The following is a 52865-nucleotide window of genomic DNA, read 5'->3' as shown; positions in this document are numbered from 1 at the left end:
ACGATGAGACCGAATAAATGCCCTAAACATAATTATAATTTGTAAGTAATATAAACTTATAAGTGCACAATGTCACTCACCGAAAAGCCACTCGTTAATTCATACTGTACCATAATATATAATGTCTCTTGCCTTACCGAGACCCGGTCCACGCCCTACGTAGACAGAATCCAAATTTAACAAATGCTGCCCATCGTTTCGTCCATGGCAAACACAGATCAAATGCCGTCACAGCACCACCAATGAGCTCAAGTCTTACTCACGTGACCCTAGAAATAGTCTAACGTTAGGTTAGACAACCAATGATGGCAAGCGCAGCCTTCAATGTGCCCGTGTCGCGTTTCACCTGTCCGTTAGTGATATTCGGCCTATTACCGATCAGTTATAGCAAATCGGCTATATCAAATGTTCCAAATATAACCAGGGATACAAAACTCACAAAATTCACAGCTCGCGAATTATACGAAATGTATACTTAAGTATTACCCTAAATATTATGCCAATAAGCATTATTACTTACTTATTTATCAACACTTTTTTATAGTTGTCACCATCACATCACTATTGCATGTTGTTTTATTTTAACCGTTCATTTTAAAATACTGCTTAAGATTTTTTCCAACAACTCCACTCAATTCTGTGCCTCAATTTATTACAAAAATAACAAGACATACTGTCAAACAAAGTACATTTAATGTCAACAATGTAAATTTATATGTTCGTTCTATTGAATTGACTCCTTGTACAATTAACTTATAATTTACTAATTTAACCACGAGTTAGCGTCACCTCTGTTAATGAAACAGTTTACTCATTTACAAATACCAAGTGTGATTTTTTTTTTTTAAAGTTTAGATCAAATTGGAAATATGATTAACGTTCGCGATCGCTCAGGAAATTAGATAAAACCAAGATAGCTCAAATATATTATCAAAATATACAATATATTTATAGCAATGCTCTAAAAATCGAGACATAACCCCAAAGTAACACTGATTGTACATTTTGTCTAAAGTCTTAACCAAACCAAACCAAATTATTAACGTTTCGTAAGTGTTACCTACCCGCTTCCAAGTACATATATAAAATAACATACGGTACTGTATCGCCAGTTCTCTCCCCCTTTTTTCCTGGCACGCCCCAACACGTCTATATGACTCTCTACGGCCCGCGACTTCTCTAACAATCGTAAATACGAGTATGTCCCGCAACAATCCCCATGATTACGGAACACTCTGAGCCTGAATTGTAACAAAATGGAAATATATCACCTGAATCCAAGTTCTTACATAGCTGTCATCTCACAGATGCCCATCTGCTATTCGGTAAACAACCTAGTTTATTCTGCGCCAGATGTTTCATTACGTAGATGCGAGGAACTTTCGCAAGCAACAACTTCCCGGCAGAAGCCCACGAGGCCATAGGACCGGGTGCCTACCAATAGTGTACTACGGCAACTCGCCCTGAAACTCCACGCATCTAGTCCTGCCATGATTGTGCAAAGTGATTAAGTACACAGGGCCACAGAGCGGGCATTGACAAGATTTCGATATTAAAAATTCCATTCCGCTTCACACTAATAGTATCTTAAACTGACTGGCGTTTGACATGACATGACATATTATGTTTCAGTACAATTCATTACCAATTACCAATTGGTAATAAGTCATAGATCACACCCCTCGTATCAACGTCCGGTCTACTACTACTATAAACTTACATATCTTTATGATTAAACCATCCTACAATTATCGCGGTTCCGCACAATTTGCCTTACGTAACTCAGTAGTAATCAGTATTACTAACTATGATTACATATAGTAATCAGTAATTATAACTACAGATTACAAAAAGTAATCGTAAAAAAGTAGTTAAACATTTTGATTACTAACTACTAATTGTAGTTGCAATCACAATTATATGATTACTTTTCATAACTACATATTTAAAATGATGTTGGGCCTTTAAAAATCGTATATACGAGCGCGAGCTCACGCGTTCAAGTTTATGTACCTACTTGTGGTTTGCTAGGTAGTTAGTCAAGAGCCTGTTAGAGCGAAAGTGCAGCGTTAAGTCCCACCACCAAACAGACCATAGGCGGCATAGGAATCAAACCCACACCTTCGGGTTTTAACTCGGGTGGCTGTACAGGCTGTACTCTTATTCCACGTTTTACTCGTATTTCATTGCAAAATATAAATCCATAGAATTCAAATAATCAGTAGATATGACCACTAGATTTTAGCAATCAAATTAAAAGCTACATCATGTAGTCTGATCACTGTAGTTGAGTTATGTTACGATCAAAAGTAGTCAACTACAATGCAATCATAACTACATGCAGTTAAGCACCCCAGTCGCAGTTAGTAACCAGATTACAAATTGCAGGTAACAACTACTCTGGTATCTAATTCTAATAACCTCTTGAAATTTATTCCGATAACCTTATATAACCTTTTTAGATGTCTTTGTAAGCAATCGATCAACTGTTCCAAATTTATTGGAATGTACCTACTTAGTATATAGTATACCTATGACAGATTTATGACTTTATTTATTAAATTCACTTCTAGATTTCATTTGCATGTTAAAATATTATTTTTTTGTAACAGTCACTCCTAGATTTAATGACCACACGCGACCTGTATATTATATTTTATATTACCACATATTTATTACACATTACTTAAGTGTCTTTTACTACTATTTGTCATAAAAACAGACAAAAACAATAACATTAATTATATTCCAATGTACATAGTCTCTTTAAGATTTCCATTTAGGAGGTAACTTTTGAACAATTTTTTCAAATCAATGGGGAACAACTCAAAAGTAATAATTATTTAAACTTAACCTGTTCATACAACGTGACAAAGCAGCTAACACGGCGAATGTCATATGTCTGACACAAAAGGGTAACTACGCGGTAAATATACTGATACACATTACACACCTACCCCACGCACTGGGCTGTGCTGGGCTGTGGGCCGGGCTGTGTGGGTGTGTACGACTACCACTATGGTTTACTCATGGTTTACTGTAAAAGTTTTACCTCTTTCAAATTACATTATTCAAGTAACGTATATAATTTACTAAACTATCAATTAAGTTTTATCTAATGACGTATGAAGTATTATGTTCTCAATGTATTACTTCCTCCCCCATTGATTAAAAAATAAACATTCTACTTACAGTCAAGTGATTCAGTTTTATCCTCGTCGCCATTATGTAGTGTTCCCGACTCAACGTCGGGATAGTAGTATCACTTAAACCCCATTTGGCTCGCTCACGCACCAACACGCCCGTACTCACCGACGGTCTAGCATGACTGCCCCCACACAGTCCGCTCTCATTCCGTGTCGTATGCGCTCGAGACAAACTACCCACAATATGATACACTACAGTACGGATCTAATTTAGGTATACGGGACGGCCTAAAACCTATTAGAATAATTAACACCGAAAATAGATTGAAGTTTGAACAAAAACGATTTATTGCACGTAAGTTACAAAAGTGAAGTTGTCCAAAAATATGTGCAGAGACAATCATAAAAGCAGCAGCGCCGCCAGTGAGCACAAGAGGAATAAAATTATAATAATAGGGATGTGTTTATTAACTTACAATACATTCTATTTATATTTGTAAAATTAAATGTCGTTACTATTTACGTTTTTAAAACTCATAATAATAATTTTTAGTTCCAATACCGTCCACTGGAGCGCTGTATGAGCGAATTCGTAAACGTTGAACGTTTTCGAGCAAACGTAAAAACTCATACTAAGGTCGTTTGTCCACCGCACCGTCACCGAGCCGATACCGAGAATGAGATTATTTTGGGCCGATTTTAATATGTCGTGACGGCGATAGGATGTCCACCGCGACTGATATCGGCGATTTATTACAACAATTTTAATTTTATCATTACTACAAGAGTTTTTAAGCAAGGACGACACCTTAGACATCTTCCACGATAAACTTGCAGTGTTTAAAAATAAAATCTATAGAGTTTTGAAGCCAAATTCTTATAAAATCTAAGCACGTATGTAAAATAATCATAATATTTATAATATGTACAAACACTAACATATTTTTTTTCAAATCACAATTGTATGTATGTAATGTATATCATAAGTGCCTCGCCATCATAATTATCTCATTGTCATATTACATATTTCCATTTAATAATGCATAGCATTTATATATATTTATTATCTATAGACATTAATTTCCTATTTTTAGTAAGATTCTTGTTAATGCACCTACCTTTAATTGCTACGCATGTTGTGTTCATACGTAACTAAAATTACAAAAAACTAACTTTAAGATTTAGATCCGTAAGAACTGCTGCATTTTGTAATTTTGTGTATGATCCTTAAATAAATAAATAAATAAAATGACCCAAGAACATATACTTAAGCCAAGCAAAACAGATTTTATACTTCGGCCCGTTTAACGGTTAAAATAAGTTTAATACAATCTAATTAAGTAATATATGGCTTAAATTGTAACGAAATTTGTCATTAAAATTAGCATTTTGCGAATATTTCAGCCTCAAAATATAGACAATATAGGAAACTTTGAAGTGCGACCTACGCCTGTGTGCGTCAGTGTTGAATTGTGCATGGCGCGAATGTCAACTTTAGGTGATGATTACATCATACTGCTGAGTGCTGTGCCCTTAGTATGAGATTTTACGTTATTACAAAAATTACTGTTTTTGTTTTTGTTTACGTATTTCCCATACTACTCCAATTAGTTCTGACACATTCGCCAAGGGCGCTGATTGGAAGTGTACGGGCCATAGACCCTACGTCAGTAGGATAATATATCTATGGTACGGGCAAATACGTAAACAAATACCAAAACAGTCATTTTTGTAAAAACGTAAAAGCTCATACTAAGGGTACTTACGCTTACGGCTTACGGTTCGTAGACGCGGCCACAGTTGTCTATTCCAGTTTAAATGAAAACACAATGGAAAAATAAACGTTTAATACATATTCATTTACAATCCCTTTTTATTTTTATTTTAAAAACATCTTAGAAAAATCCAATTATCGAAAACACAAAACAAATTAATTTATATAACAAATATAAATATAAAGTCATAAAAATATAATGTGCAATCCTAAACAGTAATTGCTTCTTTCTGCCATACTCAGTGTTCTTCAGATCATCTTTCACAATATATCGCCGAAGGCCTAGGATCCACATAACAATCAACTCTTTGTTGTCTACGAGGCTCATGTCACAGTTGAATAAGACTTTGTCGGTGGTTGAGAGGCTGTTGTATAAACCCAGGGTGTTACCATCCTTAAATAACCATTCGTTCAACCCAAAGTAAGACAACACTGATCCCAGATTATTAATTTTTTTGTAAATTTTCAACAATCTGAAAACGAAAAAAAAAGTTAAGTTTTCGCCGAACAAAATAATATTGTTAGTCTTGTGGAGATGAATACTAGTTGTGTTGAAATCCCATCAAAAGCGTTCGTGTGAAAATGGAAGCCAAGTTCAATATTATGATAAACGTAGTCGTCGTTCACTGAAAGTAGAATTGAGTCCTAAATGGATATCAAAATTTTGAAATTGTAGATAAACAACATACTAAAATTGATTTAAAACATAATTTCACATAATGCTATTTATATGTATGTCTCTTATACACAAACGGTCTTATTCATAAAAAGTTATAGCACACTTATAACGTTGCTATAGTACGATTGTCAAAAAGTGTTATTCATAAACGCATTTTAGGCACTAAACCGTTCTATAAGCCTTCTATAACTTATAGAGGCCAGAACCCTACTATAACAGTGCTATAAGACAAAGATGGCCGACTCTCAACAGCTGATTCGTGATTGCTAACCTAATTTGACAATACGTTTTGAATAAATTTTAAATGTCAATGTCCGTTTTGTATACAAACTTGAAATAATTTATTTTAATATCCGATAAATAATATTATTATATCACTATATCAAATATTTTTTTAGTACGAAATAATGTAATTTAATTATGTTTATCTATGGATATTTGTCAATTTGTTCGCCAAACTTCACTAAAATGGCAACATTTTCATTTATAGTTGACTTTAGCGACACATTAGTTATAGAAGGTTTATGGAACGTTTATGAATAAGCAATTTTATGGAACGTTTTATAAGCTTATTGAACACTTTAACTAATGAGTGCTTAAAACCTTCTATAAGCATTTTTTACGAATAAGACCGTAGTATTTATTTGTGTACAGTATATTCATTCATTTGAAAAGATTAAAATTTCAAACGAGCTTGAGGTTCATCTGATGGTGGGTATTCACTGCCGTTAGGACATCTGTGGCCGACTCCATGTAGTATAGGTTTTAGTGAAGGTGATCAGATAGATCTAGCTACTCCTGAGCACTAAGACGGTTGTTGGTATCGTAAGAAGATCATATGTAAGTCAGTCGGCATCTTCACCTTTCCACCGAAACGCAACACTGCTTCGTGCTAGAAATAAGTCTGGTGTTACCTCCCCAATTGTATTAGCTTTACCATCTACAACAACCTTGTATGTATACAAACACTAACTTTGATTGTAAATATCTACAAGTGGCCTGGTCCTTGCTACTTTGGCATAGGGAGAACTCTTGCTAAGCCAGGCGATCACCTGGCCTGCGGCAGTGCTCCAATAGAATCAGATCGTACTTTGTACATATAATTATATGGAAGTTTATTAGAAAACTGCAAAAGCGTGATTCAGGAGACAGGGGAAGAAACAGTACTTTAGTTTCTTCCCCGTGATATAGAGAGCGCTGTCAACGATGCTCGCAGGAATATAATGCAGCAGCCAGTTCAATATTATGTAGACAAACTTGTGTTTCGCCAAGTTCGTAAAGCCATACCATATTGTTTTGGGAGATATAAATTCCCTAGCTTGAGTGTCTAATGTTAGGACGAGTTGGCCTGCAAATAAAAATAGTTATATTCCTCTCATCTCTCATCGTGGAGTTCACAGATCTCTGTCCTCTCTGACCTAACAGAATAAGGATGTAGCTATAGTCTACCACTGACTTTTTTAGGGTTCCGTACCCAAAGGGTAAAAACGGAAACCTATTACTAAGACTTCGCTGTCTGTCCGACTTCCGTCTGTCCGTCTGTCACAGGGCTATATCTTCGGAACCGTAATACATAGATACATGATTTTTACAGAGTCTGAATAACAGTGGCCGCTATAACAATAAATACTAAAAATAAAATAAAGTTGAATATTAAAGGGGGTCTCCATAAAACAAACCGGATTTTTTCGGCATTTTTCGATCTAACTGTTAAACCGTACTAGGAAGATGGTTGAAATTTTTACAATCCATTTACTACTAATTAAGTAATAAGTGGTATTATAATAAATACAAATAAGAACCATAAAATATATTTTAATATAGTTATTTTAATTTTATTATACGTTGTTTACGTATCATTCATCATCACCCTGACGCCATCTATTGTTGTGTCATATAACTAAGTATTGCTGAAAATAATAAAATTAATAAAAATAAGTAAAAATAATGAACATTTGGTGGAACGGAAGCCTCCTGTGCGAGTTCGACTCGTACTTGCCGAATTATTTAAGTAATGAATGCGACGCCTCTTGTTTATATAGAATCTAATCGTTTACTACTATAGTAGAATCTAATCGATGACTACGTGAGTATTGAGTATGAGTACGTGACCCTAAGTTCAACGCATAGCCCTAAGTTCAAAGCGACTGAACCTACGTAATCAAAGTATGTAAGTGGGCATTAAGAAACGAATTTTTGAAATTTCACCCCTAAGGGGAAACCATAGGTGTTCAAAAATTATATGAAATTTCATCGCTTTGGAAGTTGAACACGAGCGTTTTAGATTTCTGCTCTTAGTTAATAGAATAAGTTGTTTTTTTGGTTTTTGGAAATTGTGCTCCTTAGGGGATATATTATAATAGTTTTATCGGAAGTTAGATACGTAAAATAATTTTTATATGTTTTCGTACATCCTTTAACAATTTAATGAAAAAATCAAATATTATAATTGTTATGCCCTATACGATTATTTACCTATATTATAATTCTAATAAGTAAATATTATATAGATAAAATATGAAATATTGTATTCATAGACATAGAATAATAATAATAATAATATATCATAATTAAATCAAATGAAATTAATTAGGTATTAAATGAATTAAATTAAATGAATTAAAATTATATTAAATCGCTGTTTGTAAATATTTTATTAAATCTAAATAGACTGAGATGACATGTTTTGTAAGAATTAAGGAATCAATAAAAGCTTTATTTATTTATTTATACGATTATTTAACTAACAAGGCAAGAGGTCTTTAAAAAACTTAACGGTATTTGATTTTTTTTTTATTTTATTTTTATTTAGGAAACATACAATACAACATAATACTTAAAGATAGGTTATATAGCTAGTTCACATATCAGTAAAGTTTCCACTAATATCTTATTCATAAAATTACTGGTAAGTGATGACTCTATTGGAGCAAAACGGAGATATTTAATGATAGAGTTACTTTTAAAGAATTAAGTAATTATCTTAAAGTAAAGTAGAATTACTCGTTGCAATGACCTGTCTTATGTTGCTTTTATATTTACCAATGGGGCAATTCATGATATCTATAGGTTGAAACTTTTCGTTGTAAGAGTTACAAGAACGGTACAAAAAGGTATTACGTGTGTATTTTCTCTTGCATGGAGGAACATAGAACAGGTGTCTACAACGGGAATTTACACGGGGGCATCTCAAATATATATTGCTTAATAAGAAAGGAGAGTCTATATAATTATTTAGTATCTTGTATAAAAACATCTGATCTCTCTCAGTTCGTCTTTCTGTTAAAGTTGTGGTATCTTTGGTCACTTGGAATCTGTATTTCAGGTGTTTTATAAATAATTTATGGACTCTATCGAGTTTTGAAATTTGGACGTTGTATTGCGGGTTCCATATAACCGAGCCATACTCTAGTAAGGATCTTACATATGAGTTGAATAGAAGAGCGAGCGTTGAGCTGTGTTTAAAGTCCTTACTGACTCTCAGTATAAAGCCTAGCATACGAAAGGCTTTGGGGATAATGTAATTTAAATGTTCATTGAATGTTAATTTACTATCTAAAAATATTCCTAAGTCTTTTATTTCGTTTACTCGAGTAACAGCTACATCATCTAGTTTATATATAAATTTAATATGGTTGGGTCTTCTTGAAAATGATATTATATTACATTTTTTTATATTAAGATCTAGATAATTGTTTTTACAATAAATAATAAATTTGTTAAGGTCATTCTGTAGATCTAAACAATCGGAGTTAGTTTTTATTGACTTAAAAATTTTCATATCATCTGCGTAAAGCAGAATGTTGGAATGATCAAATATGTGTACGATGTCATTTATAAATATATTAAACAAGAGAGGGGCAAGGTGTGAGCCCTGTGGCAAACCTGAGGTAACTGGGAGGAATGTGGAACAGAAGCCCTTTATAACGACAGCTTGGCTACGCTCTCTAAGATATGAAGTTAGCCAGCGAAGGAGATCCCCATGTATGCCAGCTGCTTCCAGTTTACGCACCAAGACTGAATGTCGTACCTTATCAAAGGCTTTAGAGTAGTCAGTATAAATCGCATCCATCTGAGATCCTTCATCCATGGCAGATGCGATTTGCTGAACAAATTCACATAAGTTAGTCTCTGTGGATTTTTTGCTTACAAATCCATGTTGTTGCTCTATAATCATAGGTCTCAAATATCTGTAAATGCAGTCGTAAATTATTTTTTCAAAAAGTTTAGCTATAACATTAAGTTTAGATATAGGTCTGTAGTTGATGATGTTATGTTTATCTCCATACTTAAATATAGGAGTGACATAGGATTGTTTCCATATCAAGGGCATATGGCCTGTCCTTAATGAGAGTTCAAAAATAATAAATAGTGGGAGAGCTAGAGTTTTGCTACATTTTTTAAGGAAAACCGGAGGCAGACCATCAGGTCCAGAGCCTTTCTTTATATCTAGGTGTTTCAAATAATTTTCAATAGTGGTAGGACTGAACTTTAAGGATCCAATGAGTGTAAATGTCGCTGGTGATTGTTGTGACACGGTACTTGTAGAATGCACAGTTGGCAAGCACGGGAGACTCTGACCTAATACTTCTCGTTCTAAGACCCCTGTCCAGCAGTGGCACAGTAAAGGTTTGTCGACGAAGACAAGTTAAATCAAATCTTGTACTGAGTATAATCAAAATATTCCTTACCCATTGTAAAATGATTTCTATTACTGGTCACATTGTAGATCTTCGTTTGTCTGCCTGAATGTCCGTGTGTCCGCGCCGTGTCCCAGCCAGCGGCCACCAGTACGTTGGTGACAACGTCCACTGGAATGAAGTCCATTCGATTGTTCGTATCGCCCCGAATTACGTGGATCATGCCCAGAATAGAGCCGAGTACGAGCTGTCAGAAACCAAAGATATAGTTACATAGCTGCTTAAGATTAGGTAGCCACCGTGGTGATGTAACTTCTTTTTTTTAATCTAATTGTTCAGTATTTAGAACTGGTCGAAATAATGAGTATAAAAAGTAAATTCACAATTTTAAAATGTTGAAGTTTCTGTGTGTTATACACATAATACATACAGTCGGCATTCGGATTTCGTCACGGGACGTATATTGTATTATATAGTTTATCACGGAGGTCCTGGGGACCTATTCGGGAGTCGCGAGTGTGTGTGCATCAAGGACGACCGGTCGCCGAAGGGAGCAGCGCACCACTCATCGGTATTTTTATTGTTTTCACCTACACTATTGTCAGTAGCACATCTCAGATTCACAGATACTGTCAGTAGCGCACAAGAATCTGAGATGTGATTAGAGTCTCCCCGATACCTGAACAATAGATATGTTGTTACCCCTCAGGTCTAAGATTAAGCGCTTCGTAGAAGTGTCTAACTTGGTAAGCTCTTTGTGTCTCTAGTATTTTGTAAAAATAGTTCCACGTACCCCGCTAGCTCCTAGGACCTGGTTGGAGTCAACCCATCCTGGAGATGGCTCCCGGTATGCTCCAATTACTAAAACAATATTTGGAAGATACTGTTAAAACGCTCAGAAGGAATTCCAAAAATACAAAATATTCTTCCATAATCATCGACATTTACAACAATATACGAGCATCTTTATATAATAATTTATCACACTTTCTTCACAAGAGACATTGTAAAATTCAGATGAAATAATTTCATTGCTTAGAGCAGTGTTTCCCAGCCTTTTTCAGTCCACGGACCCTTAGGAAATCAAGCACAGTTTTCACGGACCCCCTTAATAAAATAAACAGAAAAAAGCGGATTAGGTATTTATTTGAGTTATTACAGATACAAAAAAAACAATGTATGTGGTTGAAAAAAGCAGTAAAGCGGCCGTTTTGCATTTAATGAGTGATTTATGTATGGTCCAGAGATGACACCGCGGACCCCCATACATATACTCGCGGAACCCCAGGGGTCCGCGGACCACAGGTTGGGAAACGCGGGCTTAGAGCAAGACTGAATATTCCAAAAATATAAAAATAGAATAAGTATTATAATAAACTTCCAGTCCCAAAACTTACCTATAGCTGGTCTGACGACGCACACGGGCAGGTCAGCTGCCATCGTCCTCACCGTCTCCTCCGCCACCGCCTTCGTGAATGTGTACGTGTTTGGCCACTCTGACCCACGACTGTCAACAAATATTAGGCAAATTTTAATAATTTTTGATACCATTTAAGAGCTTATTTTTGGTATTCCAAATATATTTTTGTGATTTGTTGATCGGGATCACGCACCTCAATTTGTTAAAGTTATGAGCATATTAGTACTTAATTATTACATTCTTTAACGATGAAGGAAAACACCGTGAGAAAACCTGCCATCCCAATCGATCCCAATGATATGTGAAATCTACTAATATGCACTTGGCCAGTGTGGTGGGCTATGACCTAAGGAGACCTATGCCTAGCAGTAGGACAGTAATAGGTTGACGAAACTCACTTTTTTAAAATGTCATTAAGGTAGTCAATCTCATTATTCTCCGCCAACGTAATCATATCCTCAGGCGCTATCGGAGCCTCGTAGAAATCTTCACGCACTGCCTTATTGATACGATGTTTAGTAGCATGAGAGTATGCAGTGGACACATGCACCATTGATCTGTTAACATTAACGTTATTTGAAGAAGGTAGATCCCTTTATGGATCGATCCAGAGGAACCGTCGATTCACTTATTGTTGTTTAATAACATGTTCTGATCTGTGTGGTAAGGGGTACAACCTTATCTGAGGAGTTTCAACTTAGTCCTTAGCGATAAGAGTGAAGTGATCACGAGCGCAGTTAGACATTAGATCGTTTTTAAATACTTTTGCTACTTATTTTTTAATATATGACAATGCGACATGATGATAATTTTTATAATCACTTGAAATTCTTTCCAAAATGAAATCTATCTAGATTATTTCTCACCAAAAAGCCACGTTCATTAATGATTCAACTATTATAAATGGCTTGGCTTCAATATCGGCGAATTAAAAAACTATAATTCCTTAGTTTACCCCCGAAGAGGTTGATTTTAAAAAAACTATAAAACATGTGACATATTATTTCAAAGTCATAATTTTCAAAGTCCTTGTTTCAAAACCAGTGGATTTTTAGAGGCTTTCATTTATTAACCCCTTGAGGGCGGAGTGTGGAAAAAATAAGTTTTTATGAAGTAGGTGGTTAAGTCATAACAAATATTTCTATAAGTATACTTAAGTTGTAATTTTGTAAATGTGTGATAGAACTGAATTATTCCACTTACTTAAGCTGGCGACAAGCCCTGGCCAAGAGCATCATTTCCCTGGTCCCTCGTACATTCGTGATGGTCGCAGTACGTACGTCTTCTTGGAAGTTTACTGTTGCCGCCATGTGGAATATTACATTGACCTGCATGAAACATAACGCACGATTTGTGTGATAAAGTGTAATGTAGGTATGTAATGTGATATAATGTAATGTTATGCAACGTAATATAATGTAATGTAATAAATTAGAATAATTTAGTCTCAAATTAGCATATCCTACAAGGCCAGAAGTAAATGTACATCATAAGCTCCTTTATTATTATTTCTTAAATGTTACAACTGTAGGTGAACTTAATAAAATAAATAAATACATAAATAAATTATAAAAAATATCAAGACTCAGTTGATGGGTAGATACAGATTTATATTTATAGAATCACACTACACAATATAACAGTTATAAGTATTTTAGGAACAGACTATGAGTTTAAAGAATAACAGTCATAGCTGCGATTAACGTCAGCACTCATTGAAGTCCACGACCAGAACGCTCCTCTCTGTTCACTCGAGCGCCGCCATGATGTCATCCCCACTTCACATACCCTCTCTCATTGCAGATCAAATTAAAGACTTATTATTTTAATGCTTTATAATAAAATGTGAACTGTTGACGACAATATCCGGCCCTCCTGCATACACATTAGTTCTCGAATGTCTCCGGGTCTGGTGTAAATGCTGAGACCAACTGTTGACGACAACACAATCGCCTGTGCAACTATTGTTCAACGATAGTCAATATGTAGTTGCACCGTTTTCATCAACTACCAACCTTGACTAAGCTACTAACTGAGACGTGCCGCGCACCGAGTACTATTATAAAAGAACACATTACCTCCTCAGTGATAGTCTTCCAGTCATCTTCACTCAGACCCATCTTGAGCTCTCTAACATCTCCATCTATTGGGATTATTTTGTCCGTGAAATTTGGGTACAATTTTTTCATAGGATCGTATACCTGGAAACACGTCTCAAATGAGCTTGTGATATAGAAAAGATGTGCTGAACAAGCGTTCAGGAAATTTGGTATAAATGGCCACTGGACATCTGTAACATTGAATAGTATTGGCCGACGAGATCAAGAGCATTGCTACCACTGCAACCAAGTTGTAATTAATGAAGTAGATGTCCCACAGCCTTATCTTCGCTTCGGATGACCAGAAGGCTGGTAGCTATTTTGCCCAAAAAATTAGCCTTACTATACAGCGAGGTAACGCTGCCATCTTTCTGGGAACTGTGCCACAAGTAGGAGGAGGAGGAGTGTGGGACAATTTTATTTTATAAGTATAACTTATTATTATTTATTACTTTTAGTGAACTTTACTTTACTTATTATTATATTTTTATTATTCTTGTGTTATGTAATAAAGGCATTTACGTAATTTAAAAAAAGTTGTAATTTGTTTTAAAATATAATAGATTGTACTGTAAACTTGCATTTTGCAACTTTTTGCAGTAGAAGAGCTGTGCGAGACTTTTGTTATACGTTTTATACAGCTGTACTCACTGGGTCAGATAGGATTTCGTGCAGTCTCACTTGCGCCGGCTTCCCTTTCTTCGGTCGAAGCAAAACGTAAATTTTTCTAACATTACAAGATCTGTCAACATTTTTTATGATTATACGATTTAATTAATAACTGGTGTTATAAATTAAATTATTTTCTGAACTAAAAATCACGCTATAACAGTTATTGAAACTAAAAAGCAATAATTATTTGCAAACTTGCGATAACTTTCGCTAAGGCGATCGAACAATCTCGCTTCGAAAATCGTTAATCCTGAGGATGACATGTTAATAAGGACAATGGTACAAACTTATTAAAATTGTGTATTGCCATCGGTTTTTGATAATTCTTCAAAATTTCGAATTAAACTGAACGTTCAAAGTGGATATAGAAATCGGGTTCAATGATTCCGTTACTTGTTACTTACATACATACCTTCATACATACATACAAACATACAACCCAAGCTAATAAAAGCGTGTTAAAAAGGCTAAGAGTCCACAAGAAAGGGCCCCCAAAATAGAAAAAATATCAAATTTCCAAAAAATCCAACACTGACCAAATAAAGTAGAAACTAAACGTACCTGATGAGTTTCTCGATGAGTTGCTTCCCCAGGAACCCGGAGCCCCCCGTTATAAATATTGTCGCGTCATCGTACAGCTTTGCCACGTCAGAGTCGCCGCGCAGAAGCGCTTCTTCTATGTTCCTGTGCTTCGCTTTGAATGCTGTCTCCACTGCTAGAGCTGGATCCATCTATGGTAAGGGTTGGTAATTGCATATATTTTTTGATAAACTATGATAACTTTGTAGTTAAGAAACTCGGCTTCTTCATAAAGGGGTCAGAGGTTTAAAGGTGTATAAGGAGGTATGAAGATGGTAGAACCTTTTGTGGTTCGACTCCAGCGGCACGACCGCCACACCTATTTCTGCCTTATAACAGCAGAGTTAAGCGCTGCTGTGTTCTGGTCTTAAGGGTATGGTAAGGGAGACATACTTTTCCGAGGCGTTCCAGTTTAGTCCTCAGGGGTAGCGGCGCATCTGTGGCTGACCTCCAGTACGAATATCTAATCCTATCTGGGGTCGATTACAGATGTCCATGGGCGGCAGTAGCCACTTACCATCAGGTGGACTGCGTGCTCGTCTGCTACTCTATATTATAAATAAAAACTCGGGCATACATCTCTGATTTTTCAGAGTTATGTGCGCATTAGAAATTAATTATCACTTGCTTAATTAAACAGTGAATTCATCAAGCGAGTCTTCAAAACCTTCAACAAAGAAATTCTTACCGTTGTGAAGTCTACAAAAAGTCGCCAAAATTGCTTCAAGCTGTTATACTGTTAGAAATTAGTGGTTTTCCTTCACTAAATTAGATCTGTTAGTACATATAATGTGACCTAATTTCCTGGTCGCCTGGCAATGTCTGCACCGTAGTACAAATAGATTGAATTTTATATAGATTTGTGCAAATTTATTCAAATTCACATGTCAAAATGTTTTTATTTACTGTTTTATTACAACATTGAGCTGAGACCAAAAGGAGACCGATAAACTTGTAAGGAATGCAATCCCGTAAAAAATTACAATCCCGGTATTTGCGGAGTTGGGCATTTTTAATCCCGGATTCCACGTGGTTCGTAGACCCGTAGGTTTTTTTACAGTATAGGAGAAGCAGGCGACCGTACAGTCCGTCTAATGGTGGCTACTGCCGCCCATGCATATCTTAGATTAGATTAGATTCCTAACAATCCTACCTGAAGTCGACTACAGATTGGCCCATCTCTGAAGATTAAGCTGGAATGCCTCGGAAATGTATGTTGCCCACACCCTTCAAAGCGGTACATAGCAGCTTTGCATTGCTGTTATAAACAAGGAATAAGTCTGGCGCTGGTGTGTCCGGGGTTGAACCTCAGGATTCTAGCACCTTCAAAGACTCCAACGTTGTCTATATTCTTTGTCTAAGGCATTTGCGAATGTCGTAGGCAATTAGTTGACCTAAACTTATGCACTATTCAATGTTAATTATAAAGTCAAATGTCGTCATTATTTTATACCATAGACCGAAGCCGTTTTAGCGTTCTCGGTGAAGCTACTATCACATTATCAACTTATTATTATTAAATTTTAAGTGAATTTTTAACCGACTTCCCAAATAACTGGTTATGTACGTTCAGCGATATTTTCGCGAAGCCGCTACGGATCGACATAATTCAAACACCATTGTGCGGCTAGTTTCACAGGGGGTCCCATTTTTTGAAATTTGAATTTTTTTGCCAGTTTTCCCGGATAATTGGAAAAACCCGATTTCTTTTAAATTTATTCAAGTTATTGGAGTATTTCTTAACCAATTTTATTTTGTTTTTGTTCATTGCGGTAGTTTCCTACCTTGACATGGGTATGGTCTGATGATTAGAACTTTGAGTTATGGAGTGGGATTCATCATCACTATCCCTGTTTTTACATATTTTATGATAACTTCTGATGATCATAATCATGATCTGCTCACCCAATTCATATGAAATTGAAAATGAACTTTGAGTGTCTAGAATAACATGATATGATGAAATATTCGACCTTCAACTCTCCAACCCGGATAATGCTAAGGTGCCTATTTTACCGTTTTTGGATTTTATCATAAAAGCGTGTTTTTTAGTTTTTTGAAATTTATTTATTTTATTAATTTTTAGTATTACGTTTTGCCCTTTGAGTACTGAATCCTAAAAATCATACAATCATACAAGATTGCATTATAGATATGTTTCAGTATATTTGAGTTATAGAAAAATAACATTATTAGTTTTCAAAACTAAAAATCAATCTAGTAACTTTGGGATGAACTTTCTCTAAGGCGCTTGAACAATCTCGCCTCGAAAATCGTTAATCCTGAGGATGTTGATAAGGACAATGGTACAAAATTATTAAAACCGTCTATTGTCATTGGTTTTTGATAATTTGTCAAAATTTTGAATTAAACTGAACGTTCAAAGTGGATAGAAATCGGGTTCAAAGATTCCGTTACTCTGTTACGTATATACATACATACATACAACCCAAGCTAATAAAAGCGTGTTAAAAATCACTTATATAGACTAACACTATAATAATAATATATATATATATGCCTTAAATCAGCGGTCGGCAACCGACAAGGGCCACTTAGTGGCAAAATAAATTAAAGGCGGGCGGCACTTGTAATATAAACCCCAGAAGCCGAATATACCTGTAGGCTCGACTTGGGGGGCACTACCGGGCCCCCAGATAATTCATCAAATCACATAGAAAAAATGAAAATGCTCTTCAAATTGTTAAAACATATAGAATTTAATTAGTACACGTAAATTACGTTTATATAACATTACGTTTATAGCTAAATAATTATGGAATTTAAATAGAAATTAAAATTACAAAATTACTACTACACTCGATCATTTATTGTCACTATTGACTATAGGGTTGTTTGCGGTTCGTTCATGCATTTATTTTGATATTATTAGTACAACAACAACAACAACATCAAATACTCTTTATGTGCACACCACAATACAAGAAAGCCATTAAAAATATTAGAGACGGTATACAAAAAGGCGGTCTTATCGCTAATGAGCGATTTCTTCCAGACAACCTTTGGACGGAGTTAAAGATATATGAGACATGAAGATTTTAGCTTGGTTTTTAGTTTTAAACTACAAATATTTATCAAGCTTTTACTAGCTTGACCTGTAGATAAAAGTGTATGCATCTGGATATGTAGCGAAATCCTTGAAGGCGCTGTTTATTAATTTTGAAAGATCAGATGAATTCAAAATTTAGAACAACTAGCAATAACCGATGACAAAAAACGATTTTAATACTTTCGTCCTTATCAGAATCATGTGAATTAACGATTTTCCCTTCGTAGACGCGGCCACAGTTGTCTATTCCAGTTTAAATGACAACACAATGGAAAAATAAACGTTTAATATATATTTATTTACAATCCCTTTTTATTTTTATTCTATTAACATCCTAGAAAAATCCAATTACCGAAAACACAAAACACATTAATTTAAATATCAAATATAAATATAAAGTCACAAAAATATAATGTGCAATCCTAAACAATAATTGCTTCTTTCTGCCATACTCGGTGTTCTTCAGATCATCTTTCACAATATATCGCCGAAGGCCTAGGATCCACATAACAATCAACTCTATATTTATTTATTTACAATCCCCTTTTATTTTTATTTTAATAACATCTTAGAAGAATCCAATTATCGAAAACACAAAACAAATTAATTTGTATATCAAATATAAATATAAAGTCATAAAAATGTAATGTGCAATCATTAACACAAATTGCTTCTTTCTGCCATACTCGGTGTTGTTCAGATTATCTTTTATGATATATCGCCGAATGCCTAGGATCCACATAACAATCAACTCTGTGTTGTCTACGAGGCTCATGTCACAGTTGAATAAGACTTTGTCGGTGGTTGAGAGGCTGTTGTATAAACTCAGGGTGTTATTATCCTCAAATAACCATTCGTTCAACCCAAAGTAAGACAACACTAGTCCCAGATTGTTAGCTTTTTTGTAAATTTTCAACAACCTGAAAACGAAAAATATATGTTAAGTTTTCGTTTAACAAAACAATATTGTTACGGTCTTATTCATAAAAAATGCTTATAGAAGGTTTTAAGCACTCATTAGTTAAAGTGTTCAATAAGCTTATAAAACGTTCTATAAAATTGCTTATTCATAAACGTTCCATAAACCTTCTATAACTAATGTGTCGCTAAAGTCAACTATAAATGAAAATGTTGCCATTATAGTGAAGTTGGCGAACAAATTGACAAATATCCATAGATAAACATCATTAAATGACATTATTTCGTACTAAAAAATATTCTGTCTTGACATTCTTGTCAATGCGTTGTCGATAAAACCAAATAACATGTCAGTGTCATTGTAATTGTAAATACCGCGAATTTAAAAATATTTAATTTGTTAAAATGGGATGTGAAGCAAAAGTTGTTAAAAGATAGAGGAGTGGTAAAATTGGTTGGATATTAATGTTTTATATAATATTGATTTAATTATATAAAGTTAAATTCAATTAAGTTTCGTTTTGTAAACATTCGCAATATCTTATGGCAGTAAACCCTGTATTTCAAAAGGTGTACCAGGACCTCTGCGATCTAATTTACGATCATTACGTACGAGACCAATTATAAAATTTACTGTCGATTTATTAAAGCGATAACGCTTCCTATAGTCTTCGTCGTATAATGAAAACGGATCACTCTTTGGTGCAATGTTCTTCGAAGTGGACGGTTTTCTAGATTTTTAATAATATCTAAGCTTTGTAAAATTTACATTGTAATTTAAAATAGTGATATAATAATGTTATTTATCGGATATTAAAATAAATTATTTCACGTTTGTATACAAAATGGACATTGCCATAATTTATTCAAAACGTAGTGTCAAATTAGGTTAGTAATCACTAATCAGCTGTTGAGAGTCGGCCATCTTTGTCTTATAGCACTGTTATAGTAGGGTTCTGGCCTCTATAAGTTATAGAAGGCTTATAGAACGGTTTAGTGCCTAAAATGCGTTACGAATAACACTTTTTGACAATCGTACTATAGCAACGTTATAAGTGTGCTATAACTTTTTATGAATAAGACCGTTAGTCTATTAGAGATGGATACGTGTTGTGTTGAAATCTCAACAAAAGCAACCACGTGAAAATGGAAACCAAGTTCAATATTAAGATAAGCGTAGATGTCGTTCACGGAAATAAGAACAGAGACCTAATTAGATACCATATACTTCAGATAATCTTGAAATTTTTGTTATTCAACATACTTAAATTGATTTAAAACATTACTTCACACAATGCTCGATATAAAAACTTCTTAGACTTAACAGTCTTATACACACATTTATCTATGTTCCGGTTTAGCATTAACTTTGATAATAAATATCCACAAGTGACCTGGTCTCTGCTACTTTGGCATAGGGAGAACTATTGCTAAGCCAGGCGATCACCTGGCCTGCGGCATTGCTCCAATAACATCAGATCGTATCTTGTACATATTATTGTACAATTATATGGGAGTTGATTAGAAAACTTCAAAAGCGTGATTCAGGAGACATGTGGCGCCATCTTTTGACGAGTTACTGAAGGAACAGTACCTTAGTTTCTTCCCCGTGATATAGAGAGCGCTGTCAACGATGCTCGCAGGAATATAATGCAGCAACCAGTTCAATATTATGTAGACAAACTTGTGTTTCGTCAAGATGGTGAAGCCATACCATATTGTTTTGGGAGATGCGAATTCCCTAGCTCGAGTGCTTACTGTAAGGAACTGATGGCCTGGAAATAAAAATTGTTATATAATAGGTCTCTGTACTCTCTGACCTGTACTCTTAGTACGAGTTTTTACGTTTTGACAAAAATGACTTTTTGTTTTTGTTTATTATTACGTACGATTGTATCAGTTCTGATACAATCCGCTAGGGGCGCTGATTGGAAATGTATGGGCAAATACGCAAACAAATACCAAAACAATTACGTTTTTACAAAAATGGATGGTAAGGGTTCAATCGGTTTGATCTGTCAGAGTAAGGATGTAAATATAGAATATAGATGTAAATATATTATATAGTTTTTCACTCACTTTTTAAGTTTTTTTTTTAATATGGGAGTAGCAGACGAGCATGCTGCAGTCCACCTGATGGTAAGTGCCTACTGCCGCCCATGGACATCTGTAATCAACCCCAGATAGGATTAGATATTCCTATCTTAGGTTGGCTGCAGATGCGCTGCTAACCTTGAGGACTAAGTTAGAACGACTTGGAAAAGTCTGTCTCCCTTACCACACCCTTCAAAACGGAACACAACACAACGCTTAACACTGCTGTTATTAGGCAGAAATAAGTGAGGCGGAGGTGCCGCCGGAGTCGAACCACAAAGGCTTTCACCACCTTCAAAAGTAATGCGATGCCTCTAGTTTATGTTGAATCTAATCTATATGAGTACGTGAGTATTGAGTATGAGTAGGTGACCCAAAGTTCAACACACAGCACAAGTCACTGAATCTACGTAAATAAAGTGTGTAGGGCACTAAAAATCGAATTTTGAAAATTCCACCCCTTAGGGGTTTTGAAAAATTATATGAAACTTCATCGCTTTGGAAGTTAGATATCTGCATTTTAAATTTACGCTCTTGGTTAATAAATAAATTGTTTTTTTTTGCTTTATGATAATTCTACTCCTTATGTTTATACTTTTTCTTACATCTGTTAACAGTTTAATGAAATCTATATATATAAAAGCGAAAAGATACTCACGTTCAAAACGTATTAATCAAGGTTTTGACTAAACTGCTGAAGCTACAATCATGAAAGTTTAAACATAGCTTCATTTTATAATGTAGATGCGCACTAAGAACGGATTTTTTGATATTCCACCGTTAAGGGGGTTAAATGGGGGTTGAAAGTTAGTATGAAAGTCCGTCAGTTTTAAAGCAAACTGGATGAAAATTGGTATTTAGCTTTCTGATTTAACGTTATAAAAATCTAATCTAAGGGATTTTCCAAAATCAACCCTAAAGGTGGTTAAATAGGGGTTGACAGCTTTTTTTAAATTTTTCCATTTTGGAAGCCAGCACTATAAAAGTTAGCCATTGCTTTACTGGTTAGATATAATAGAACTTTAGTTCTATCGTTTTTGGAAAATCAACCCCTATGTGGGTAAAATAAGGGTTGTAAGTTTGTATGGAATACCCCCAGTTTTGATGTAAACTCTATGAAAATCGGTATTTGGGTTTTCGATTAAAAATAATTAAATATCTATTTCACCATTTTTGGAAAATCAACCCTTAAGTTGGTAAAATAAGGGTTGACAGCTCATTTTAAAATTTGCCAATTTGAAAGCTAGCACTATGAAAGTTAGTCATTGCTTTACTGATTTGATATAGTGGAACTTTAATTCTACCGTTTTTGGAAAATCAACCCTTATATGGGTTCAATAAGGGTTGTGTTTGTATGAAAGTCCCCCAGTTTTAATGTTAAATGTACGAAAATCGGCATTTGTGTTTACGATAGAAAATAATTAATCACCTATTTCATCGTTTTTGGAAAATCAACCCTTAAGTTGGTAAAATAGGGTTGATAGCTTATTTTAAAATTTGCCAATTTGAAAGCCAGCACTACGAAAGTTAGTCATTGCTTTACTGATTAGATATAGTGGAACTTTAATTCTACCGTTTTTGGAAAATCAACCCTTACATGGGTTCAATAAGGGTTGTGTTTGTATGAAAGTCCCCCAGTCTTGATGTAAACTGTATGAAAATCGGTATTTGGGTTTTCGATAGAAAATAATTAAACACCTATTTCATCATTTTTGGAAAATCAACCCTTAAGTTGGTAAAATAAGGATTGACAGCTTATTTAAAAAAATTGCCAATTTGAAAGCCAGCACTACGAAAGTTAGTCATTGCCTTACTGGTTAGATATAGTGGAACTTTAATTCTACCGTCTTTGGAAAATCAACCCTAACGTGGGTTAAACAGGGGTTGAAAGTTTGTTGGGAAGTCCGCACATTTTGAAACAAAGTCTATGAAAATTAGTATTCAGCTTTCTGATTGAAAATAATAGAACACCTATTTTACCGTTTTTGGAAAATCAACCCTTATGTTCGATTAATAGGGAATATAAATTTATTATAAAATCCGTTAATTTGGAAACAAGGATTGTAAAAATAGCATTTAGCTTTCTGGTTTAAAAATAATTGAGCTTCTTCAACACCGTTTATGGAAAATCTACCCTTAAGAAGGTAAAATAGGGGTGGAAACTTCGTTTAGAAGTCCACGGCTTTTTAAGCAAAGACTATGAAAATTGTTATTTGGCTTTCTGATTCAAAATACTAGGACACCTATTTCAGTTTTTTGAAAATCAACCCTTAAGGTTGTTTAATAGGGGATGGAATTTTATTTTAAAATCCGTTTATTTGGAAACAAGGACTGTTAAAATAGGATTTAGCTTTCTGGTACGGAATAATAGATCTTCTTTAACAACGTTTATCGAAAATCTACCCTTAAGAGGATAAAATAGGGGTAGAAACTCCGTTTAGGATTTCGCAGATTTTAGAGCAAATTCTATGTAATTTAATATTCTGCTTTCTGATTGAAAATAACAGAACACCTATTTCACTGTTTTTGAAAAATTAACCCTTAAGGACGTTTAATAGGGGATGGACCTTTATTTTAAAAACCGTTAATTTGGAACCAAGGACTGTAAAAAATGGTAATTGGCTTTCTGGTTGGGAATGATAGAACTTTTTTAACACTATTTATGGAAAATCTACCCTTAAGAGGGTATAATAGGGGTAGAAACTTCGTTTAGAAGTCCGCAGATTTCGAAGCAAAGTCTATGAAAATTGGTATTTTGCTTTCTGGTTGTAAATAATATATCACTTATTTTTCCATTTTTTTAAAATCAACCCTTAAGGTCGTTAAATAGGGGTTGGAACTTTATTTTATAATCCATTCATTTGGAAGCAACCACTATGAAAAATTATCATTAGACTTAATAAAGCATCTGAGTCACTGTTTTTTTTAGATCAACCCTTAAGATGGCTATAAAAGGGTGTATGCATTATGCCTTTCTGTTTACACATCTGTTTCAGCATTTTTAGCAACTCAACAATCAACCCCATTAGGGTACTATTAGTAAAGAAAGTTTCTTTAAAAACCGTTATTGAAGTTACTTCCTTTGGCGTGTCTCAAAAAAGAACATAGAAGGAAAAAGCAGAGAAGTTTAGTGTAGGGCGAAATTCCACGGGCCGACGTAACATATATTTTAACATGCACTTCAGCACGCGCAATACATTCCGTATTGCGCGTGCTGAAGTGCAGGACACGGGGTTTTTTAAGGTTCCGTACCTAAAGGATAAAAACGGAACCCTATTACTAAGACTTCGCTGTCTGTCCGTCTGTCCGTGTGTCACAGAGCTCTATCTCTGGAACTGTAATAGATAGACATTTGAAATTCTTACAGAGGATGCATAACTGTGGCCGCTATAACAACAAATAATAAAAGTAAAAAAGTTGAAAACAAAAAGGGGTGTCCATACAACACAAACTGCTATTCGATATTTTTCCAACTAACTATTGAACCGTTAAAGGTAGACAGTTCAAATTTTCACAATACGTGTACTTCAAATTCAAATTCAAATTCAAATACTTTAATGACTGCTGCAATATTAAATACTAGAAATTTAAAAAAAAGAAAATTTTGGTTATACGGCGCCCTCCAGGTGCGGGTTTGACTTGCACTTGGCCAATTATTAGTAACGCGCAGATCCGCGGGCCACAAGGGAAAGTCGCGGGCCACACACCACCCGTGGGTGTCGGGTTGCCGACCGCTGGTGTTGAATATTATCTTTCAGAAATTTGCTGATAAAGTATCTATTGATGCATGTACATAGGAATATTTTTGAAATTCTACTAAGGAGGCAATAGAAGTGTTATATACATCTTAATCGTATACATACATACGGGAATCTTTTAGGTTCGAAGTTAGAAACGTGAAATTTCAGATAACGTCTATTCAGATAAATACACGACAACTTTGAAGGGGTGCAAATTTCATATATGATAGTGCGTAAGTTTATTCAATTTAGCCTATATTTTGGTATACTGATTAGGTACATCGCAACTACTTTGGACACACTGCGTGCCAACATTTTGTCCTGCCGTGGGGTATGGTTGTGGTGGGTATGCGTGGATTAGTGATGGTGATGTGGTAGATACATAGACCTTGGATTAAAATTTTGGGCTAGAACAGGGCTACAGTATCCCCTGCCTGTCGTACGAGACTAAAGGGGGACTTCAGGAGTTGGGGGCGGCAAGAATGGGAGCTCTAACCGCCCAGCCAGAGACCGTGGGAAGAAACGCTGTATGTAAGGCTCCATATAACATGGACGGTTCCTATGGAATAGTGTAAATAATAATTATAGTATCCTACATGAAACTTATTTTTAAAGAAGGTTTCATTACAGTCCACTAATTGGAGTTTTTGTGTATGTTTCTGAAGAAAGCTTGACCAATTTAGATACAGAGTGACGAAAAAAAAGCTTTTTTAATTAAATATTAATGCTACTTTATCGTTAAAATTGTTAGGTACAAATTTACGATTACAGTTATTTGTATGTCATATAATATTGTTTTACGCGGGCGAAGCCGCGGGTTCTGCTAGTAATCAAATAATTGTTACGCCCAATAACATTTTTTAACTAACAAGACAAGAGATCTTAAAAAAGTTCTTAATGGTACCTATGTGAAGTAGACCAATACGTACTTGGCAAGCGTGGCAGACTATGGTCTAATACTTCTCGTTCTGAGAACCCTGTGTACCAGTGGGATAGTTAATGGTTGTCGACGAAGGCAAGTTAAGCCAAATCTTATCCTGAATATATCCAAAATATTATAGTAGGGGAGCCCACTACGCTAAATGTGTAGAAACTCGAGCGTCATTGGGACCTATACGATTGTGTAGATTAGACATTAGAATGAAAATAATTATAGTTAAAAAAACTAAAAAACACGCTTTTATGATAAAATCAACTAAAAGGGTGGTTTTCGAACCTGATAAATGGAGCACCCCACACTTTTTCCACAATTATACTATTTACTGTTCCTTAATTGATTCTTAGATTGAAAATTATTTTCTACTTTTTAGTTGATTTTATCATAAAAGCGTGTTTTTTAGTTTTTTTAACTATAATTATTTATTAATTTTTAGTATTTCTCGTTATAGCGACAACCATTATTCATCGTTTGTAAAAAAATCAAGTGTCTATCTGTCGGCGACTGACTAACGATATTTTATGAATAATTGTAATTAACTTGTGTTTTAAGTCTGACTGAATATGTTTATATAAGTTTAATAAGAAAATTATATTACGTAAGTTTTAAGTTTAAGGATAAGACACGGTAGATGGCGCTATCGGTCGCATTCGTTGTATTTTATTAGAGTTTTTAGGTATTTTTATGAAAATAGTATTGTAGGTTAAGATTTTGAGATTTATACATGTTTTATGTTTTTAAAGTTTATGTTATCTCCTAGAATATGTTTCTAGCTTCATATTGATATAAGATTAGTAAGAATCAATTGTGATAATTTCGAGATAATTAGGAATATTGACATGTAAAATGACGTAAGATGTACATTTTTGGAATATTTTCACGAATAACTTTGTAACTAATTTAGGTATGACAATGTAACTTATGTAGCTAGATAGGGCTAATTATAAGGATTCCAACAATGTATAACACATATATGTAAATTTTGGGAAATGAATAAATAAAGAGGAAAAACTAGGTCAGCCAAAGTGAAAATGACATGAAAATGGGCCTAAATAAGCGCGGCTCTCTTTACGGTATTGCTCTGGGGTAGCTCAGAAAACCAGTTTTCCGGCCTAAGCATGGTCTCAGCAGAGAAGAATACGAAGAAGACTCCTGAAGAAGAAGAAGACTCCTGGGGAAGAAGAAGACTCCTGGGAAGAAGGAAGAAATCTGAAGAAGGAAGCGTTCCTGTTTAAGAAGAGGAAGTAGGGGTTAGGTCGGGATAGGGAAGAGGCTTTGGCTGGCCTACACTCTTGTTTCTATTGCACGTCAATTATTGTTTCTATTGCACGTCACCCCTTCCCCGCACCTACCCTCTCTACGGCACGGGACAGGCGCAACTCCCCGACGCGACGACTATCACCACGAGCGGGCTTCCGGCGCCGGACGGAAGAAGGCCGTCCGTACAACATCACGCCCGCACCCCTATACGGTCGCAGGTTAGGTGGCGGCGTGGCATACCACCACACCGCCGAACACAAAGCGCCCCGCGACAACAGCTGGTCCTTCGAGCCGGATCATCGTGCTAGTCGTCATATCGTCGGGTTACTGACGCCGCCATGCCAATCACACGGAGCCAGAGGGGAACCTCGCCGCCGAACCAGTCGACTGCGCCCCGCGCCACGGAAAGCGCGCAGGGGACAACTGACTCTTCGGGGACATCGGGCACCGCAACTGAGGGTACGCTTACAACATATGAGTCTAGAGTCACTTCAGGCACCTTGGCAACTGCTCCAGGTGTTCCAGCTGCTCCAACTGCTGCAACAGCTGGAACCCGGAAAACGCGGTCGGTGAAGTCAACGAGACGTCGGGAGATGGAAGCCAAGCTGGAATTGGCACGCCGACAGCTGGAAGAAGCAAAGGCAGCTGCAGAACTCGCCAAGGCGCAGTGGGAGCTGATCCAGGTGGAGAATGAAGAGTCCGAGGTCGAGGATGAAGACTGGTTGCATAACGCGAACATCCACACATGGGTGCAGTCGACGGTGGAGAGGATGTCCGGGGAGGGGCATCAGGGGGAGGTGTCCGGGGAGGGGCACCGACTGGGGGCGTCCGGGGAGGGGCGAGCCGGTCAACCTCCAGTCACTATCGTCAAGCCTGAAGACCAAGCGGAACCTTCAAGCAACGGGACCAAGGAATTGGCTGAGGCCATCATGAAGGCCATTAGTGTTGCGCCGAGGAATACATCGCAACCTAACTACGTACATGAATTACCCGACTTCGATGGAAGAAGCGAAGAGTGGATCGCCTTCAGGACGGTATATGAGGACACCGCACCGCTGTTTACGGATGTACAGAATATGGCGCGGCTGCGGCGGTCAATTAAGGGCACGGCAAGGGAGGCTATCAAGAGCCTATTATATTCAGAGTGCCCTCCTGAAGAAGTAATAGAAGCTCTTCGTCGAAGGTTTGGAAGACCAGAAGCCCTGATCCTGATGGAACTGGAAAAGGTAAAGAATCTTCCTAGGATCAATGAAAATGCGCGCGACATCTGCGTGTTCGCCAGTCGAGTGAACAACACCGTCGCGACAATACGGGGGCTAAGAAGACCGCAGTATCTACACTCACCGGAAATGGTAAGGATTATCGTGAGCAAGATGCCGGCGGTATTGCAGTATCGGTGGTACGACTTCGCCGCCGACGCAGAAGATCAAGATCCAGACCTGGTGCATTTAATGAAGTTCCTCAACAGGGAAGCGGACCGGTGTGGACCATACGCGACACAGGAGACTACGCAGCAGCCGCGCCAGCCTCCCAGACGTCAATTCACGAACACCACGTCCGAACAAATAGAAGAAAAGAAGACCTGTCCACATTGCCAGTACGAGCATCACCTCTTCGAATGTCGCAAATTTCTACAGCTGCCAATGAAGGAACGGTGGGACGTCGCTACCAAGTCGAAGATGTGTTTCAAGTGTCTCCAAGGACGACATCGGAAGGAAACATGTCGGCGTCCACCGAGCAAGACATGTAAGCGGTGGCATCACTTCGTGCTTCATGAAGAACGATGGGATCACCCGAAGCCCGAAGAGAAGAAAGAAATTGCGAACAACGTCATGCTCCCGGTGAACACTGCAAGGACAGCGAAGGCATATTTGAAGATGGTTCCTGTTGAGCTATATGGACCGAAGGGAGCTGCCCGGATCCTAGCGTTACTGGATGAGGGGTCAACTGTCACGCTTCTCGACTCTGCGGTTGCAAGACAAATCGGCCTTAAAGGACCCGTGGAAGCACTCACCTTGGAGACAGTAGGTGGGAAGACCATCTCCAAGCAAGATTCAATGAAGGTCAACGTCAGATTGAAGGGAATGCACCAGACCAAGAAGAGAACCATCTCTGGGGCCCGCGCGATAGATGACATCAACCTGACGCCTCAGAGGTTGGAAATAAGAAGAATTGAAGAATGCGCTCATCTCAAGCCAATATCGAAACAATTGTATTATGAAGAAGAGTCACCCAAGTTGTTAATCGGACAAGACAATTGGGAGCTCATCGTCTCCAGAGCCACACGCAAGGGGAAAAGAAGTCAACCCGTAGCATCATTGACCTACCTAGGGTGGGTGCTACACGGGTCCGATGGAGCAGCATCAAGACCTGTGAACTTCGTAACCTGCGCGCACGTGTTTTCTAAAGAAGAGGATTTGGAAAAGATCATCAAGGAACATTTCGCCGTGGAATCGTTGGGGATCCAGCCACGTCGACCGACCACAGACATAGAAGAGAGGGCTCTGGCAATTTTGGAAGAAACCACAAAGAGATTGGACAATGGGCGCTTCGAGACCGACTTGCTATGGAGAAATAAGGAAGGGAAAATGCCGGACAATTACAAGCAAGCGGAAAACCGGTTAAGGAACATCGAGAAGAAACTGGATAGGGATCCGGCACTGAAGCAGGTGTATGAAAGTCGGGTAAAGAATCTTGATAGTAACGACGCAACGAGGGACGTGCCCAAGGACTTCGGGAGTGGACACAGATGGTTCAATGGACCTTCGTTCCTAGCACAAGAGGAGGAATATTGGCCGGAATCACGTACTGTCAAGGCGGAGCACACGGGAGAAGAGAAGGAGAGGTCAACTGTGGGGGCAACGAAGCCCGTTGATCGGCATCCAACTCCGAACCCAGTCAAGTTCTCAAGTTGGACTCGACTAGTGAGAGCGACCGCAAGGGTACTACAGTTCGTCGACCTGTGCCGAAAGAAGAAACACGCAGTGAACGTGTCCCGCAAGTCTGAGCGTCAATATCCTACCTGGAAAAGAAATAAGAAGAAAGCCAAGGTAGCAATGAAGCCCGTGAACAAGAACACCCAAGAAAGAAGATTCATTCCCCTCGAACCCGACCAAATAAGAGAAGCCGAAAAGATCCTATTACGAAGAAGCCAAGAAGAGAGCTTCCAAGATGAAGTACGCTGCGTCAAGAAGATGAAGCCATTCGAGAAGAATAGCAGGCTTAAGAAATTGGATGTCGTCATGGAAGATGGATTACTACGACTCCGAGGAAGAATCGACGCGGCAAGACACACTCGGCAAGATAAGAAACCTGTGGTGTTAGACAGCAAGCACCACATCACCAGACTGCTCATCGCGTACTACCATGAAGAATTTAACCATGGTAACCACGCGACGGTGATCAACGAGTTGAGGCAGCGCTACTGGATCCTGGGACTACGGTCTGCGGTGAGGGCGACGGTTCATCGGTGTCAGTGGTGCAAGGTGTACCGCGGCACGCCACGACTCCAGCCGATGGGGAATCTCCCGCTGGAACGGTTACGGCATGGGGAACCGCCGTTCACATGCACCGCCGTGGACTACTTCGGGCCCATGAGCATCACGGTGGGTCGGCGTCGTGAGAAGAGGTGGGGCGTTCTGTTTACGTGCCTCACAACCAGAGCCGTCCACGTAGAACTGGCAGCATCTCTGTCAACGGACTCCATGATCCTGGCGCTACGAAGAATGGCAGCAAGAAGGGGGATGCCGAAGACGATCTTCAGCGACAACGGCACCAACTTCGTGGGGGCCAACAAGGAACTTCAAGAAGCCCTCGCCAGCCTCAACAAAGAAGACCTCATCACCACAGCCGAGCGGATGAGCATCAGGTGGAAATTCATACCACCTGGGGCTCCGAACATGGGCGGGGCATGGGAGCGCCTGGTCCGTTCCATCAAAACGGCCTTGGCGGTCACCCTCAAGGAAAGGCATCCCAAAGAAGAAGTCCTGCACACTCTGCTATTGGAGGCGGAACACCTGGTGAACTCAAGACCTCTTATCGAAGCCGACGAAGACAACGAAGAAGGTGCCCTCACTCCCAATCACTTCTTAATTGGGAGATCCTGCGGCACAAGATTGGGGACATTCACCGACGAAGACCTCACTGGCCGGCGCACATGGAGGACTGCGCAGCGACTAGCCGACCACTTCTGGAGCAGATGGGTGAAAGAGTATCTTCCAACTCTGATCCCGAGAAGAGTCGACGCGAGAGCTGCCACAAGAGATTTGCAGAGTGGAGACACGGTCCTAATAGTGGACTCCACGCTGCCACGAGGAGCCTGGCCGAGGGGTGAGGTGGTCCGAACCTTCCCTGGGCCCGACGGTCGCACCAGGGTATTGGAGGTGCGCACTACGGGGGGCGTGTTGAGACGTCCCAGCTCCAAGTTGGTGCTGCTGGTACCAGCACGACAGGTCGACGTCGACGACGAAAAGGTCGACGACACAGGCGGTGGAGCATCGACCAGCGAGCCAGACTGCGGGGAGGCGGTCGTCACGTCGAGCCACGAGCATGGAGTCGCCGGGCCAGGAGTTGGTGCTACGCACGAGGGGGAGGATGTCGGCGACTGACTAACGATATTTTATGAATAATTGTAATTAACTTGTGTTTTAAGTCTGACTGAATATGTTTATATAAGTTTAATAAGAAAATTATATTACGTAAGTTTTAAGTTTAAGGATAAGACACGGTAGATGGCGCTATCGGTCGCATTCGTTGTATTTTATTAGAGTTTTTAGGTATTTTTATGAAAATAGTATTGTAGGTTAAGATTTTGAGATTTATACATGTTTTATGTTTTTAAAGTTTATGTTATCTCCTAGAATATGTTTCTAGCTTCATATTGATATAAGATTAGTAAGAATCAATTGTGATAATTTCGAGATAATTAGGAATATTGACATGTAAAATGACGTAAGATGTACATTTTTGGAATATTTTCACGAATAACTTTGTAACTAATTTAGGTATGACAATGTAACTTATGTAGCTAGATAGGGCTAATTATAAGGATTCCAACAATGTATAACACATATATGTAAATTTTGGGAAATGAATAAATAAAGAGGAAAAACTAGGTCAGCCAAAGTGAAAATGACATGAAAATGGGCCTAAATAAGCGCGGCTCTCTTTACGGTATTGCTCTGGGGTAGCTCAGAAAACCAGTTTTCCGGCCTAAGCATAACGCGTATCTTGAACGCCCCCGCAAATTGTATTTACCGCCAAAAAAGTTCACAGTGCCAAACGCCGCGAAACTGGATTGCAGTGATTACTCACAGGATTGCGGTGTATTGGATCACAGTGTGTGGATTGCAGTGCAAAGAGGACCAGCCAGACCAGCGAGAGGATCCCGTAGGAGGCTACGAGCAACCGCCGGAACCACCGCTGCGACTGAAAGGTACCACTCCGAGCTCTCTTTCCAACTTTTTCGGCCTACCCTCCGCAAAGCTTCATTTCGGGGAGCGAGCAGGATAGCACCATCGTGTGTATCCACTCACCTATCCCTTTTCTGCGAAAAGGGCGTTGTGTTGGACAGTCCGCGCGTAACTGAGTTCCGTCGTCCGTCGCTGGCACCCTCGCCCGGCTTCACACAAGAGTGATTAACCCGGTGTGGGATGGCCGCGCGGCGACAGAAGAAGCAGGAAGAGGAGACGCGTCGGCTGTCCGACGCGACCCGCCCTGCAGCAGAAGGGGATGAGGGTAGGAGAGTGATGGTGCGCGACCTGTTCGCGCCCGGAACGTCCTACCACCCCCCGCGGAGGGGCCACTGCACACTATGTTTGTGGTGAGCAGAGGCCGAAGAGGTGCTCGGAGTGGTGGCCGGACTCGTCAACCCGCCCAACCACCCGGACAACACCCAACCGGTACCGAGCCCCAGGACCCACTAGAGCTAGAAGAAGAAGAGACTCCCGAGGAGGAGGAAGGCCCCGGACAGAGTATGCCGAGCTTGGAACCGCTCCAGCTCCCGAGCCGCCCCGTGTCTGAGGCCATAATTACACCAAGGAGGGCGAGTAAAATCCCACGAAGGGTCTCGCCCTCAGACCCTCAAGAGGAGAGACCAGCCAAGATTCAGACACGGGAAGCCACACCAACAGAGAGCTCGTCTGAATACGAGGAGAGCAGGGAGGAACCGGACGCTGAGGTGGAGGTTGCTACTGCTGTATTGCATAAGGTAATCGCGCACCGATCTCCCCCGCGATCCCCCTCCCCATCCACACCGCCCCCGAGGGCACCCTCCGTCGAGGCCGGCCTCGACAGTACGTCGTATGCGAATTTAGCATCGATGTCGTCACCGTCCGGCCGGGCGGAGGCGACCGCGAACCCCACCAATCCCGCACAAGCCCCACCCTCTCCCCCCCGCGACGATATTCAGGTTGCAGTAGGTAGGGACAGGGTTAGTGGCGGCCCAGCCTCACCTCATGGTGTAAGGCAGGGCCTTTCATATGCTGAGGCAGTGGTGACACAGGCGCCTCAGAGCGCCTCACCACCACCTATCCCCACGACATCGGCAGCTGCACAAGCGCCGCGCTCACCCGTCGTCGGTGGGCCCTCCCAGGGTCCTCGTGACGGCGACAGACCCAAGGGCTACCCTCCCATCGTAGTGGAACGTATGCCCAATTGGACGCAGCACTTCGAGGTGCTGCATACCCGATTGGGCCGTGCGCCAAGCGCGCGGCCTTATGGAAGGGGGATCCGATTCATCCCTCAAACCCCCGAAGAGTACAGGGTGATCCAGGGCTTCCTGACCGCCCTGTCCGACACAGAGCCGGACCTATCCTGGTATTGCTATACCCCACGGGAGAACCGCCCTACTAAGGTAGCTGTGCGGGGACTCCCGGGGGATACCAATCCAGAGAGGGTGTGCGGGGCGCTCAGGAGCCTTGGGTTTCCTGTACGCTTCGCGACATACATCCCGCCCAGACGAGGGCGTCCCGGATGTACATTCCATGTGCAACTCGACCACATGGACCAGGAGCAGCTCGCGCGCCTGTATAGGGTAAGTGAGCTGCTTTATATGCCAGGGGTAGTTATCGAGGCGTGGAGGGGCCGCGGCGGCCTGGCTCAGTGCCACCGCTGCCAAGGCTTCGGCCACGCCTCGTATAACTGCTTCAGGCGGCCCAAGTGTGTTCGGTGTGCACAGGGACATGCCACCCGGGACTGCCCCCTCCCGCGTGACGCGCCGGCGAAATGCGCTAACTGCCAGGGGCCGCACATGGCTAGCGATAGACGTTGTGCGGTCCTTAGGCGTGTGGCGCGCGCCAAAAGCGTCACGCTGCCCCCACCGATCCCCGGCCCCCGCCAAGTGCGTGGAGCCGCGCCCCCTCCCCAGGCACCCCCTGCCAGAGGTCGTGCGCCGCCCACAGCGATGGGATCCGAAGTGCGGCAAGTGGAGGAGTACGCACCCACGGCCGGTGCGTCTCTTATGGCCCCGGCGAGGGCTCCGACGTCTGAACGCCGTAAAAAGCAAAACAGGCGGCGGAACCAAGCCAAGCGGAGGCGCGAGGAGGCTCGGAGAGCACCACTCGCCGAGTCGACTCCACAACCAATGGAGCAAGACCACCCAGCTCCAGAGACGCATCCGGCCGTGGAGGTGACCCCCACCCCGACGGCGGCGCCGGTGCGGGCAAGGGCACGCCCTGAGCCCGCGCCGGCGCAGCCGCCGCGGCAGCCCGCCCCAAGACCCACCCGTGCCCCAGTCCCGGCCCAGTCTGTCGCCGAGGAGGGCACAGGACGTGTAAGACCGCAGAGGCGGATTAGAATCGAGGTACCCCAAGATCACCCGACTCCCCGCCCCCGCAGTTCCATTACACCCGTCCCCGTTGAGCGGCCCTTTCGGGCCCTCGGGCTGGACACGCCCGCTGACGTGCTCGTCACAGCCGCCCAGGCAATCAGCGAGGTCGTGGCCCAGCACCCGGACCTCATTGCGGCCGTTCAACGAATTATCCGCGACCTCCTCGGCATCCAGTGTGGCATCCCTCAGGGTGCTGTACTGGAATCCGGGAGGCGTTAAATCCCACCTGCATGCGTTGCGTGGCCTCGTCCGGGAGCAGGACATTCACGTCGTGCTCCTGGGCGAGACTAAGCTACGCGCAGGCCTCGATTTTAGGCTGCCTAACTACCACGTGTACCGACGTGACGAAATATCGCCCGTGGGATTTCCTTACAGGGGAACCGCGGTTGCGGTGCGCCACGACTTGGTACACGAGGAGTTGCCACTCCCGGCCTTCACCCAGACGCGCTCCATAGGGGTAGCGCTGAGTGCGGCCGGGAAGGACCTGCGGATATACGCGGCCTACCGCCCGCCTGGTCCCCAATTTGACCCGCAGGACATCAAGAACATCATGGACAGTGGTGCTCCGACCTTGGTGGCTGGCGACCTCAACGCCAAGCACTTGGCTTGGGGATCCAGAGTCACAACCACCGCGGGACGGAAGCTGTACGATGACGCCGAGGTTAAAGGGTATGAGGTACAGGGGCCCGAGGCACCGACCCATATCCCCTCGACCGAGTCCCACCGCCCAGATGTCCTGGACATTGTGCTTCACAAGGATCTCCCGTGTCCAGTCCATGTGGAGGTGTTGTATGACCTGGACACACAACACCTGCCCATATTGGTCGTTCTTGGCCTTGGGGCAGCGTGTGTCGAACCCCCCAGACTCCGTAATAAGACGGACTGGGATAAATTTAAAAATCTATTACCAACAGTAAAGTTTAGCGGCTCGCTCTCCTCCGCCGAGGGGGTCGAAGCCGCCACCGAGGCAGTACAGACCTCCATTGTTAAAGCCCTGGCGGCTTCGACTTCGCAGTCCCCTGTGGAGACGGGCCGCTATAGAACACCACTCCCAGTCCGTCTTAGCGACATGCTCGCTAAGAAACGCAAGCTGCGCGAGCTCTGGGCGCGCACGCGCTGTCCCCGGGTCAAGCGCGACCTGAACGCGCTGGCCGAGCGGCTGTCTGGTGAGATGGCTGAGTTGCGAGGGGCCACCTGGGAGATGCGAATCGACCAGGCGGGCGAGTCGCAGACGTCGCTCCACCATCTTAGCAGACAGCTGACACGAGCCAAGGTCCCCGTCACCCCCCTCCTAGATGGAGCGGGGAGACGGGTCCATGCCGCGAAGGACCGCGCGGAGATCCTTGCGGGGTACATGGAAGAGCAGTTCTCGCCCCATCCACCCGCACAGTCAGTCTCCGCGCATCACGAGTATGTGGAACGTAGAGTAGGGGACCTCCTTAGGGGTCCGACACCGGCACTCGAAGGGATCGAGTTTATCTCTCCCACTGAGGTAAGGAAGGCGGCACTACGTCTACCCAGGCGTAAGGCCCCAGGCCACGACGGGATCCCCAACATGGCGTTAGGTATGCTGTCCAGAGGGGCCCTGGTCGCAGTGACTCGGGTCTTTAACGGCATCCTCCGCACAGGCTATTTCCCGACCACCTGGAAACTAGGGAAGGTAATCGTCCTCCCGAAACCGGGGAAAGACCGACGTCTCCCGGCTAGCTACCGCCCCATAACCCTGTTATCAACCACAGCTAAGCTGTTTGAGAGACTGGCGTTGAAACGACTGCGTCCGTTCCTTAATATAAGGGACGAGCAGTTCGGGTTCCGCGCTGGTCACTCTACAACGCTGCAGCTCACGCGGGTTATCCATCATTTATCATCTGAGCTCAATTACGGGCGTCACACGGTCGGCGTCTTTCTCGATATCGAGAAGGCGTTCGACCGCGTATGGCACGATGGGCTCATATGCAAAATGATGGATACACCTGCCCCGGCGACGCTGATACGGTTGATAGCATCGTTTTTAAGTGAGCGGCAGTTCTTTATTTCGGTTGAGGGCGTCGCCTCAGACCCTAGGCCCATCCTTGCGGGGGTGCCGCAGGGCAGCTGCCTCTCTCCGTGGCTCTACGCACTCTACACCAACGACGCTCCCACTCTACACGGTCACCTGGAAGACTGGGAGCGAGACGTTATGCTCGCGTTGTTCGCAGATGACAGTGCGTACTTCGCGTCGTCCCGTCGGGCGGACATTGCTGCACGGAAGATGCAACGTCTGCTAGACCTGTTACCTATGTGGCTAGATAAGTGGCGCATGGCTGTCAATGTCGGAAAGACAGTCGCAATACTTTTCAGCCGCAAGCGTATCATGCCGGCTCCGCTGAGGCTCCGTGACACGGAGATAGCTTGGCAGCCTTTAGTTAAATACCTAGGATGTAACATCGATCGCTCGTTGCATATGGTCCCGCAGGTGGAGCAAGCGCTCCGCCAGGCCCGAGCGGCCCGAGCGATGCTCCGACCGGTGCTTACATCCAGGTTACCGTTAAGGACGAAACTAGGGATCTACAAGACCTATGTTCGTTCACGACTTACCTACGCGGCACCGGCATGGTACGCGTTGGTTTCCAGGTCGAACCGACAGCGTCTCCAGGCGCAGCAGAACCTGGCCTTGCGAGCAATCGTGGGGGCGGGACGCTACGTCAGGAACGACGTGGTGAGGCGCGACCTTAAGATCGAGACGATCGAGGAGTTTGTGGTCCGCCTGGCACGCTCAATGTATGAGCGGGCGGAGGCCGGACCATACTCCCATTTAAAGGGGTTCGCGCCCCTACACGATCGACCACCTGGGGGGCGCCCGCTCCCGCGGGAACTCCCTGGACTGGCGACCTCCGACCATCAGGAGGCCGATCGTCCGCTCGGTATGACGACGCAATAAGTACCGAATCACCCCCTCAACAGGGGGATGATAGATATTTTTAATATTTGTTCATTATTTTATTATGTTTTAAATAACATTATATTATTATGAATAAATATCATGAATCCGGGGGGTATTCACCACCTGAGAATCTGCCCGGGCAAAGAGGGTATCCTCGAGACCCGAAATTCCATGCCCACCGCCCTTATGTTAGCATTGCCTTAGCATATGAGAGACCCGGAGGGTATGACGTCCCACTACTGACTGACTGACTGGCCTAAGCATGAAAACGCGTATCTTGAACGCCCCCGCAATTTCGTAGTACCCGCCGTCAAAGTCACAGTGCCACAAACCCGCAAACTGGATTGCAGTGTCTCAGGATTACTCTCTGGATTGCAGTGTTTGATCGGATCACAGTGCAGGATTACAGTGCAAGGAAGGAACCCAGACCAGCGAGAGGATCCCGTAGGAGGCTACAAGCAACCGCCGGAACCACCGCTGCGACTGAAAGGTACCACTCCGAGCTCTCTTTCCAACTTTTTCGGCCTACCCTCCGCATAGCTTCATTTCGGGGAGCGAGCAGGATAGCACCATCGTGTGTATCCACTCACCTATCCCTTTTCTGCGAAAAGGGCGTTGTGTTGGACAGTCCGCGCGTAACTGATTTCCGTCGTCCGTCGCTGGCACCCTCGCCCGGCTTCACACAAGCGTGATTAACCCGGTGTGGGATGGCCGCGCGGCGACAGAAGAAGCAAGAAGAGGAGACGCGTCGGCTGTCCGACGCGACCCGCCCTGCAGCAGAAGGGGATGAGGGTAGGAGAGTGATGGTGCGCGACCTGTTCGCGCCCCGGAACGTCCTACCACCCCCCGCGGAGGGGCCACTGCACACCATGTTTGTGGTGAGCAGAGGCCGAAGGGGTGCTCGGAGTGGTGGCCGGACCCGCCAAGCCGCCCAACCATCCGGCGAACACCCAACCGGACCCGAGCCCCAGGACCACCCTCAGGAACAGACTCCCGAGGAGGAGGAAGCCCCCGGACCGAGCATGCCGAGCCTGGACCCGCTCCCGCTCCCGAGCCAGCCCGAGTCTGTGGCCATTACAACACCAATGAGGGCGAGTAAAATCCCAAGACGGGTCTCGCCCTCCGACCCGATTCTGGAGAGACCAGCTAAGCTGCAGACTCGGGAAGCCAGCAAGTCAAGCCAATCCTCGTCAGAATACGAGACAAGCGTGGAGGAACCGGACGCTGAGGTGGAGGTTGCTACTGCTGTATTGCATAAGGTAATCGCGCACCGATCTCCCCCGCGATCCCCCTCCCCATCCACACCGCCCCCGAGGGCACCCTCCGTCGAGGCCGGCCTCGACAGCACGTCGTATGCGAATTTAGCATCGATGTCGTCACCGTCCGGCCGGGCGGAGGCGACCGCGAACCCCACCAATCCCGCACAAGCCCCACCCTCTCCCCCCCGCGACGATATTCAGGTTGCAGTAGGTAGGGACAGGGTTAGTGGCGGCCCAGCCTCACCTCATGGTGTAAGGCAGGGCCTTTCATATGCTGAGGCAGTGGTGACACAGGCGCCTCAGAGCGCCTCACCACCACCTATCCCCACGACATCGGCAGCTGCACAAGCGCCGCGCTCACCCGTCGTCGGTGGGCCCTCCCAGGGTCCTCGTGACGGCGACAGACCAAAGGGCTACCCTCCCATTGTTGTGGAGCGTATGCCCAATTGGACGCAGCACTTTGAGGTGCTGCATACCCGACTGGGCCGTGCGCCAAGCGCGCGACCTTATGGAAGGGGGATTCGCTTTATCCCTCAAACCCCGGAAGAATACAGGGTGATCCAAGGCTTCCTGACCACCCTGTCCGACACTGAGCCGGACCTGTCGTGGTATTGTTATACCCCACGGGAGAACCGCCCTACTAAGGTAGCCGTGCGGGGTCTCCCGGGGGATACCAATCCCGAGAGGGTGTGCGGGGCGCTCAGGGGCCTTGGGTTCCCTGTACGCTTCGCGACCTATATCCCGCCCAGAAGAGGACGTCCCGGTTGCACATTCCATGTGCAACTCGACCACATGGACCAGGAGCAGCTCGCGCGCCTGTATAGGGTAAGTGAGCTGCTTTACATGCCAGGGGTAGTTGTCGAGGCGTGGAGGGGCCGCGGCGGCCTGGCCCAGTGCCATCGCTGCCAAGGCTTCGGCCACGCCTCGTATAACTGCTTCAGGCGGCCCAAGTGCGTTCGATGTGCACAGGGACATGCCACCCGGGACTGCCCCCTCCCGCGTGACGCGCCGGCGAAATGCGCTAACTGCCAGGGGCCGCACATGGCTAGCGATAGACGTTGTGCGGTCCTTAGGCGTGTGGCGCGCGCCAAAAGCGTCACGCTACCCCCACCGATCCCCGGCCCTCGCCAAGTGCGTGGAGCCGCGCCCCCTCCCCAGGCACCCCCTGCCAGAGGTCGTGCGCCGCCCACAGCAACGGGATCCGAAGTGCGGCAAGTGGAGGAGTACGCACCCACGGCCGGTGCGTCTCTTATGGCCCCGGCGAGGCCTCCGACGTCTGAACGCCGTAAAAAGCAGAACAGGCGTCGGAACCAAGCCAAGCGGAGGCGCGAGGAGGCTCGGAGAGCACCACTCGCCGAGTCAACTCCACAGACCATGGAGACAGACCATCCAGCTCCAGAGACGCATCCGGCCGTGGAGGCGACCCCCACCCCGACGGCGGCGCCGGTGCGGGCGAGGGCACGCCCAGAGCCCGAGCCGGCGCGGCCGCCGCGGCAGCCCGCCCCAAGACCCACCCGTGCCCCAGTCCCGGCCCAGTCTGTCGCCGAGGAGGGCACAGGACGTGTAAGACCGCAGAGGCGGATTAGAATCGAGGTACCCCAAGACCACCCGACTCCCCGCCCCCGCAGTTCCATTACACCCGTCCCCGTTGAGCGGCCCTTTCGGGCCCTCGGGCTGGACACGCCCGCTGACGTGCTCGTCACAGCCGCCCAGGCAATCAGCGAGGTCGTGGCCCAGCACCCGGACCTCATTGCGGCCGTTCAACGCATTATCCGCGACCTCCTCGGCATCCAGTGTGGCATCCCTCAGGGTGCTGTACTGGAATCCGGGAGGCGTTAAATCCCACCTGCATGCGTTGCGTGGCCTCGTCCGGGAGCAGGACATTCACGTCGTGCTCCTGGGCGAGACTAAGCTACGCGCAGGCCTCGATTTTAGGCTGCCTAACTACCACGTGTACCGACGTGACGAAATATCGCCCGTGGGATTTCCTTACAGGGGAACCGCGGTTGCGGTGCGCCACGACTTGGTACACGAGGAGTTGCCACTCCCGGCCTTCACCCAGACGCGCTCCATAGGGGTAGCGCTGAGTGCGGCCGGGAAGGACCTGCGGATATACGCGGCCTACCGCCCGCCTGGTCCCCAATTTGACCCGCAGGACATCAAGAACATCATGGACAGTGGTGCTCCGACCTTGGTGGCTGGCGACCTCAACGCCAAGCACTTGGCTTGGGGATCCAGAGTCACAACCACCGCGGGACGGAAGCTGTACGATGACGCCGAGGTTAAAGGGTATGAGGTACAGGGGCCCGAGGCACCGACCCATATCCCCTCGACCGAGTCCCACCGCCCAGATGTCCTGGACATTGTGCTTCACAAGGATCTCCCGTGTCCAGTCCATGTGGAGGTGTTGTATGACCTGGACACACAACACCTGCCCATATTGGTCGTTCTTGGCCTTGGGGCAGCGTGTGTCGAACCCCCCAGACTCCGTAATAAGACGGACTGGGATAAATTTAAAAATCTATTACCAACAGTAAAGTTTAGCGGCTCGCTCTCCTCCGCCGAGGGGGTCGAAGCCGCCACCGAGGCAGTACAGACCTCCATTGTTAAAGCCCTGGCGGCTTCGACTTCGCAGTCCCCTGTGGAGACGGGCCGCTATAGAACACCACTCCCAGTCCGTCTTAGCGACATGCTCGCTAAGAAACGCAAGCTGCGCGAGCTCTGGGCGCGCACGCGCTGTCCCCGGGTCAAGCGCGACCTGAACGCGCTGGCCGAGCGGCTGTCTGGTGAGATGGCTGAGTTGCGAGGGGCCACCTGGGAGATGCGAATCGACCAGGCGGGCGAGTCGCAGACGTCGCTCCACCATCTTAGCAGACAGCTGACACGAGCCAAGGTCCCCGTCACCCCCCTCCTAGATGGAGCGGGGAGACGGGTCCATGCCGCGAAGGACCGCGCGGAGATCCTTGCGGGGTACATGGAAGAGCAGTTCTCGCCCCATCCACCCGCACAGTCAGTCTCCGCGCATCACGAGTATGTGGAACGTAGAGTAGGGGACCTCCTTAGGGGTCCGACACCGGCACTCGAAGGGATCGAGTTTATCTCTCCCACTGAGGTAAGGAAGGCGGCACTACGTCTACCCAGGCGTAAGGCCCCAGGCCACGACGGGATCCCCAACATGGCGTTAGGTATGCTGTCCAGAGGGGCCCTGGTCGCAGTGACTCGGGTCTTTAACGGCATCCTCCGCACAGGCTATTTCCCGACCACCTGGAAACTAGGGAAGGTAATCGTCCTCCCGAAACCGGGGAAAGACCGACGTCTCCCGGCTAGCTACCGCCCCATAACCCTGTTATCAACCACAGCTAAGCTGTTTGAGAGACTGGCGTTGAAACGACTGCGTCCGTTCCTTAATATAAGGGACGAGCAGTTCGGGTTCCGCGCTGGTCACTCTACAACGCTGCAGCTCACGCGGGTTATCCATCATTTATCATCTGAGCTCAATTACGGGCGTCACACGGTCGGCGTCTTTCTCGATATCGAGAAGGCGTTCGACCGCGTATGGCACGATGGGCTCATATGCAAAATGATGGATACACCTGCCCCGGCGACGCTGATACGGTTGATAGCATCGTTTTTAAGTGAGCGGCAGTTCTTTATTTCGGTTGAGGGCGTCGCCTCAGACCCTAGGCCCATCCTTGCGGGGGTGCCGCAGGGCAGCTGCCTCTCTCCGTGGCTCTACGCACTCTACACCAACGACGCTCCCACTCTACACGGTCACCTGGAAGACTGGGAGCGAGACGTTATGCTCGCGTTGTTCGCAGATGACAGTGCGTACTTCGCGTCGTCCCGTCGGGCGGACATTGCTGCACGGAAGATGCAACGTCTGCTAGACCTGTTACCTATGTGGCTAGATAAGTGGCGCATGGCTGTCAATGTCGGAAAGACAGTCGCAATACTTTTCAGCCGCAAGCGTATCATGCCGGCTCCGCTGAGGCTCCGTGACACGGAGATAGCTTGGCAGCCTTTAGTTAAATACCTAGGATGTAACATCGATCGCTCGTTGCATATGGTCCCGCAGGTGGAGCAAGCGCTCCGCCAGGCCCGAGCGGCCCGAGCGATGCTCCGACCGGTGCTTACATCCAGGTTACCGTTAAGGACGAAACTAGGGATCTACAAGACCTATGTTCGTTCACGACTTACCTACGCGGCACCGGCATGGTACGCGTTGGTTTCCAGGTCGAACCGACAGCGTCTCCAGGCGCAGCAGAACCTGGCCTTGCGAGCAATCGTGGGGGCGGGACGCTACGTCAGGAACGACGTGGTGAGGCGCGACCTTAAGATCGAGACGATCGAGGAGTTTGTGGTCCGCCTGGCACGCTCAATGTATGAGCGGGCGGAGGCCGGACCATACTCCCATTTAAAGGGGTTCGCGCCCCTACACGATCGACCACCTGGGGGGCGCCCGCTCCCGCGGGAACTCCCTGGACTGGCGACCTCCGACCATCAGGAGGCCGATCGTCCGCTCGGTATGACGACGCAATAAGTACCGAATCACCCCCTCAACAGGGGGATGATAGATATTTTTAATATTTGTTCATTATTTTATTATGTTTTAAATAACATTATATTATTATGAATAAATATCATGAATCCGGGGGGTATTCACCACCTGAGAATCTGCCCGGGCAAAGAGGGTATCCTCGAGACCCGAAATTCCATGCCCACCGCCCTTATGTTAGCATTGCCTTAGCATATGAGAGACCCGGAGGGTATGACGTCCCACTACTGACTACTGACTGGCCTAAGCATGGTCTCAGCAGAGAAGAATACGAAGAAGACTCCTGAAGAAGAAGAAGACTCCTGGGGAAGAAGAAGACTCCTGGGAAGAAGGAAGAAATCTGAAGAAGGAAGCGTTCCTGTTTAAGAAGAGGAAGTAGGGGTTAGGTCGGGATAGGGAAGAGGCTTTGGCTGGCCTACACTCTTGTTTCTATTGCACGTCAATTATTGTTTCTATTGCACGTCACCCCTTCCCCGCACCTACCCTCTCTACGGCACGGGACAGGCGCAACTCCCCGACGCGACGACTATCACCACGAGCGGGCTTCCGGCGCCGGACGGAAGAAGGCCGTCCGTACAACATCACGCCCGCACCCCTATACGGTCGCAGGTTAGGTGGCGGCGTGGCATACCACCACAGCGCCCCGCGACAAACACTATCTATTACGATTTAAGAGGTAAAGCCCAACGACAGACGAACAGACCGCAGAGGGTTTCGTTTTAACCTTTGAGTACGGAATCCTAAAAATCATTCTACAAGAGCGCATTATAGATATGTTTCAGAACATTTGAGTTATAGGGAAATAACATTATTATTTTCTAAACTAAAAATCACGATATAAAAGTTACGCCTATTGAAACTAAATAGCAATAATTATTTGCAATCTAAAGTTGCGATGAACTTTGCTGAAGGTGTTTGAAAAATCTCGCCTCGAAAATCGTTAATCCAGAGGATGTTTATAAGGACAATGGTACAAAACTATTAATGTTTAAAAAATTTTTAACAAAAAATACAACCGACTTCTATGTCACTACAAAGTAAAAAATAATTCGAATAAATGTTGGTTTAGTACATATTTCTGAAGTCGGCGCTCAATATATTTCGTTGGATAACGATGTAAACAGCGTGTCTAATATGTGTGCGTGTCTAATTCGGCGCTCAATATATTTCGTTGGATAACGATGTAAACAGCGTGTCTAATATGAGCGCCGACTTCAGAAATATGTACTAAACCAACATTTATTCGAATTATTTTTTACTTTGTAGTGACATAGAAGTCGGTTGTATTTTTTGTTAAAAATTTTTTTTCACCCTTTTTAGTGATGACATAATAACATTTATATTAATACAATATAAAATTGTATAAGCGAGATCATGAATTAAGGTAAGGTCTGAATTTACATTGATTGGAACCGCCCGCTCGCAGGGCGCTGCCGCGCCCTGCTCGCTTAGTTTTATATTGTCTTATATGTTCCAACCTAACCTAACTAAATAGTCAATGATGAACTGGCTTTGCAATTTCATTAGAACCAGTAAATATCTTCAAACACAACTCAATTATTCCCATTGGTTGAGGAGTTACATATTTTGTCTCCGAGCCACATTATCAGACCCTTAAATAGTCAATGATGAACTGGCTTTGCAATTTCGTTAGAACTTTCACCAAATATCTTCAAACACAACTCAATTATTCCCATCGGTTGAGGAGTTACATATTTTGTCTCCGAGCCACATTATCAGATCCTCAAATAGTCAATGATAAACTGGCTTCGCAATTTCATTAGAACCTACACCAACATTCTTCAAACACAACTCAATTATTCCCATCGGTTGAGGAGTTACATATTTTGACTCCGAGCCACATTATCAGACCCTTAAATAGTCAAAGATAAACTGGTTTTTCAATTTCGTTAGAACTTTCACCAAATATCTTCAAACACAACTCAATTATTCCCATCGGTTGAGGAGTTACATATTTTGTCTCCGAGCCACATTATCAGATCCTCAAATAGTCAAAGATAAACTGGCTTCGCAATTTCATTAGAACCTACACCAAATATCTTCAAACACAACTCAATTATTCCCATCGGTTGAGGAGTTACATATTTTGTCTCCGAGCCACATTATCAGATCCTCAAATAGTCAATGATAAACTGGCTTCGCAATTTCATTAGAACCTACACCAAATATCTTCAAACACAACTCAATTATTCCCATCGGTTGAGGAGTTACATATTTTGACTCCGAGCCACATTAGCAGACCCTTAAATAGTCAATGATGAACTGGCTTTGTAATTTCATTAGAACCTACACCAAATATCTTCAAACACAACTCAATTATTCCCATCGGTTGAGGAGTTACATATTTTGACTCCGAGCCACATTATCAGACCCTTAAATAGTCAAAGATAAACTGGTTTTTCAATTTCATTAGAACCTACACCAAATATCTTCAAACAAAACTCAATTATAGCCATCGGTTGAGGAGTTACATATTTTGTCTCCAGAACCCACTCTGATCCTCATCATATTTAAATGGGACCAACTTGTAGCAATTGTCCACACACGAAATTAAAGGCATTAAAATAGGTTCATAAATGGCGAAGTTATGGCTGTTATATTTACATGGGTGGAGGAGTTCCCCTCTTTTTCTCCAGAACCAATCGATGGATCCTAACCATATTTAAATGGGACCAACTCGCAGCTCGTCTCTACACAATAAAAAAAGAATTATTAAAATCGGTCCACTAACGGCGGAGTAATTGCTGTACATACATAAAAAAAAAAAAAAAAAAAAAAAAAAAAAAGATACCGGCCGAATTGATAACCTCCTCCTTTTTGAAGTCGGTTAAAAATATTGAATTGTCATCGGTCCTTAATAAGTATGCCAAATTTCGAGTTAATCCGACGTTTTGAAGGGGGTTAAAATCATGTTCAAAGATTCCGTTACATACTAACATACCAACATACATACGTCTGAAGCTAATAAAAGCGTGTTAAAAAGGTTATATGATATTTTTCGATTCAGTTTTCTTATTCTGACGATTTCAAAAAAAAATATAAGAATGTATGAACAAGTAATTAATTTAAAAAATCAAAAACCCGACTGCACCAAAAAGGCTGAAGTAGAAATTCCAAAAGCAGTGAAATAGGCATTTCATTATTTTTATCCAGAAAGCCAAATACAAAGTTTCATAGTAGTTGTCTGCTTCAAAAACAAAAAATGTTCAAACAATATTATCCTATTTTATTTTATCCTCGTAGTGTTCATTTACGCTATATAAAGAACCTATGTGTAAAATTCCAGCACGCTTAAGTTCAGCGGTTTCCCTTTGCGTTGATCTCTGGCACATCAACTCTCTCATTTAGTCAGACAGTCATCTCGATGTATATATACGAGTATATATGTACTAGCTGACCCGGCAAACGTTGTGTTGCCATATAAATAAAAAAATGTTAAGGATGAACAACCCTTATCACTTAGGTGTAAAAAAAAATAGATAGTGGCCTATTCTCAGACCTACTGAATATGTATATAAAATTTGGTGAAAATCGGTGAAGCCGTTTCGGAGAAGTACGGTAATTAACACGAGAATTTTATATATAAGATATATTATATAATGTATGTGTAATCTCCTCTTAATTTCCTTTATTTTGACACCCTACTCGATAGGTTTGGTTAACTTTTTTAAAACGTGTTACTATTTCGCGAAAAAATTCACCATTTACGGTCTATAAAATATATATCTTCAGTAAATCAAAGTTTCGGTCATTATTTTACCTCGTTAGAGGTAGCATTTCATTATTTTTATCCAACAAGCCTGATACAAAATGTCATAGTGTTTGCTTCAAAATTGACGATAGTTCAAATGAACTTTTAACCCTTATTTTACCCTCTACGGGGTTGATTTTTCGGAGGGGGATAAATAAGTGCGTCCTTATAATTCTTCCAAATACAAAATTTTATAGTAGTTGCTTCAAAATTAAAGGATTTCAAAAAAACTGTTTTACCCTATTTTACCCTCTTAAGGGTAGAATTTCCAAAAGGCCTTTCTTAGTACTTATTCAAGCTATATAGAGAACCTGTGTGCAAAATTTCAGAACTGTAAAGTCCTTGGTTTAGGCTGTACGTTGATTTCTGAAAAATGAAAAAGTCATTTAGTTAGTCAGTCAGTCAGTCACCTTACTGTTTTATATATATACAAATATGTTTTTATAATCTCCGTTTAATTTCCTTTCATTTGATACCCTACTCGATAGGTTCGGTTAACTTTTTTTTTTTAAATGTGTTACTGTTTCGCGCCAAAAATCCGCCATTTTGATTTTTTTTTACTAACACCTATCTAAGGACACTCGGGTCATTGAGACAAATATAATGACACTTTAACCGTTGAAATTCATCCAGCCGTTTGTTAGATCGGATCAAATAAAGAAAGACAAACATACAAGATACGCGCGAAAAACATAACCCTTCCTTGGCAGTCGGGTAATAATAATAAAGTATTTTCCTAAAAATGAGCATTTTCCTTTAGGTTGTGATGCATAATTACTTCCCAGGGATTCCTATCAGATAGCATAATAATACAGGATGTTTCTTTTTTCAAAATGACTTTTTTTCACTACTTCGACGTGTGGTAATCGGTAATTCAGCAGATTATGATGTTGCCCGTTTCCTAGCATTATTTTCTTTATATTAAAAAGAAAATTGACCACGCTCGAGCATGCTCGAGCGTGGCCCAGTGATCGATTTTTTTGATTCTGCAAACACCCCGACATAGAAAGCTCATTAATGGTTTAGGATACTCTACAGGGTGTAAGGTATCTCCCATATCTTAGTCTGTCGCGCTCGAGATACTCCCGAAATCCCCTCTTGGGCTCCCCAACTATTACTTACCCAATGAAATATGATTTCTATTACTGGTCACATTGTAGATCTTCGTTTGTCTGCCTGACTGTCGGCGTGTTCGAGCCGTTTCCCAGCCAGCGGCCACCAGGGCATTGGTGACAATGTCCACTGGAATGAAGTCTATACGACGGTTCCCATCGAGCAGCATTACGTGCATCATGCCCAGAATACCGCCGAGTATGAGCTGTCAGAAACCGAAGATATAGTTATATAGCTTTAGATTAGGTAGCCAGCGTGGTGATGTAATTTCTTTTATTTAATCTACTATACAGTCCATCTGTTGGTAAGTGGTCAGTTGCGTCTACAGATATTTGTGACCAACTCCATATAGAGCAAGTCCTACCTGAAGTCCATCACAGACCCGATTAGACCCTGAAGTCAGCAATAGATATGTTGCTACCCCTCAGGACTAAGATTAAGCGCTTCGTGGAAGTGTCTAGCTTGGTAATATCTTTGTGTCTCCTGAGTAGACCTACTGACGGTATCATACAAAAATATTCTTCTTTCTTATGGTATTTTGTATAAATAGTTCCACTTACCCCGTTAGCCCCTAGTACCTGGTTGGAGTCAACCCATCCTGGAGATGGCTCCCGGTATGCTGCAACTACTAAAACAATATTTTGAAGATACTGTTAAAACGCTGCAAAGGGATTCCCCTTGAAGTGCCACAACTGTCCCTGTAGTTTCGGGACCAGAATAGGGCGACGGTATCCCCTGCCTGTCGTAAGAGGCGACTAAAAGGGGGCTTCCGGGGTTGCGGGCGGCAAGAGTGAGAGCTTGAATCGCCTGGTAAGCGACCCTGGGAAGGGCGGCGGTATGTGTGGTCGCATACCGTCGTACGCACCAGACGGTGCGGCGAGCGTCAAGTTCACCTGGGCGGAGCCCGACGGGGCAACGCGCTAAGAGGACTCCGGTTGTGTTCCTTTGGAGATCACGGAGCCCTCTACGTAGCGCCGAGGACGGCCACCGGAGGGGTTTTAGTGCGGTAAGAATCCCACATAACCCTGCGTCGCTCCCACGGCACGGGGTACCTTTTGAAGGTTTCCCCGTCGTAAACAAAAAAAAAAGGGATTCCAATAATACAATATATTCTTCCATAATAATATATTATTATTATTTACAATAATATATTATATCTTCATCCAATACTTTATCACACTTCCTTCGCAAAAGACATTGCAAAAATCAGATGACATTAACATTACTCAGAGCAAGACTGTATATTTCAAAAATATAAAAATAAATAAGTATTATAAAAAACCTCCAGTCTCCAAACCTACCTATAGCTGGTCTGACGATGCACACGGGCAGGTCAGCTGCCATCGTCCTCACCGTCTCCTCCGCCACCGCCTTTGTGAATGTGTACGTGTTTGGCCAATCAGACCCACGACTGTCAACAAATATTAGGCAAATTTTAATAATTGATACCATTTTTCTAAATAAAGAATGTTAATGAAAAGTTTTACTTATTTGTAAATTTTTATATGGTGAATGTATTTTATATGTAAAAATTAAAAATATTAAATGAAATAGCTTATTGTAGGGATTCCAAATATATTTTTGTTTTATCCCAGGCATGTGCCTCTAATTTTTCAAAATTATGAGCATATTAGAAATTAATTATCACTTGCTTTAACGGTGAAAGAAAATACTGTGAGGAAACCTGAGAGCGAGCAGAGAGAGCATACCTGAGAGAACTTTAAAAAAATCTAAAAAGTATGTTAGGTGAAATCTACTAATACACGCTTGGCCAGCGCGATAGAATATGGCGTAATCTTCTTCAATCTGAAAGGAGACCCATGCCTAACAGTGGGACAGTAATAGTTTGACGATGACGACACTCACCTTTTTAAAATGTCATTAAGGTAGTCAATCTCATTATTTTCCGCCAACGTAATCATATCCTCAGGCGCTATCGGAGCCTCGTAGAAATCTTCACGCACTGCCTTATTGACACGATGTTTAGTAGCATGAGAGTACGCAGTGGACACATGCACCATTGATCTGTTAACATTAACGTTATTTTAAGGAGGTAGAACCCTTTGTTGAACGATCCAGTGGAACGATCGCTTCAACGATTGCCTAATAACATGTTCTGGTTTGGACTGTGTAGTAAGGGGGACATGCTACGTTCCAACTTAGTCCTTAGCGATAAGAGTGTTAGTGATCACGAGCGTAGGTAGACAATAATATCGATTTTAAATATCTTTGCTACTTATTAACACGCTTTTATTAGCTTGGGTTGTATGTATGTGGGAGAATGCTTCATTTCATATATAAATATTCCGTTTTTAAAATCACATGATATTAATTTCGAACTACCGCTCCGTATTAACAATTGGCTACCTGTATCATGGTGTAAAAAAGGGCGCGCAACTGTCAACAGATCAGAAGTTGTCCAATAGTGGGCACGGCACGGTGGTGCTCTGAACTGTTTGGTGTTTTGCTTGGGTGTTATTGTTACTATGGTGGCATTAACGCTTATTCATTTAATTATTAACCGACTTCGAAAAAGGAGGAGGTTACTCAATTCGACCGTATATATATATATTTTTTTTTTTTTTTTTTTTTATGTTTGTTCGGCGATTTTTTCGCGATGCCGCGACCGATCGACATGATTCATACACCATTGTATGCGGCTAGTTTCACAGGGGGTCCCATTTCGAGGAAATTTGAAAATTTTCGCCAGTTTTCCCGGAAAATTGGAAAACCCGATTTCATATAAACTTGAATAAGTCGAGTATTTCTTAACCAATTTTAATTTTCTTTTTTTTATATGAAAGGGTGTTTCGTTGCGGTACTTTCCTACCTTAACATTAGTACGCTCTGATGATTAGAATTTAAGTTATGGGGTGGAACTCATCATCACTACCCCTGCTTTTTACATATTTTATGACAACTTACCTTCTGCCCACTCAATTCTCATGAAACTTAAAATGAACATTGAGTGTCTAGGTTATCATGATATGATGGAAAATTTGACCTTCAACTCTTCAACCCTGGTAATGCAGAAGTGCCTCCTGCCTCAACCATACAAGTTAGGCATTTGGAACTTATGGATATTTAATAAAGTCGATAAGTTGAGATATATGATGGAAAATTTGACCTTCTACTCTTCAACTCTGATAATGCAGAGGTGCCTCCTGCCTCAGCCATACAAGTTAGGCATTTGATGCTTATGAATATTCAATAAGGTTGATAGGTAGAGATATATGATGGAAGATATGACCTTCAATTCTTCAATCCTGATGATGCAGAGGTGCCTCCCATGTAAAGTATATAGATTAGACATTTGTTGTAATGAAGTAGCTAGACAGAGATATATGATGAAAAATTTGACCATCAACTCCTTTTTCTTTTCTTAACTATTGAATTAAGGTAAATTGGACCGGTTCACTCGCAGAGTTTTACCACCTAGTTTGATTTATTTACTTATCTGTTCCTACCTAACCTAGCCAATAATTAGTATCTCATAAAGCTTCGACTATAGTGTTTCGTATTGAATTGGTTAGGTTAGGTTGGAACATATAAGACAATATAAAACTAAGCAAGAAGGGCGCGGCAGCGCCCTGCGAGCGGGTGGGTCCAATCCGTATCTATTCAGACCTTACCTTTATTTATGATCACATTTATACAATTTTACATAATATTAATACAAACGTTAGCATATCATCACTAAAAAGGGTGAAAAAAAAATTTTAACAAAAAAATAAAACCGACTTCTATGTCACTACAGAGTAAAAAATAATTGAAATAAATGTTGGTTTAGTACATATTTCTGAAGTCGGCGCTCATATTGGACACGCTGTTATCAAACGAAATATATTGAGCGCCGACTTCAGAAATATGTACTAAACCAACATTTATTTCAATTATTTTTTACTTTGTAGTGACATAGAAGTCGGTTTTATTTTTTTGTTAAAATTTTTTTTTAACTATCTATATATATAAAAGAAAGTCGTGTTAGTTACTCCACTTATAACTCAAGAACGGCTGAACCGATTTGGCTGAAAATTGGTGGAGAGGTAGCTTAGAACCAGGAGACGGACATAGGATACTTTTTATCCCGTTCGACCGCGTTTCCTTGAAGTCATTTTATAACTCAAGAACGGTTGAACCGATTTAGCTGAAAATTGGTAAAGAGGTAGATTAGAACCAGGAAACGGACATAGGATACTTTTTATCCCGTTCGACCGCGTTGCCGTGAAGTCATTTTATAACTCAAGAACGGCTGAACCAATTTGACTGAAAATTAATCGAGAGGTAGCTTAGAAGCAGGAAAAGGACATAGGATACTTTTTATCCCGTTCGACCGCGTTTTCGTGAAGCATTTTATAACTCAACAACGGCTGAACCAATTTGATTG

The 52865-nt window shown here is 42.7% G+C and overlaps 3 protein-coding genes across 3 annotated transcripts; 1 reads left to right on the top strand and 2 right to left on the bottom strand.

Annotated features, from left to right (window-relative positions):
- Nucleotides 1–10252: 10252 nt before the first annotated feature.
- LOC140756806 (fatty acyl-CoA reductase wat-like) lies at nucleotides 10253–15161 on the bottom strand. The gene is made up of 8 exons (XM_073092342.1): nucleotides 14992–15161; nucleotides 14410–14500; nucleotides 13738–13860; nucleotides 12863–12987; nucleotides 12058–12216; nucleotides 11637–11746; nucleotides 11033–11100; nucleotides 10253–10486 (listed from the first exon to the last, which is right to left on the bottom strand). Exons 1-8 carry the CDS (start codon nucleotides 15159–15161, stop codon nucleotides 10253–10255), a joined length of 1080 nt encoding a protein of 359 aa, XP_072948443.1.
- A 594-nt stretch (nucleotides 15162–15755) lies between these two features.
- Nucleotides 15756–49930, bottom strand: LOC140757012 (fatty acyl-CoA reductase wat-like). The gene is made up of 6 exons (XM_073092567.1): nucleotides 49780–49930; nucleotides 49039–49106; nucleotides 48488–48683; nucleotides 20592–20772; nucleotides 18766–18999; nucleotides 15756–15831 (listed from the first exon to the last, which is right to left on the bottom strand). The coding sequence occupies exons 1-6, from the start codon at nucleotides 49928–49930 to the stop codon at nucleotides 15756–15758; spliced, it is 906 nt and encodes a 301-aa protein (XP_072948668.1).
- LOC140756804 (uncharacterized) lies at nucleotides 27367–31635 on the top strand. Its single transcript, XM_073092341.1, has one exon. The coding sequence runs from the start codon at nucleotides 27367–27369 to the stop codon at nucleotides 31633–31635; it is 4269 nt and encodes a 1422-aa protein (XP_072948442.1).
- Nucleotides 49931–52865: the final 2935 nt, after the last annotated feature.

The sequence above is a fragment of the Epargyreus clarus genome, unplaced genomic scaffold (assembly GCF_041222505.1).
Source record: "Epargyreus clarus isolate Ecla_fem2 unplaced genomic scaffold, WU_Ecla_fem_2.2 ptg000036l, whole genome shotgun sequence".
Classification (NCBI taxonomy): domain Eukaryota; kingdom Metazoa; phylum Arthropoda; class Insecta; order Lepidoptera; family Hesperiidae; genus Epargyreus; species Epargyreus clarus.
Note: the sequence above shows the minus strand (reverse complement) of the source record. Positions and strands in the feature narration are given on the sequence as shown.

What these genes read in the sequence shown, in the direction of transcription:
- LOC140756806 (XM_073092342.1), bottom strand. Translation starts at nt 15,161, where the DNA reads ATGGATCCAGCTCTAGCAGTGGAGACAGCATTCAAAGCGAAGCACAGG. An exon ending in CTCATCGAGAAACTCATCAG is followed by an intron (nt 14,501 to 14,991) that starts GTACGTTTAGTT and finishes AAATGTTGACAG; the next exon opens with ATCTTGTAATGTTAGAAAAA. An exon ending in CGTCGTCAGACCAGCTATAG is followed by an intron (nt 11,101 to 11,636) that starts GTAAGTTTTGGG and finishes ATATTGTTTTAG; the next exon opens with TAATTGGAGCATACCGGGAG.
- LOC140756804 (XM_073092341.1), top strand. Translation starts at nt 27,367, where the DNA reads ATGCCAATCACACGGAGCCAGAGGGGAACCTCGCCGCCGAACCAGTCG.
- LOC140757012 (XM_073092567.1), bottom strand. Translation starts at nt 49,930, where the DNA reads ATGGTATCAATTATTAAAATTTGCCTAATATTTGTTGACAGTCGTGGG. An exon ending in TAGAAATCATATTTCATTGG is followed by an intron (nt 20,773 to 48,487) that starts GTAAGTAATAGT and finishes TTTTATTTCCAG; the next exon opens with GCCATCAGTTCCTTACAGTA. An exon ending in GATAATCTGAACAACACCGA is followed by an intron (nt 15,832 to 18,765) that starts GTATGGCAGAAA and finishes ACTACGGTGCAG; the next exon opens with ACATTGCCAGGCGACCAGGA.